The following is a 71358-nucleotide window of genomic DNA, read 5'->3' as shown; positions in this document are numbered from 1 at the left end:
ACATAATTATGTGAGTCAACAGGTTGGGACACCAGAAAAGCAGCATCTCTCGCAAAATATTAACATAATATTAATAACAATAAAAATGTAGTAGGTAGTTATTTTACTCCATCAACTTAGGTGTACAAGAAATGTTACATCTCCTATTTTTTTTTAATTAAATTTATCAGGCTGTGAGTTCCCATCCAGTTGACTGGAAATTCATTTTCAATCATTATCGGGAAATGAGTGTGGGTGAGTATTCCTCCCCCCAGGTAGCTGAAGAAGAGGCTCATGTGGGACTTATTAAACTGTAGGCTGTCCTTAATTCTTCTGTCCTAATGGTGCTTCTGGGATGCTCATTGTCAAAATCTTTATTGTCACGGTCATGGTGCCTGGCTCTCCAGTATCCATTCTAATGGGAATCCGCTGTTGTCGTCTGAGCCTCTTGCTAGAGATGGTTTCCAAATGTGAGGGACTCTGCATAAATCCCTCAATGGAGCATGGATTCAAATCTATGTCAGTTTTTAAAAAATATGTATTTATTTGTTTGTTTATTTTTGGCTGCGTCCGGTCTTAGCTGTGGCGCGCAGACTTCTCTCTAGTTGTGGGGTGTGGGCTCCTGAGTGTGTGGGCTCTGTAGGTGCGGCACGAGGGCTTAGTTGCCCTGGCATGTGGGATCTTAGTTCTCCGACCAGGGATCGAACCTGCATCGCCTGCATCGGAAAGCGGATTCTTAACCACTGGACCACCAGGGAAGTTCCCTCAAATCTATGTCTTTCTGATCTAAAGCTCCTTCTCATGCTGACCCTAAGTACAACGTCCTTAGAGTGGGCTAGGTAGGATTAGGGTGGATCTCTGAGTAGGAGGCCCAATTTTGTCCCCCAGCTCCTACTGAAGCATCACAGGTCCCTGATGTGTCATCACCCCTCTGCCTATGTAATCACAGGTTGGTATTTCTCACCTGAAATTAGTGGTGTAAGTGGATAGAAAGGCAAAGGCCTTTCGTGGTCTCCGTTGAGAAGGAAGCTGTGAGTACAATCTCCATGGGAGCTTCTGTCTAAGATAAGAAGATAAAAAATACATTTGATACTTTAGGGCAATTTGATGGCTTTAGTTAGGAAGAAAATCTCTCAGCTGAAGTGGAATTAGAGTTGACCTTTTAAAAAAAATTTGGTTTTAGCTTTTCTGAAGAAATGGCTTTCAATTCTGAAATATACGAAACTCAGTGCAGCGGGAAATTATAGTCAATTGCCTTGAACCTTCTTGGTATGAGATTTCAGACCCATCTAGGGTTACATAATTATTTCCAATACTCAGAAACACATAAACACTTAATTTCATTGTTTGATGGGTCCTCGTTGTGGTCTTATGCTGGCCAACTCTAGAGAACTAGTTACATTCAGAGAGTTTTTTGTTCTCCCCATTATTTAAAGTTATTTTTTGAACAGGAAATATTCACATCGTTCAAAATTCAAAATGAATGAAAGGAATACCATCAAATCTACCTCCGAAACTCTCCCAGGCACTGACATCCCCTTCCCAGAGGGAAGCACGTTTTAAACAACTTGAACATTTTTTTCCAGAAATATTTTATTCATATACGAATGGCAGCATAATACACTGTTCTGCACCTTGCTTTTTTCATGTACTTAGCAATATATTTTGGTGATCTTTCCACATCAGTTCACAAAGAGTCACAATGAGTTCACTCATTCTTTTTGTCTGCATCAGATTCCATTGTATGCATGGACTCTCATTTATGTAAATTGTCATTTATCTGTGGAGTATTTAGGTTGCTTCCTTTTCTTTTTCTTTCTTTTTTTTTTTCTTTTTTTGCAATTTCAATGATGCTGCAATAAATAACTTTGTTATACACATCATTTTTCACCTGTGTAAATATACCTATAGGATAAATTCCTAGAAAATGGAATTGCTGGGTTAAAGGGTATATGTATGTATAATTTTAAGAGATATTATCAGGTATCTATCCAGAGAGGTTGTCCCAATTTATATTTGTTCTAAGAATATATGAGACTTCCTATTTCCCACACTCTTATCAATACAGCATCAACTTTTTTGATCTTTGCCAATCTGACAGATGAAACAGAGCTTCTCATTTGTAGTTTTAATTTGCATTTCTCTTAGCCTGAATGATATTTTCATAAGTTTAAGAGCCAAGTTCATTTGCTTTATTATGAACAATCAATTAATATTTTTTGGTCAATTTTTATATTGGATCATTAATTTTTTAATATTGATTTGTACTAACTCTTTATATATAAATGAAATTAGTCCTTTTTCCAGGATACAAGTTGTGTGTATTTCCCCAAGTTTTTCCTTTGTGTTTTGGCTCTGCTTATGGTAGTTTTCGTAATGCAGTGATTTTTTAAAATTTTCATATGTATTTAAAATTATTAATCTTCGACTTCCCTGGTGGCACAATGGTTAAGAATCCACCTGCCAATGCAGAGGACATGGGTTCGAGCCCTGGTCTGGGAAGATCCCACATGCCGCGGAGCAACTAAGCCCGTGCTCCACGACTACTGAACCTGAGTGCCACAACTACTGAAGCCCTTGTACCTAGAGCCCGTACTCCACAACAAAGAGAAGCCACCGCAGTGAGAAGCTTGCGCATCGCATTCAAGAGTAGCCCCCGCTCGCCGCAACTAGAGAAAGCCTGCGCGCAGCGATGAAGACCCAATGCAGCCAAAAATAAATAAATAAATTTATTTAAAAAAATTTAAAAATTATTAATCTTTAAAAAAAAAGTTTTGGGTTTTTGTTTCTTATTTACAAAGGCATTCCCTACTCCAAGGTTTTAAGTTCCTTTATGATTTCTTCTAGTATTTTTTGAGTTTCACCTTTTACATTCACATCTTTAATGTCTAGGAAATTCATCCTGGTGTAGGCTGTGAATGCAACAGTTAGGATAAGCTCATGGTATGCTGCAATAACAACCCAGAGCCTCATCATTGGAAAGAACAAAGGCTAATTTCCTACTCATATTACATGTCCATTTTTGGTTAACAGGGGGCTCTGGGAGCCAGGCTGACAGAGAACATTGTTGGTCACTGTGCTAGGAACACAGAGGTATGGTGACTCACACCCTGGCTCTTAAAGGCTGCCTCTTGGAAGGGATACATCTAGGCTCACATTTCATTGATCAGAGCAAATCACTTGGTCAGAAGGAGAGCTGGAATATCTGTGAACAGACTCAATGATTTCGACCAGAATTATGGATCCAACTTTTATTTCCAGATGACAACTTTGTTGTCTCAGCTCTATTTAATGACTAATCCACATTTTCTCCACTGACTTGAAATACCTTCTTTATTGTGGTCTAAATTCCATTATGAATTTGGGAGTATTTACAGATTTTCTATTTTGTTCCATTGATCAGTCTGTCTATTCATGCAGCATTTGGTTTTAATTACATGTTTTATAATTCATAAATTACAATTTCATAATTAGGAGTTTTGTAATGTATTTTAATATGCTAGTCCTCTCCCAATATTTTCCTTTTTTCTGAATATTCTCTATTTTTTCATAATTTTACTGACTATTCTTGCTTGTTTATTTTTTCATATGAATTATATAATCATCTTGTTTAGTTACAGTATCCTGTTGATGTTTTTATTGAGTTCCTGGTAAATGTATAACTTAACTCGAGGAGAACTGACATTTTTACAGTGTCAAGTCTTCCTATCCAAGACCATGACGTGTCTTTCCTTTTGTTTGAAACTTCTTTTTGTTCTTCAGCAGTATTTAAAACTTTTCCTCCATCTAGAGCTTATACATTTCCCAGGTTTGTTCCTGACTGTTTTATTTGTCATCATTATTGCTATTGTATAAAAATGAATCTGTTCCTTCCTTCCTTCCTTCCTTTCTTCCTTCCTTCCATCCCCCCTTCTTCTCTTCTCTTCCTCCCTCTCCTTCTCTCTTTCTTTCTCATTATGTGTATGTGTGAAAGTTATTGATTTCTCCAAACATCTTAAAAATTATTAAACTGGAGGCGAAGATAAGGTGGGTAGGAATGACCTAATGTTGACGTCAGGGTAAGTTAGCGTTGCTCACAGCCATTTCATTCCCATATTTAACTTACATAGATCATAGGACAATGAACTTGAGCCATATGGTTGTTATTCACAAAGTTAGTTTATTTGAAAAATTAGCAAGATGGAAGCAGGTTAATATCAAGGAAAGAAGAGAATCATCTGAAAACTCCCAGTTTAAGCCACATCAGACATTTCCTAAGCGGTGAAATGAATGCAAACATCACTGGACCAGAGACCTAACAGTGCTTGAAGCCTGTTAGGTACTTTATCAGATCTTTCTGGAATGAAGCTGAGTCCAGCCACAGAGTTTTAGAGCTAGAAGGTGGCTTAAAATTAGCTAGAATAGTGGTTCTCAATGCTGGTTGAGAATGACCAAGGGAATTTTTGAAAAGCACTGATATCTAAGCCCACTCCAGACCAGTGACATCAGAAACTGTAGGAGTGAGGCCTGGGGAGAGAAGGGAGTAATACCTTTTAAAACTTCCCAGGTGATTTTATTGTGTAGCCAAAGTGGAGAACCCAGGGCTGTAGATCAATGTTCTTGCTGAGCAGATGAGGAGAGAGCGGGGAGGTGGCAGGAGGTATCTGTGGTCGAGCTGAGGCCAGAGCAAGGTCCCTGGGGTACCCAGCCCAGGTGATAGCAGCTGTGTTTTCCAAGGCTGCCGCAGGCGAGCTCCTGAGGGCTGTGGGGTTAGAATCTGTTTTACCTTGGCAGTGGCCCCATGAAGGAGGCACTACATGGTCCCAGTTTTACAAGGGAGGGATGTGAAGCCAGTTCTGCAACTCATCCGAGGTGACACAGCTAAAAAGGATCAGAATTCAGGAGAGCATTGAGTAGAGTTCCCTGTGCTATACAGTAGGTTCTCATTCGTTATCTATTTTATACATAGTATCAATAGTGTATATATGTCCATCCCAATTTCCCAATTCATCCCACCCTGTCTTTTCCCCTTGGTATCCATACATTTGTTCTCTGCGTCTGTGTCTCTATTTCTGCTTTGCAAATAAGATCATCTATACCAATTTTTTCAGATTCCACATATATGCGTCTACTCAATGCTCTGTGGTGACCTAAATGGGAAGGAAATCCAAAAAAGAGGGAATATATGTATACGTATAGCTGATTCACTTTGCAGTACAGTAGAAACTAACACAACATTGTAAAGCAGCTATACTCCAATCAAAATTTTAAAAAGAATTCAGGAGAGCACCCAGGGCTGCCTGACCCAGAGGCCCATGTGCCTCAGGCTGGCCTTTTGTTCATTCCAGCCATGAGTCCTTGGGACATTACCAGCCCCTTTCCATTCCTTGGGGGAATAACAAGTTATATAATATGGTGTTATCAGGAGTTGTTTAGATTTTAATAGTTTTATCAGTGCGATCTCTTTCTCAGTTGAAATCTTGCTTCAAGAACAGGGAGCAAGGGAGTTCCCTGGTAGCCTAGTGGTTAGGATTCCAGGCTCTCACTGCAGTGACCTGGGTTCTGTCCCTGGTCAGGGAACTGGGCTCCTGCAAGCTGTGTGGTGTGACGGAAAAAAAATAAAAATAAAAATAAAAAAGGAAATAACAGGAAGCAGAACAGCCCAGCTTGGAGCAGAGTGGGGGACACTGAGCGTCACCCACTGGCCCCCTTTGCCCCATTGTCCTGTCGTCCTCCCCTCGGAGGGACATTGTTTGAAGAGCACAGGGATAAATGCTCATGGGATCTTTTCCTGCTCTAACATTAGAGGATGAAGACTGAAGACGGAAAGAAGGAAAAGAACGTGAGGAATTCATTATTTGCTCCTCCGACGATGGACATTTAGGGTGGCCTCCAGTTCTCTGCCATGGTGAATAGGGCTGCAGTGAATATGGGGGTGCAGATATCTCTTGGAGATCTAGATTTCAATTCTTTGGGATAAGTACTCAGAAGTGGGATTGCTGGATCATATGGGAATTCCATGTGAAGTTTTCCGAGCGTCCTCCATAGCAGCTGCACCATTTATATTCCCACCAACAGTCACAGGGGTTCCAATTTCTCCACTTCACCCCCAGCACTTCTCTTTAACTTTTTGATAATGGCCATCCTAACAGGTGTGCGGCGATTTCCGGTTGCGGTTTTGATTTGCATTTCCCTGATGATTAGTGACCTTGAACATCTTCTTCTATACTTGTTGGCCATTTGTGTGTCTTCTTTGGAGAAACGTCTATTCAAGTCCTATGTCCGTTTTTAAATAGGGTTATTTCTTTTTTTGCTATTGAGTTGTAGAAGTTCCTCATATATTTTGGGTATTAACCTCTTATGAGATATGTAGTTTACAAATATTCTTTCCTATTCTGTAGGTTTGCTTTTCACTGTATACATATGATGGACGATTACTCAGCCTTAAAAATTAAAGAAATTCTGTAATAGGTGACAACGTGGATGCAACTGGAGGACATCATGCTGAGTGAAATAAGCCAGTCAGAGAAGGACACATACTGTATGATTCCACTAACATGAGGTCTCTAAAACAGCCAAACTCATTTAGAAGCAAAGAGTAGAATGATGGTTGCCAGGGACTGGTAGAGGGGAAATGGGGAATTGCTATTCAATGGATATAAAGTTGTAGTTACGCCAGATGAAAAAATTCTAGAGATCTGCTGAACAATCTTGTGTCTGTAGTTAACAATACACTTTTTTAAAGTGTTGTATACTTAAAAATTTGTTAAAAGGGTAGATCTCATGTTAAATGTTCTTACTACAACAAAAGAAAAAAAAAGGAGGAATTCAGCTGGCTCGCCTCACTTCACACTGCATTTCCTCTCGAGCAGCACTTGAGTTTTTGTGTTTTCATTTTGCCAACCCCGGATCCAGCAGACAGAGCCCCCTGCTTAGCGAGGGCCTGGTTTTAAGGGCCGCACCTTCGGAGCTCTCAGGTTACGCGCCCACCTCTCCTAACGAGCAGACGGGCATCTGGGCTGTGCGCGGGGACCAACCATATTGGACCACTTTTCTCTGTCACCCCTCCCCCAGGCTCAGGGCAATCAGAGGCCCGGATGCCAAGCCTGGTTTGGGGAGATTTTCTCCAGCAGGCCCCGTCCACCCCTGCACCCCTCCACCTCCTCCTGGTCCTGGCAGCTGCAAGGGGACCTCTAGACCTGTTAAGTGGCGGGGCTGCAGGGGCCAGGGGGCCCAGCTCCAAACGGCCTCTGGAAACAATTTCTTCTGCTCTGCTTTGGGAGTCTGTGAAATTTTCTCTCCTGTCTCCCTGCTGCCTTTCTCTGCTGCTGTCCCTGGGGTTCCGCTTTCCCTCTTGCCCCATCCTGCCCCGTTTGTGTGTGTGTGTGTGTGTGTGTGTGTGTGTGTGTGTGTGTGTGTGAGACAGAGAATGGCTCTGTGTTAACACCTCTCTCCCTCTCACTTCGGTCTCCATCTCTCTCTCCTCATTTGGGAACAGCCCAGATCTGCCGAGGCTCCAGCCAGCCAGGGTCCCCCGATTGCCCACTCTGGCCCAGGCACTGCCTCACGGCCCGGAAAGATCCAGAGGTGGCCCAGACGTGGCATGGTCTGTTGTCTGGATCAGAAGTGAACACAAACCACCCAGGAGGAGGGGTCAGGGCTCAGGAGAGCTGTGGAGGGCTCTGAGGGATCAGGGGTGACATCACTTCTGTTTGGGGGGCTCAGAGGAGGGAGTTACTTAAGACTTTCTGTCCCTGGGTTTCACCCACTGTCAAATGCAAGGAGCCTGTCTGTCGTGGGGCTGGAGTGAGGGCTGAATGAGACGTGTCAAGCGTTGTTATGGCCTCCGTATTACAGATGGACTTGCTCATGATCACACAGCCAATGGCTGGCATCAAGGTGCCACCTGGGACCCCCTGGCACCTAAAGTCTTTCTGAAAGGCTACCTTGACTCCCTCGTCAAGCTAAACTTGTCCTCAATTTACCCTCCTTCGTAGCCGTGGCTGTCATTCTGCCTGATCCACCGGGAGCTCCTGGAAGGCAGGGTCCAGCTCCCCCGTGTGGAAGGATGATCTTTTCCAATGTTACCTGTGCCGCCGGTGTGCTTGCCTGACCCAGAAGGCTGACACGTGTTTGAGCTTGATTGTTGCAGGATTTTTGGGTCATAGAACTGAGAACCAGACAGCAGAGGGCCCCCTTGGCTTTGGTATTGCGGACGCTAGAGCTCCCCTGGGACTTGGACCAGATCATCCCTCAGGGTATCGACGGGGAGGCGGGCAGATCAGAGGGACAAACAGGAAAGAGTCCCTTAAACCCAGAAGAGAGGAGACTGGGTACATGAGCAGGGGCCCTCGCAAAGGCCTGGGGATGACCAAACCTTGTAAAGGGTCCCTGGGGATAGGTGAGAATGGCCGGAAACCTGGACACCTGAATCCTGGCTGGATCCAAGGACCCCTGCAGGCCTGGACGAGGAGCAACGCAGCAAGGCCTCTGAGGGTAGAGCAGCACATGAGCTGGACCGGGAAGCTCCTGGCCAGAGAAGGGCCTGGGGAAGACTCTCAAATGGCCGGAAAGGACTCTCCGCCAACCCCCAGGATGGGACCCAGCACAGACTTGACTCACCCAGGGAACTCAAGGGACATGGCATTGTTGACCCAGAGGTGGGGATTAAAGCCACACCAGCCACAAGTGCAGCCCCACATGGTATTCATTCAACAAGCATTTTTCCACTACAATACCACTGCAGACCCTAAATTAGCACTAACCTGCTGACTGTGGTGCGTATCATGTTGGTTTCCTAGGGCTGCCGAGAGCAATGACTGCAAACTGGGTGGCTTAAAACAAAAGAAGCGATATCATATGATATGGCTTGTATGTGGAATCTTAAAAAAAATGGGTACAAATGAACTTGTCCACAAAACAGAAATAGAGTTACAGATGTAGAAAATAAACGTATGGTTACCAGTGGGTAAGGGAGGGGGAGGGATAAATTGGGAGGTTGGCATTGACATTTACACACTACCATATATAAAATAGATAACTAATAAGGACTTACTGTGTAGCACAGGGAACTCTACTCAATACTCTGTAATGGCCTATATGGGAAAAGAATCTACAAAAGACTGGATATTTGTATATGTATAATGGATTCACTTTGCTGTACACCTGAAACTAATACAACATTGTAAATCAGCTATACCCCAATAAAAATTTAAAAAAAAATAAGTGTATTCTCTCAAAGTTCTGGAGTCTGGAGGTCCCAAATCGAGGTGTGGGCAGGCTGTGCTCCTCAGAAAACTCTGGGGGGAGGGTCTTAGCTTTTCCAGCTCCCGTGGCTGTCAGCCTTCCTTGTGGTTGCATCACTCCATAAAGCTCTGTGCATGTGTCTTCTCCTCTCTTGTCCCTTATAAAGACACTTGTCATTGGACTTAATCCAGGATGATCCTCTCCATATCCTTAACTTGATGACATCTACCAAGACCCTCTTGCCACATAAGGTGATATTCACAGAGGGTTAGGATGTGGAATACCTTCTGTGGGCCATCATTCAGCTCACTCCAGGAATGATGACAGTGGACATTTCCATGGCACCTTCCTGGCCTGGTGACTCTTCCAAGCACGTCCCACACATTAACTCATTTCACCTTCACAACCCCGTGGGGAAGGGACTAACAAAACCCCATTCACAGGTGAGAGAACTTCCAGCCCATAGAAGCAAGTCAAGGGACAAAAGTTACATAATTTGCCACAAGGATGAATATCAATCAGGCAGGATGTGAACCCAGCTTCTCACCACTTGGCCACCCTACCCAGGCTCGACTGTGGCATTGGGAGGACACCCAGATAGCCCTTCATTGTAGGTCCCCAGTGCTCCTGTCTCTTTAGGGACCGTTGACACGGGGTGTAGCCCAACTGAGTCTGCATGACAGAGGTACTCAGGCAGGGCTGTTGGGTGAAGGCTGAATTTCTCCCTGGTCACTTCTCTGGAAGGCTGAGCTGTCCAGTGGGTTGAGGTCAAGGTAGGTAGCCCCAGGCTTTGGTCATCCTTCCCAACACTCCATGTTTGTTTGACTTGAACTGGTAATTTCCTTCCTCCTAAAACAGAAAAGCAGCTCCATCCCACAACATTCCTCATCATATGCCCAGAATCTCTGCCCAAGGAACTCCGGCCATCCTCAATGGCCATCCAAGCAGGTAGCGCTGATACTGGGGACCCTCCCAACTAACACTTCTGGCATCAAGGACCCTGTCTTCTCCATGGAGTGACCTGTAGGATGGGTTCCTGCTCCCTCACGCACCCTGAACATGTAAATGTGAGTCATGCCCATTGCTTGGTGTGCAGTGTGCACTCAGTAGATGCTTGTGGAATGAATGATGGATGAACCATTCAGCTGAGCAGGCCCACCCCTGCTCTGTGACCCCTCTGGCTCCAGGCCTCTGCCTCTTTCTGGTCTGAGGAGTCCCAGCTTTGTCCACCCCTCCTTCCTGCTGTCACACCTCCAGTGCTGTATCCCTGCCCAGAGGGGACAGATAGGAGACCCCGGCCACCTCTAAGCCAGGCCCTCCAAGGACAAAGTACAAAAGGAAGCCATTTCCCATGTATCCAAAGATTGAAAGCTACTAATCAAGCTAAAACAAACTTCTGAATAAAATCCGTCCCTTGAAAATTGATAGCTTTAAAACAGTAGAATTGAAAATTCTGGCTCCAGCTATAGTTTTACATGACTGAAAATCAGCAAAGTATCGATGATGACTGAATCGAATACTTATTGCATGCATCTCGGGTGTCTGTTGATGGGCTGATAATGTTTTGATGAGAAATAAATATATACATAATTCACAAATCTTCATATATTTTTCATAATATTTATTATTTTTGCCTTCATTTCAGCAAAATTACGGGTTATGTTGTTATAACAATGATTTTCATATAAACTGGCTTTATTAACAGAAATAGTCTACAAATGAGTGTGGTACATCTTTTGTAAAATGTGGTCAAACATTTCTGAAACGTAGTCTTGTGATTTAAGCTGCATCGTAGCTGCCATCTTCACTCTCTGGGGACAGTCTCATGTTTGCCTGGGGATTTCAATGCAGGTCACACCCCAGGACTGGGTTTTAACAGAGGTCCTGATGCCAGCACCTTGTAGGGACAGCCTTAGGGATCCTGCTGACTGCTCTCTGCTCTGCACAGCTGCCTTCCGGACCCACTGTGTGCTTATTTACCCTACACTCTGTTGGCCAGCTGAGAAGTTTTTAAATTGAATTAGTGGTCAGCATCAAAAATGGGAACATTTTCACATAAAAACCTGGCTTTTTAGTTTCTCTTAAAATATTGAAAAGCCAGCAACCCTGGGATACCTTTCTGTAAGGTGATATCCAACTGAGGCTGGCAAGAACTTAGGCAGAGGCTGTGTATTAGGGGGTTCCCAATAGCCAATCATCCCTTCTAACATAAAAGAACCTCCAATTTGTGGCTAGACACATGATAACCTAAGATAGAAACGATACATCTCTGCCTCTCTTGCAGCTAGGTGCACCACGTGACTAGGTTCTGGCCCATAGGAGATGAGCTGAAGAGACATGTGTAACTCATGGGTTGTACCTTTTCCCTTGCTCCCTTCCTGTTGGCTGGAAGGTGGAAGCACTGGTGCATGGTCTTCAAGTGTGCAAGTGAGGAAAACACCCCAGGCATGGCAGACCCACAGTTTACAAGAAGCCTGGGTAAAGCAGAGCTACCATGCCAGCTCACTTATACGTGAGGTCGGAATTTAAATTTTTATCGCATCTAAGCCACTGTCACAGGCAGGCCAACACTGGATGCCCCCTTTAGATGAGACCCAGTTTACCCCAGTCCCCACCACTCCCTATGCCTTCCCAGCACCAGCTCAGCTGACATCCACCACTGAACTTGTGCTGTTATTTTTTCCCTAACCCCCACTAGGTCCACCTAGCCCCGTAAGCATTTGAGTTTGGGGCTCGCATTGTCAACCCTCAAAAAAACAAAAGACGAGACACCCATTTTCTAGTACTTTTTACCCCTATTTTTCAGGGGATACCTTCAGTGACTCCGGGGCTCCCCCTTCTGGGAGGCTAACTTTATTGACTCACTGGTGCTTGGTGGGCACCTTCTCACTGGAGATGAGAAAAAAAATCAGTAAGTTTTATCTGTGATAGTAAACGTAAAATATTAAATGAGGGTTGAATGGGATCCTGTGTTACAGCCAGTTGGCTGGCATTCAGCCCGGCTCTTTGTGTTGCCTGTTGTTCTCTTACCGCTCCAGGTGGGCATCTGGTGAGAGCCAGGGCGGGATCGGACCTCCGGTGTGTCCGGCCCCAGAGCCTGCGTGGTTCCCTTCTGAGCAGCTGGAGAGCACGGATGTGAGCCGGCTGATAGCCAAAGTCCCAGCTGCTGTGACTGGCATGGAACACAGCCCACAGACAGTGACAAGCACCCACGGTAAGCCTAGAATGGGCAAAAAGGCTTTATTTAAAATAGTTATTTCCCTGCAAAACACTCATTAACAGGTAACCCTACAGCAAGCGTTGTCTGCAGGCTTCAGAAAGGTATTGCCGCAATTATGTTCAGCTCCACACAAGTACTGAAGGGTCAGTGCTGCACCAGTGCCCTGGTGACCGAACCCACATAACCCCTCCTGGGGTCACAGGGACAGAAGCATTTAGCACCTGTTAGCGCGTGGTCTCCCGACCACAGGCCTCAGCATCCTTGGGCCTTGTGAGGAATGCCTGACCTCAGGCCCCAGGCCAGACTTACTGAATCAAAATCTGCTTTTTAACAGATCCTCAGGGGATGTGTGCACACAAACAAGTTTGAAAATCACCGATTTAGAAAATGAATGAGAATGGAAAGTCTGGCTTTGAAATAAAACACACCTGAATCCCAGCTTGGCTACTTTCTAGCTGAGTGAGCCGGGGCGTGTCTTTCAAGCTCTGAACCTCAGCTAAGAGAAGGGAGAAATAGTATTAGGTGGAACTATATAAAATTGCCTTATTTGCAGGTAAAAAACAAGGCCAAATATAATCAATTTCATATGGTTCAGCTTCACAGTTGTTTATGTGTTGTGGGAAATAATTTTAAAATGAGATAAAATAGATAAAGCACCTGGTACATAGGAGGTGTGCTCTCGATGGCACAGCCTTGACCTCCTTTATTACCCTCACCCCACAGGTTCCCGTAAAAACCAGGCTAGGGAGCCAGGGTATATGGAATATCTCATTAAACCCGATTCTGCACCAGAAGCTCCTGGCACGTGGGCCAGTGATTATTTTCATGGCTGCAGGAAGCTTGTAAAAGAGTATCTGCCTTCATCACTGCTTCAAAATATCGGGTTGGCCAAAAAGTTCATTCGGGTTTTCCGTACCATCTTACGGGGACGAACTTTTTGGCCAACCCCAATATTTCCCATTTCACTTCTAGATGAAGAAATGGAATCCCGGATGTCCGGGGATGTCTCCTGGGCCATGTAGAACCCACCCAGGGTGGTTCCCTGCTCTGTTCCTTTGGAGTTATCCAGTACACCCGAGGGGGCATGATCCCAATAGGTTGACAATCTTCCCCAGAAAAAGTAGGCTTCCTGTTTCTGTGTGGAAAGTCATCCGCAGGAAAAGGTCAATTGAACTCAGCACCTGGAGAGGGTGTGGGGTCCACGTCGGGGTGAGGCCTGGGAGTGAGCTGGATGCTGGTGGCGGCAGCAGCCTCTGAACTCTGCTCATCCAGAGTCATCATGGCCTTGTGAGTGGCCCTCAAGGAAAACTCTGGAATCATCAATTGACTCCGTAGGAGGAATCCAGCAGGCCTTTATTTCTAGAGAGTTCCTGGAAGGCTTCCTGGAGGAGGTGGCTCCTGAGCTGAGACTGGAAGATGGATCAGCAGAGAGCCAAGAAAAAGATTTCAGCCCAGAGAAGAGTATGGTCAAAGTCACAGAGGCAAAGTGAGCTGGCACCACACAGCCTGTTGCCCACATGTGCAGCTCTTGGAGCTTGAGGGGTGCATGTGTGTGTCTTGTGAGGAGGTGACCTGTGGCCTGCTCACCAAGCTGGTTGGGGGCCAAGACCCCAGCCCCACTCACAGCCCCACAATCACCTGAAATTGAAATCTTCGTCTGAACCTTAGAGGAGCTGGGGACACTCAGCAAGTCTGCAGGGCCGTTTGCACGGAAACTCATCTCTGCTGGGAGGATTGTGACAGGCTGGCCTCCTGGGATGACACAGACTGTTCTGAAACTCCCTTGGCCCATCACACACAGTGAGGAAAACAACTGACCTCTCAGTGCAGGTTGTGTGGGAATCCCTGCGCAGAGGAGAAAGAGCTGTGAGCATGGGAAGCTCCCTGAGACTGGGGCTGGGGCCCTGAGCTGGGGTCCTGGGCTGGGTCTCGGGTGTTTGCAGCCTGACTCTCCTGAGTCTCAGTTTCCTCCTTTGCCCTCCTGACCACTCAAGGTTGCCATAAAACTGAAACCTAATGATGCAGATGGACATTCTTTAAACCAGGGACGCACGGACCTCATTGGAGCAATGCTCCAGCCTCTCCTGGTGTCATTCTCTCCTCTGGGACACCTCCTGCTGCAGACGCTGTGCCTGTCACAGGAGCGCAGCTCAGGTCATTGATCTTGCCTCCTAGGAGCTTGGCTAATGACTCTTTCAAATGTCATGATGGCTTATTCATTTTGGCTGGAGTGTTTTTTTAATGGTAAATACAAATCAATAGAACTTTCTACTTTAATGCAGCATAAATGGAAAAGATAATATGTACTCAACAGAAAGAGTGTTTACAAAACTTTTGTAACTCAAAAGCTTTGTCCTTCCTGAGCTGGCTTGGTGGCAGAGATGGCACAAAGGTGGCCTCCAGTCTGAGTGCAGAAACAGAGATTTCATGGGTTAATGAGTGTGAGCCAGACTACATTTTCTCCCAGCTTTGTTTTTCATGACTTTAGCTTTAATCTGCACATCCACTGCCTGGACATAAACACCCACACTCTCACTTTTCCATGACTTCTCAGGATCTTCAGTTCTTTCTCTTAATGTTCATTAATGAGAGGGTACAACAGGGGCTATGATGAGATGCATGGTTTCATTCGTTCATTCATTCATTCATTCATTCACTCTGGAGTGCCCACTTCATGCCAAGGATGCATTAAGTACTGGGGAATAAAGCACAGTCCTGCCCTCAAGGATTTTTCTTTTTTGTTTCATCTTATTATTATGGAAGAATTCAAAGGTATACAAAATGGATAGGATGGCATAGTGAACCCCACATACATATAATCTACTTCAGTCATTATCAACATGGGGCCAACATCATTTCCCCCTACCTCCCAAACCGTTTCCCCCTTGGGTTGTTTTGAAGCAAATCCTACACAGACTTTTATTTTAACTATAAGAATTTAAAAGAATTTATACCCACAGTAGCATATCACACTGTAAAAAATAATGCCTTAATAACATCAAATATCAAGTCATTGCTTCCCTAACTGGTTCCCAAACTTTTTTTACAGTTGGTTATTTTTATTTTTATTTTTTTTTAAACTTTGGGTTTATTTATTTATGGCTGTGTTGGGTCTCCGTTTCTGTGCGAGGGCTTTCTCTAGTTGCGGCAAGTGGGGGCCACTCTTCATCGCAGTGCGCAGGCCTCTCATTATCGCGGCCTCTCTTGTTGCGGAGCACAGGCTCCAGACGCGCAGGCTTGGTAATTGTGGCGCACGGGCCCAGTTGCTCCGTGGCATGTGGGATCTTCCCAGACCAGGGCTCGAACCCCTGTCCCCTGCATTGGCAGGCAGATTCTCAACCACTGCGCCACCAGGGAAGCCCCAACAGTTGGTTATTTTGAATTAGGATCCAAACAATGTCTACACATGGCATTTAGTTACTGTATCTCTAAGTCTCTCTCGCTATCTATTGAGGTGAAATTTACATAACATAAAATTAACTATTTTAAAGTGTAAAATTCAGTGGCAATTAGTACATTCACCATGCTATGCAACCATCACTTCTTCTTAGTTTCTAACTATTTTAATCACCCCCAAAGGCGACCCTATACCCATTAAGCTGTCACTCCCTGTTACCCCCTTTCCCCAGCACCCGGCAACTACTAATATGCTTTGTGTCTCTGGATTTAACATCTGGGCATTTTATATAAATGGAATCATACAATATGTGATCTTTGGTGACCAGCTTCTTTCACTCAGCTGATGTCTTCAAGGTTCATCCACGTTGTATGTGTCAGTTCTTCATTCCTTTTTATGGCTGAATAGTATTCCATTGTCTGAATGTACCATACTGTGTTTATCCATTGGTCATTTGATGGACATCTGCCTACTTCAATTTTGGGGAGTATTATGAATACGTTACTGTAAACATTCATGCACAGGTCTGTGTGTGAATGTATGTTTTCATTTTCCTTGTGTGTACACCTAGGAATGGAACTGCTGGGTCATATGGTAACTCTACCTTTAGCTCTTTGAGGAACAGCCAAACCAATTTCCACAGCAGCTGCATCATTTTACATTTTCACCAGCTATATATGAGGGGTCCAATTTCTCCATATGCTTGACAGCACTTGTTATTTATTTTCCATCATCATCATTATTATTATTATTTCATCCTAGTAGATGTCAGGTTAGGGTTTTGATTTGCATTTCCCTAAGGATGAATGACGGTGAGCATTTGTTCAGTGCTTATTGGACATATGTGTATCTTCTTTGGAAAAATGTCTATTCAAGTTCTTTGTCTAGTTTGTCATTGGATTGTTTGTCTTTTTATTATTGAGTAGTATGTATTCTTTAAATATGCTAGATACAATTTCCTCATCAGATACATGATTTGGAAATATTTACTTTCATTCTGCAGGTCGTCTTTTTGCAATCTTGATAGTGTCTTTTGACACATGAAAAGTTCTAATTTTGATGAAGTCCAATTTATCTCCTTTTTTTGTTGCTGCTCATGCTTTTGGTGTCAGATCTATGAATCCATTGCCAAATCTAAGGTCATGAAGATTTAGTCCTTTGTTTTCTTCTAGGAGTTATTTTGGGTTTAGGTGTTACAATTAGGTTTTTGATCCATTTTGAGTTAATTTTTATATATGGTGTGAGGTAGAGGTCCAGCCTGACCCACTCTGTTATTAAAGAATATATCACAGTATATTTTAATTGCAAGCTACTTATCTGTGTCCATTATTACACTCAAAGCTCCTTGAGAGCTGGGACTCTGACACTTTTGTACACCATTGTATTCTCAATAAGACTGTAGTGATTAACAGAGAGTAGGTACTCAATAAATAGTTAGTGAATAAATGGATGAATAAATGAATGAATTATTATAATTTTTGTTACAGAATGTGATCATTGATATGGTTAGGGTAGACTACTAACTTTCTATTTGTTTCCTATTTGATCCATCTGTGTTTTGAATTTTTTCTCTTGCCATATTTTTGGGTTATTTGAGGAGTTTTTGTTTTTGTTTTACTCAGCTGTTGGCTTATAAGCTATACTTCTTTGTTTTACATTTTTTTCAGTAGATTAAAAATTTACAATAAATCTTTAACTTATCAGTGTATACCTTCAAATAACATTATACCTCTTCAAGTAAAATGCAAGAATCTTACATCAATATTTTGGATTTTTTCCCTTTTGTACTTTGTGCTATTGTTGTCTTATCTTTAATTTACATATGTTATAAACTCCACAATACATTGCAACTTGTTTGTTTTTTTTTTTGCTATAAACAATCAATATCCACCAAAGAGTTTCAAAATGAGGAAAAAAATCTACTTTTTCTATTTTTGCTACACTTCATTCCTGTGTTTACGTACCATTTTCTATCTGTGTATTCTCCTTCTATCCCAAGAACTTTCTTTTCCATTTTTTTGTAATGAGTTGTCTAATCTTTGGTTTGTCTAAAAAAATCTATATTTAGCCTTCAATTTTGAAGAATATTTTTGCTAAGTATAGAATGTAGTGTTATAAAACAACAGTCATTTCTTGTTATTAATTCTCACAGTTCTGGTGTTCGACTCTGACTAAGCTCAATGAGGTCATTTTCACTCTGGGTGTCTCCTGTGTTTACTCTCAGACAATGGCTGGGCTGAAACCATTTAAAGCTTCCTCCCTCACATGTCTGGTGGTTGATGCTGGCTGTAAGCAAAGACCTCAGCTGGAGCTGTGGTCAGGACAACTACATGAATCCTTTCCATGTGGCTTGGCCTTCCTCGCCATACTGTGTAGACTCAGAAGTCACAGAACGTCACTTGTCCTCCTCTCCCATATTGGTTGATGCGGTCATAAAAGCCCACCTGGGGAGTCCCAAGGTCACATTGTGGGATGGCAAATATGATTTTGGTTCTCTTTGGAAAATTTTTTCTCCCATGTGTTCCTTCATCATAATTTAGATTTACGATGTATTGCTTTCTTGTTTACTCCTTTTTCTTTTCCATATATTTCTGACTTTGACTAAAATTCTATTATTTTCTTTTTTTGCCATCTTTCCATTTGGAGGGTCAAATACACTTATACATTTTGATATTTACCTTCCTTTTATCACTGGTCATAATTGGATGTATGTTTCAACTATCCTTGGAAATTAGATACCAACTCTTTATTCCAATCAGAACATACCCTTTTTTCCCACCTAGTGTAATATTAACCTGCCCCAAATCCTGTGGCTATTTCCCATCCTAATAAGATGAGACCATACAAAATACTTACCCTACTCACCTCTCTCTGTCTGTCTGTCTCTCTCTATCTCTGTCTCTCTCTCTCTCATTCTCCCTGCTCCTCCGTTTATGAAACATTTGAGAGCTCTTTATTTCATTTTTTTCTTTGTTGTCCATTGATGTAAGCTGAAAAATGACTCCCTAATATATCCATGTCTGAACACTTGAAACTTGTGAATGTTACCTTTATGCCAACAAAACTGATGCTGGGGGTGGGAGTAGGATTATTGCAGATGTGATTAACGGAAGGATCATGAGATGGGAAATAGGGAGGTCGATCTGGATTATCCCTGTGAACCCTATGTGCCATCGCAAGAGTCCTTATAAGAGATTGGTAGAGAGAGCTTTGACACAGACAGAAGAAGAAAAATCAATATGACTACGGAGGAAGAGATTGGAGAGATGCACCCATAAGCCAAAGGGTGTTGTCAGCCAGCAGCATCTGGAAGAGGCAAGGAGTGGAATCTGCCCTGGAGGCTGTGTTTTAAGTTGCCAAGTATGTGGTAATTTGTATAAGCAGCCATAGGAAGTAACACACCTGTCAGCCTCTAGGTTTTGTTAGGTATGATGGTGAAGGAGCAGCGCTATCTCTCCCTACACTGGTTGTGTTGAGCACCGCCTTTCGGAGGTTCCTGGGACAGATCTTAGTTCTGTGTTCTCCTTGGTCTTTCTCAGCCCCAGAGACAGACAGACTCAGCCTGGCTAGTCAGAAAGTCAAACTCAGGGACTTCCCTGGTGGCGCAATGGTTAAGAATCTGCCTGCCAATGCAGGGGACACGGGTTTGAGCCCTGGTCCAGGAAGATCCCACATGCCACGGAGCAACTAAGCCCGTGTGCCACAACTACTGAGCCCATGTGCCACAGCTACTGAAGCCCACGCACCTAGAGCCCATGCTCCATAACAAGAAAAGCCACTGCAATGAGAAGCCCTCGCACCACAATGAAGAGTAGCCCCCGCTCGCCGCAACTAGAGGAAGCCCGCGTGCAGCAACGAAGACCTGATGCAGCCAAAAATAAATTAAAAAATTAATTAAAAATAAAAGTCAAAGTCAGCCCTCCCTCCAGGGATCTCTGTGGGCCAAGCTCTTCCCAAGATCCCCTATGTCCCAGCATCTCCCAGGACACCTGGACTCTGGTCTCCACGTGTTTGTCCACCCATGAGACAGGAAACCTCACACTGGTTGTCCCTGCAAGTCCCCTACAGCTCAAGGCCCCATCAATGCCCAATACCAACTTGATTAATACCCATGGATTAATATCTTCTTCCTTCCCCGTCTTATCAACCTTTTTTTTTTTTTTCTCTCTAGGTTATCAGCATTTAAAAATGATCATTTCACTCAACATTAACAAAAAAAATGTATCTCTCACTCAGTGGTGACTGATGGGGACAGAGCACGCTTTCAGCTAGGACCCCACCCCATCTAAAGGACACAACCTTCCTGTGCAGATCCACAGACAATCAATGCCTTAAAAAAGCAGTGGCCCCAACACTTGTGCAAGAATTATACTCCCAAGACTGTAATTTTCTTTCATATGCTCAAGCATGGACATGTCTTCCTATTTTTTTTTAAGAAAGAGCAGGAAGGGTAGAGAGAGCCTGATTTTGGCATTGGGATGGTTTTTTTCCAAGCTCCACCAGCTCTACCATTTAACAGCTGCAGGTCCTTGGACAAGTCATGAGATTAGATGTTGGAATTTTTCCTTCTTCCTAAACCACTTCCCTGGAGGTTAGCACAGACCAAGACCTAATAATCAAAATAATCAACATAATCAGAATCATAGCTACACAAAGAGGCAGTCAGTTGTAGCAAAGTCAGACAGGGACTATCTACTAGATGTTCTGCTTGTGGAACATGCAGCACCCACCTGGTCCCACCCAGGGAGTCCCACCTGCAGCCTGGTGGGACTGAATGGATGATTGACAATCTGACAACCTGCCCAGGAGCTAGGAGAAGGGGACTGGGGGAAATGAAAGAAGCAGAGGGTTTTTCAGGACCAAGAGGCCGTAGAAGCAAGAGAGAGATGGAGAGAAGAAGGGAGAGAAAAATGACAAGGTTCCAGTGGGGAAGGGCTTCCCTGCAATTGCAAGGAGGGTGGGATGGAATGGTGAGGTGGGAGGGAGGCAAAGAAATTCACCCAAACCCCAGACCTCTATGGGCCATCTGTGGCTGGAAGCTGTGATGTGAGCCTGAACTAAAGGAGGGAAATGCTTCTTCACGTTTATGGATTCCATGTGTATCTGATCACTTCTCATTAAGACCAGGTCCCTGGCCAAATATGCGCACAGATTGTTTCTGTGTATCTCACAGGCTAAGAATTATATTTTAATATATTATATATAATATTATGAAAATATTTTAAAATTATATTTAACTTCCATTTGTAAAAGTTTGCTAAAAAAAGGAAAAGAGAAGGAGAAAAGGGAGGGGAAGGGAGGAGGTGACCAAATGTGTCTCTCAAAATGTAAAATAGTTACTCTCTGGCCTTTTACAGAAAACATTTGCAGACCGCTGGATTACTGACCCCAAACTTCCATTAAGGGTAATGTTCCAGAACTAGAGAGATGACTCACCTTGACAGTAGGAGCTTTACCTGTTTCATTCCCTGCTGGATGTCCAGTTTCTAGGTTAAAACCTGGCTCATGAAACCACTTGTCTAATGCGTCATTTAAAACTTGTGTTTCCTTATTTATTTTCATTTTGGATGATATGTCCATTGGTGAAAGTGGGGCGTTAAAGTCCCCTACTATGATTGTGTTACTGTCGATTTCCCTTTTTATGGCTGTTAGCATTTTCCTTATGTATTGAGGGGCTCCTATGTTGGGTGCATAAATATTTACAATTGTTATATCTTCTTCTTGGATTGATCCCTTGATCATTATGTAGTGTCCTTCTTTGTCTCTTATAATAGTCTTTATTTTAAAGTCTATTTTGTCTGATATGAGAATTGCTACTACAGTTTTCTTTTGATTTCCATTTGCATGGAATATCTTTTCCCATCCCCTCACTTTCAGTCTGTATGTGTCCCTAGGTCTGAAGTGGGTCTCTTGTAGACAGCATATATACAGGTCTTGTTTTTGTATCTATTCAGCCAGTCTATGACTTTTGGTTGGAGCATTTAATACATTTACATTTAAGGTAATTATCAATATGTATGCCCCTATTACCATTTTCTTAATTGTTTTGGGTTTGTTTTTGTAGGTCTTTTCCTTCTCTTGTGTTTCCCACTTAGAGAAGTTCCTTTAGCATTTGTTGCAAAGATGGTTTGGTGGTGCTGAATTCTCTTAACTTTTGCTTGTCTGTAAAGGTTTTAATTTCTCTGTCAAATCTGAATGAGATCTTGCTGGGTAGAGTAATCTTGGTTGTAGGTTTTCCCCTTTCATCACTTTAAATATGTTCTGCCACTCCCTTCTGGCTTGCAGAGCTTCTGCTGAAAGATCAGCTGTTAACCTTATGGGGATTCCCTTGTATGTTACTTGTTGCTTTTCCCTTGCCGCTTTTAATATGTTTTCTTTGTAGTTAATTTTTGATAGTTTGATTAATATGTGTCTTGGCTTGTTTCTCCTTAGATTTATCCTGTATGGGACTCTCTGCACTTCCTGGACTTGACTGACTATTTCCTTTCCCATGTTCGGGAAGTTTTCAACTATAATCGCTTCAAATATTTTCTCAGACCCTTTGTTTTTCTCTTCTTCTTCTTGGACCCCTATAATTCGAATGTTGGTGCGTTTAATGTTGTCCCAGAGGTCTCTGAGCCTGTCCTCAATTCTTTTCATTCTTTTTTCTTTATTCTGCTCTGTGGTAGTTATTTCCACTATTTTATCTTCCAGGTCACTTATTCGTTCTTCTGCCTCAGTTATTCTGCTATTGATCCCTTCTAGAGAATTTTTAATTTCATTTATTGTGTTGTTCATCATTGTTTTCTCTTTAGTTCTTCTAGGTCCTTGTTAAACGTTTCTTGTATTTTCCTCATTCTATTTCTGAGATTTTGGATCATCTTTACTATCATTACTCTGAATTCTTTTTCAGGTAGACTGCCTATTTCCTCTTCATTTGTTTGGTCTGGTGGGTTTTTACTTTGCTCCTTCATCTGCTGCATATTTCTCTGTCTTCTCATTTTGTTTAACTTACTGTGTTTGGGGTCTCCTTTTTGCAGGCTGCGTGTTCGTAGTTCCCATTATTTTTGATGTCTGCCCACAGTGGGTGAGGTTGGTTCAGTGGCTTGTGTAGGCTTCCTGGTGGAGGGGACTGATGCCTATGTTCTGGTGGGTGGGGCTGGATCTTGTCTTTCTGGTGGACAGGGCCACATCCGGTGGTGTGTTTTGGGGTGTCTGTGAACTTAGTATGACTTTAAGCCACCTCTCTGCTAATGGGTGGGGTTGTGTTCCTGTCTTGCTAGTTGTTTGGCATAGGGACGTCCAGCACTGGAGCTTGCTGGCTGTTGGGTGGAGCTGGGCCTTAGTGTTGAGACGGAGATCTCTGGGAGAGCTCTCACCAATTGATATTACGCAGGGCTGGGAAGTCTCTGGTGATCCAATGTCCTGGACTCAGCTCTCCCACCTCAGAGGCTCAGGCCTGACACCCAGGCGGGGCACCAAAACCCTGACAGCTGCATGGCTCAGAAGAAAAGGAAGAAAAAACAAAATAAGAACAGATAGAACCCCAAACCAAACGGTAAAAGCAAAACTAAACAGACGAAATTACACAAAGAAACATACACATACACACTTACAGAAAGAAAAAACAAACAAAAAATAAAGAAGAAAAAACTAAAAACAAACAAACAAACAAAGAAAACCAGACAGAACACTCAGAGAAATGGTAAAAGTAAACCTAATCAGACAAAATCACACAAAGAAACATACACACACACACTCACAAAGAGAGAAAAAAGGAAAAAGTATTTAAAAAAAGGAAGAGAGCAACCAAACCAATAAACAAGTCCACCAATGATAACAAGCACTAAAAACTAAACTAAGATAGGACTTTTCTGGTGGCACAGTGGTTAAGAATCCACCTGCCAACGCAGGGGACACGGGTTCGAGCCCTGCTCTGTCTGGGAAGATCCCACATGCCGTGGAGCAACTAAGCCCATGTGCCACAACTACTGAGACTGTGCTCTAGAGCCCATGAGCCACAACTACTGAGCCCGTGTGCCACAACTACTGAAGCCCATGTGCCTAGAGCCCATGCTCCGCAACAAGAGAAGCCACTGCAATGAGAAGCCTGTGCACCGCAACGAAGAGTAGCCCCCCCTTGCCGCAACTAGAGAAAGCCCACGCACAGCACCAAGGACCCAACACAGCCAAAAATAAATAAATAAATAAAAATAAAAAAGATAAAAACAAAAACAAAACAAAACAAAAAAACTAAACTAAGATAAACATAAAACCAAAAATAAATCAGATGCAGAAAGCAAACCCCATGTCTACAGTTGCTCCCAAAGTCCACCGCCTCAATTTTAGGAACATTTGTTGTCTATTCAGGTATTCCACAGATGCAAGGTTTATCAAGTTGATTGTGGGGATTTAATCTGTTACTCCTGAGGCCGCTGGGAGAGATTTCCCTTTCTCTTCTTCGTTCGCACAGCTCCTGGCATTCAGCTTTGGTTTTGGTCCCGCCTCTGCGTGTAGGCCGCCCTCAGGTGTCTGTTCCCCACCTAGACAGGAGGGGGTTAAAGTAGCGGCTGATTAGGGCTCTCCTGCTCACTCAGGCTGGGGAGAGGGAGGGATATGGCAGTCATAATTGGAATGCGGGGCAAGCCTGTGGCATCAGAGGCCGGCGTGACATTGCAACAGCCTGAGATGCACCATGTGTTCTCCCAAGGAAGTTGTCCCTGGGTCTCAGGACCCTGGCAGTAGCGGGCTGCACAGGCTCCCAGGGGGCGTGAAGATAGCGACCTGCGCTTGCACACAGGATTCTTGGTGGCAGTGGTGGCAGTGTTAGCGGTTCATGCCTGTCTCTGGGGTCGGAGCTGATAGCCGTGGCTCGCGCCCGTCTCTGGAGCTTGCTTAGGTGGTGCTCTGCTGTCTGTGGGCACACAGAGCAGGAATCCCCTCTCCTCGTGCACCCCAAAACAATGGTCTCTTGCCTCTTCGGCAGCTCCAGACATTTTCCCAGACTCCCTCCCGTCTAGCCGTGGCGCACTAGCCCCTTCAGGCTGTGTTCACGCAGCCAACCCCAGTCCTCTCCCTGGGATCTGACCTCTGAAGCCCGAGCCTCAGCTCCCAGCCCCGCCCTCCCCAGCCGGCGGGTGAGCAGACAAGCCTCTCGGGCTGGTGAGTGCTGGTCAGCACCGATCCTCTGTGCGGGAATCTCTCCGCTTTGCCCTCTGCACCCCTGTGGCTGCACTCTCCTCCGTGGCTCCGAAGCTTTCCCCCTCTGCCACCTGCAGTCTCCGCCCACGAAGGGGCTTCCTAGTGTGTGGAAACCTTTCCTCTATCACAGCTCCCTCCCACTGGTGCAGGTCCCATCCCTATTCTTTGTCTCTGTTTTCTCTTTTTCTTTTACCCTACCCAGGTACGTGGAGGGAGTTTCTTGCCTTTTGGGAGGTCTGAGGTCTTCTGCCAGCGTTCAGTAGGTGTTCTGTAGGAGGTGTTCCACATGTAGATGTATTTCTGATGTATTTGTGGGGAAGAAGGTGATCTCCACGTCTTACTCCTCCGCCGTCTTGAAGGTCTCTCCCACTTAGTCTATTTAGACATGCCCTCCTTTCTCAAAAAAGGGGGAGTGTATCAACATGCAAATCGAGCTATATACACATAATTGAGCTGTATTGCATTTTAAACTTATCTGAGTTTGTGTTTGGAGATTCCTATCATATACACACACTTGCAAACAAACATAAAAAAAATGACATAAAAGAAACAGAAGACAATGTTCGCTAGGGCTGTCCCAGAGTCATACAATTCTGGGGAATATTTTCAAATATTCTTCTTTCCATTTTCTGGGTTTTTACATGGTCCTCAATGAGTAAATCGCAGAAAGGGGGAAAAATTAAGAAGAGTCGATATTTTTTCTAAAAAAGAACAATTGTCATGAGTATTTTTCAAAGTTCCTTTTTATATATTCTGAGCTTTCACATATTCCTCAATGAGTTTTATTAAACAGGAGAAAACACTCTCAAGGAAAATTTTTTTTTGTTTATTTTTAGTTTAGTTTTTTTTTTTTTTTAAGGGACCAAAAGCAGTTTCTGTAACTAGGTTGTTCAAATAGATGTAATAAATCTTGTTATCAGAAATGATCATCTGCCTATTTCCAGTCTGAGGACAAAACACTGTGTTGTCCCCGCAGACATTTCATGAGCAGGGGAGGAGATCTTTGTGGGATAAATAGACAGCAGCGCCCGTGAAAATCCAGCATCCCAGGCAGGTGGCGGCTCTGGATCCACTCCCCACATCCCGCTCTCCCAGGCAGTTAATCCGTGATGCTCCCACATTTGGAGAAAGGGACCCCTTTCTTAGTGTGGTTCTAGTACTCTGCACGGGGCCTGTGGAACATGAGGCAGGAGGGAGGCGGGAGGACCTGTGTCGCGATGCTGGGAGGGTTCTGCGCCCTCTGAAGACCAGTCTTCTCTCTGGGTCTCAGTTTTGATTCTGCAAAGGGAGGAACATGCCACCAGGGCTTCTGGTGTCACTTCTGCCTTTGACTCTGGGGGATTCTTTTCTTTTCTTTAATATTTATTTATTTATTTGGCTGCACTTGGTCTTAGTTGGGGCACTCGGGATCTTCGTTACGGCTTGCAGGATCTTTAGTTGCAGCATGAGGGCTCTTAGTTGCAGCATGCAGGATCTAGTTCTCTGAACAGGGATCGAACCCCAGCCCCCTGCATTGGGAGCACAGAGTCTTAAACACTGGACCACCAGGGAAGTCCCTCTGTGGGATTCTGATTCGAGCCAGCTGTGCACCCCATATAGCTGTGCAACCACCGCCAGGGTCAGAACTCCCACCAGGGCCATGAGGCACGTCTCCTTGTCTGGCACGGGGCGCTGCTCTCAAGACAGCCGGGCGGACAGAATTAGTGCACTGGGTCCCTCTGGGCAGAGGCTGCAAGGTCTCCAGGCGGGTTTCCTGGGCTACACCATCCCTGAAGGGCCCCGCAGCCAAGCAGACAGGAGGTGAGTCTGTCCAGCACTGAAAAGACTGACTGCTCAGAAATAGAGCCAGCCCTCCAACCAGGCCAAATACACAGGTACTATTTCTCCAGAAATAATTTTGGGGATAATGTTTGACTCTTTTTTTAAAGAAACGGTTGCATCAGCACTGAGGAAACTAACATTTGGGGCAATTGATCACCTCTGTCCCCAGGCTTGTCCGAAGGCCTCTCCACCAGCCTCTGGATGAGACTCAGCTCAGCTCCCTCCCCTCCACCCCCTCCCACCGCTCCCCCGCCTCCTCTGCCTCTTTTCTCTCTCTCTTCCTCTCTCCTCCCCTCCCCCCCCAGCAGCCCTTTCTCCTCTGAACTCTGAGATGAGGGGCCAGAGGCTGAAGGTAAACAATCCTGTTTGCTGAGGTCACCAGCTTTGAACTGAGTCTCTCCTGGAGGCTTCCAGGCAGTAGCTCTGTCCCCTGTCCCCACGGATCACAGCTCTGGCTTGTAAGGTCCTAAAGAGGGTGGCATGTGGGGGTGACACCATTGGAACTCTTCTTATGAGCCCAGCACCTTCATACTTCATGTCACCTGAGCCATTCAACATGGACAGAGATGGGAATTGAGGCTCAGAGAGGCTCAGTCACTTGCTTGTCACCACATAGCACTCACAAATGGTCAAAATGAAATCCTTGCCCAGGACTCTGAGACTCTGAGCCCACCCTGCTTTCTCCCCACTAGGAGGCCTTTCCAAGCTTACAGTGGAATCAACCACCATGTGTTCACCTGGCTGGGGCTGAAAAGAACACTCTACCCTCCTTGTTCTTTACACCAACCCTCATCAGGGTCACCTAGGCTCCAGCACTGCTCCCGCTGCTTGTGGTGACCTCTCTCACTGAACCCTCACTGCAACCCGGCACCACGATGTGAGTGCCTCCCTAAGGTCACACGCTTGTCATCAAGAGGCCAGGAGAGGTGCTGTGCCCTCTGACTCAGTCCAGGGTTCCGTCAAGGGGGGAAGACAGGGGACATAGTGGAAAAGGAGCCCCTGCTTCCTAGTCCCCTCTGACGGGGGCTGCTCTCTGAGCAGGAGGGGGGATGGGTTCTCACTGGACAGCACCTCACACCCGTCACCAGCTTCCCCCCTTGGAGGCAGGCAACCCAGGCTTCTCACCCTCGCTCCTCCACTTGCTTGCTGGGTGACCTTGGAAAAGCCCCTTTCCCTCTCTGTGCCCAGTTTCTCCACTGGGGAAATTGGTAACAATTACAAGACTTGCTTCAAAGGGTGAGAGGGAGCCCAAAGCCTCCGCATGCATGTTGGGAGCCCAGGAGGGTGCCTAGAACTGGGAGGTCACAAAGCAGCAGAGGCAGAGAGAAGAGACACCACGTGGGGACAGTGGGTGGTGGTTGGGACATCAACTGACACACCGAGACTTAAAGGAGCTTTGCTTTTCAGAGATGAGGGCAGAGGGCATGTCCCCCCTCCTGGCTCTGGGGCTCCTGGTGGCTGGGCTCAGCTCCAGTGTCCACTGCCTCCCAGGGGGCGGGCTTTACCTGGGGGATGTGACCTCAGAGGACCAACACAAAGGGGCGTCTGTGGACGACCACACATTCGTCTTCAGCAATACCGACTTTGCTTTCAGCCTCTACAAGCAGTTGGCTTTGAAGACCCCCAATGAGAATGTCATCTTCTCCCCCCGAGCATCTCCATGGCCTTGGCCTTCCTGTCCTTGGGGGCCCGCGGACCCACCCTGATGGAAATCCTGGAAGGCCTCAAGTTCAACCTCACGGAGACCCCCGAGACAGAAATCCACCAGGGCTTCCAGCACCTCCTGCAGATGCTCGGCCGACCCAGCCACCAGCTGCAGCTGAGCGTGGGCAACGCCATGTTCGTCCAGGAGCAGCTGAAGCTTCTGGACAAGTTCAGGGAAGATGCCCGGGAGCTGTGTGCCTCCGAGGCCTTCTCCACCGACTTCCGGGGTTCCGACACTGCCAAGAAGCTCATCAATGACTATGTGAGGAATAAAGCCCAGGGGAAAATTGTGGAGTTCTTCAAGGACCTTGACAAGCTCACAGAGATGATCCTGGTGAATTACATCTTCTTTAAAGGTGGGTGGCCAGACTGGGGTTCGGGAAGATAAATAAAATTAGTTCTGAGGCTCCAGGACTATTTCTCTTCTGGCTCAGCCACCTGTGTTGTTAGCAAACCGTTACAGAAGGGGCTCCCCATGGCTTAAGGGAGCTTAGGCACCAAGGCCCTGCCCCGACCATAGGCTTTGTCTACTTTAGCGTTATCCAAATTCCACTTCTCTTTACAGGACATAAGTGCAGAGGAGCCACTTATTTGTGTAAGGCAGAGGGAGACTCTTTTTTCTGACTTAAACTTGCCCGGCTGCCAAAAGAATAAGCTGTGCTTTCAGCTCTCTCCGGGGTGGCCGGGAACTCCAGGTTCCTCCCTGATGAGATGCTTTCGGACACGCTCAGGAAGGCGTCTGCTGTGCGCACCGTGGGCTGTGTCTGACCTGGGCTCCCTCTAAGGGTCTTGGTCTCTGGGGCTTAAGGTGGGGCTGGTGGCCATCTTCACGGTGTGACAGCCTCTGAGGAGCCTGGGCACCCCAAGGTTCTTCAATTGTGCGCTTCTATCATCTTGAGGGTGGAAATGGCAAGGCCACCATCTGGGGAAAGTCTCAGGGGAGGACAATATCCAGGGCAGCGTATTTTCCCAGATTCTAGTTGGACCAGTGCCCAGTCCCATTGATAGAAACTCGATATTGCAAACCTCAGCCCGGAAATTCATAAGGGTCAGAGTGAAGGCAGATAGATTTCATACATGGAGCCAGTAGTGCAGTAGAGACCCAAAATAGATAAGGACACAAAAAACTATCATCGAATCTGGGCGTGGTCAGGTGCCTAGGAGACACTAGTTGTGGGGAAACAAGTTAGCCCTGTGCTGGGGCTCCTGGCAGAGCCCAGGGCTACCCTTCCTGGGTCTGTGTTTTCATCTATAAATGAAGGCACAGAATTGCATTTCTTTGGAAAAGGAAACCGGGCCAGGCCTGCTACATTTGTTCTTCGAGTCTCCTGTACTTTCCTCTCCTACAACTCGGCACTGTCTTAGGATTTTCTCCTCCCAAATCTCCCCCCCGACAGGGGCACCCCAGCCAGCCCAGCTTTCCCTCAGCTCCTGCCTCTAACCCTGAGGACACAGGCAGGGGTGGAAACAAAGCAGGAAGCGGGGGTGGATACACACTCCATGAAGCCCCAGGGCCCTGATCTCCCCAAGAATCCCCCGTCACTGAATGCTCCATCCTCTTGCGGGGAGACCCGAGCCCTCTCCTCTACTGACCCCGCCCTGCCCTCCTGCTCCCCACGTGGCTCCTGCTTCAGCCTGGCTCACAAGGCTGCGGGGACATGTGCTCTCCCTGCAAAGCCAGCGACTAACCACTGGTCACTAACACTGTTCCCTTTAAGGACCAGGAGCTCCCATTTGTCCCCAGGCCCAACCTCACCCCATCTCTCCCTTGCCCTCTCCTGTTCCTGTTGGTTTCTCATGTAGCACAATTAACCTGGTTTTTTCGTGACCCCCTTTCCAATCCAGACCTGTGGGGTCACCCCCATCCCCAAGGGCCTACCCACCTGGCCAGGTATATGTGCAAACCTAGCAGGGCCATCCCTAGAGGCACGTGGGGGGCTGCTGGTGTGGGGAGGGTCTTCCCCGCTCAGGGACCAGGGCAGAGGCGGGAGCAGCCGGCAGCCCTTGTACCAGAGACCCCTCACCTGTCCCTCCACCTCTAGCCCGGTGGAAGAAGCCCTTTGATCCCAGCCGTACTTATAAGTCAGAGTTCCACGAGAACAGGACGGTGGAGGCGCCCATGATGACCACTGGGGGTCTGGAAACGCCTTACTTCCCGGACGAGTTACGGGCCTACACCGTGGTGGAGCTCAAGTGCACCCGCAACGACAGCGCGCCCCTCATCCTCCCTGACGAGGGCGAAATGCAGGACCTGGAGGCCGAGTTGCTCCCAGAGACGCTGAGGAGGTGGAGAGACTCACTGCAGCCCAGGTGACTGTCCCCAGGACCCGGAGCTGTGGGCCCACCTGCCTTCTCAGCCCTTCCCCCTCTTCCTGGACTCCGGACCCGCAGCCCCCGGGCCTCAGTAATGTCCAGGGGTTGGGGCAGAGGTGGGAGGGCCCATCCAGGGGTGACCTTGCCCTTGGCTGCCCGCGTGGCTCTGGGCCTGAACTATTCCGTCTCTAAGATGATGACATCAGAGGGGGCGGGGCTGAGGGTTCCTCTGACACTAACATGCACTGCGTCATGGGGATCCTCACACAGCCCCCGACACTCGTGCTGTTCTCTCCGTGGCTCCACCTCTTGCAGGTGGAGGGGGGCAGATGGAACTGGGATCAGTTGGGGGCTCAGGTGAGACAGACGCTGAGCATCAGTTTTGCAGTGGCTAAACATTACATTCACTCATTTATTCATTCAACCATTCAGCACTGTTTTCACAGTTTAATTGAGAACCTACTATGTGCCAGGGACTATTTTAGACTCTGAGGGTAGGTCAGCAAATAAAACATTAAGTTCTCTGCCCTCATGAGCTTGCTTTGTGATTGAAAGAGACATACAAGAAATAAATGTAATAAATTATTTGATGGGTTGAATGGTTAGAAATGGGGAGGCCGTATAGTAAAGCACAGTAAAAAGAGTAAGAGAATTGGACCTGCAAGTAGTTTGTGATTGTAACTAGGGTGGTCATTAGGTGATGTCTGAAGTGAGGGTTGAGCCATGTGAATATGGTGAGGAAAAGCATTCCTGGCCAAGGGAACAGCCAGTGCAAAGCCTATAAGACAGGAGGGAGCCTGGTGTGGTTGAGGGTTAGTGAGGCCAGAGCAGCAGAGCAGAGGGGGTGAGAGGGAAAGTTGGGAGAAGTCAGGACCCCAGGGGGGCTCAGGTCATGTGAGGCCTTGCAGACCCCTTAACTCCTCCCCCACCAAGGGAAATGTACAGTTCTCACAAGGTTTTGGGCCAAAGAATGAATGATCTGAGTAATGTTTTAGAAAGATCACCCAGGTCGTCCAGTGGAGAACAGACAGCAGACAAGCATGGAGGCAGGGAGGCCAGCCAGGAGTCCAGTGCACTCACCCAGGGGAGCCGCTGGGGGTGGACCAGGAAGAGCTGGGGAGGATGGGAAGGGGTTGGGTTCTGGATAAACTGAGGGTAGACACACAGGCCAGGACATGGAATTCAGGAGACCAATAACAAGGGGGACAGCAGAGGAAGAGGCACTTCTGGGCGCAGTGTCTGCAGGGGGCCGAGGGGAGGGTGTGTGGGCAGCTGCGCAGGGGCGGGGGAGCCCCAGACCCAGAGTCCCAATCGCAGGCTCACACTCCCCCGGCCACTCCCTGTGCTTCTCTGGGGCTCAGCTCCCTACTGAGATGGGAGGGACATCCTGACCCACTGTCCTGAGTGGGAGGTTCTGCAGATCCAAGGGGGGAATGGGTGTGGAAGGCACTTTATAAACTGCAAGGGGCGAGAGACCTGCCTAGACGTGACACTGAGGCTGCAGTCCCTTCCCCAACCCTTGTCCAGGGGACCGGACGCCTTGGGGTTGCCTGACTCTCAGCCCCTCCTCACTGCAGCTCCCCGGAGACCCCAGGACACGGGGACCCACCCTCCCGCTGCGTGTACTCCCTTCCCAACCCTTTCCTTCCTCCAATACCAAGAGTTACCACAGGACAAGGGCTCAGTGAGTAGTTGTAAATTGATAGAATATTCATCAAACATCTTTGATTTACAAGCACTGGGGGAACAAGCATCTACACATTCCTGGCCCATAGAGGGCGCTCACTAAGAATCTGTTGAATGAATGGATAAAGGAGAGGGAGGAGGGAGGGAGAGAGGAAGGAAAGATGGATTATGAGGAGGAATAGCTACCTCCCTGCTCCCAAGGGACTCAGAATTTAATGGGAGCCACAGCCTCCTCGTATTTGGCATCTGTAAGAGCTGACACCGTGACGAGGGTCTTAAGGGAAATAGAGACAAAGAGAGAGGAGGCCTGGGGGTGGGAGACAGCATCTGTTGCTCCAGGAACCTGCGGCCACCTCTGCTCAGAAGCAGACGCACCCCTGCCCTCAAGGAGCTCACTGGGAAGACAAGATAGAGATGTTGGATTGGTTGATTCAGGTCCCCAAGGCCCTTGAATGCAGCCCCCAGCCCTCCACGTCCCGCCCAAGCCCCTTCCCTGCCCCTCCCCTCCCCACTGCCCACACTCAGGCTGCCTGTGTGCTGTGGGGCAGCCCTTCTTTCTTCCCTCTTTCCTGCAAGTGCATCCACCTGCCTCCTGGACTCCTCTTCACCCAGTCAGCTCCTTCCCCTCCTCCGGGACCCAAGCTCCATGCCACCTCCTGCAGGAAGCCTTCCTGGTGCCCATGGAGCAGCCGCCCCAGCACAGTCTCCCAGCTGCTGGAGTTAGGGTGTTTCCTGCGCCCTACAGGCTTGCAGAGGAGAAGCAGGGCCAGGTGTGGCGCTGGTGCACTGCCTGGCATGTTAGACTGCTGCAGATGGGAATGCATAATTAACAGATTAAGGAGAGTAAGCAGGAGGGGTGAAGAAAATGTGGAAAAGAGTCCTTATTTCCAGCAAGAAGCGGGTGGTTGGAGTGGAAACCAAGGAAGACCACGCCAAGACGTGGGAGAAAGGCGGGCTCTGAGTCCAGCAGACGTTCAGGTTTATTTTTCTCATTTCCTAGAACAAGAGTTCACCTCCTCCTTCCAAAGTTTTCCATCTCCAGCGATTACGATCTGCAAGACATCCTTCCCCAGATGCGCATGGGGAAAGTCTTCCCCACGCCGGCAGCTGACCAGCCAGGGATTAAAGATGGTGGTGGATTAAAGATGGCAGAGGTGCTGGTGGTTTCCCAGGTGGGTGTTTAAACTTTGGACAATTCATCTCCACATGGGAGCTTGAATGATGAAGGCCAGCCAGACTTTTGGGTAAACTTGAATGAGTAAAATAACTGTATTTCCCTTTACTCAGTCACCCTCCCCGGACTTCTCAGAAGGGCTTGGTTACAACCATCCTGGGGGTGGTCCCACCTTCCCTGCAACATATTGTGACATGGAAGCCCATCTAGCGGGAGGGCCTGGGGTGGAATCAGCTGTGAACCCCTGTCTCATGCTCCAACTTTTACTGCCTATGCGATAAATAATTCAAGTCCTGTACCCCTCACTTTCTTCATCTTTGAAAGGAGCATGATAGTTCTTGGCTCCTGTGCTATGCCTAGCAGAGCGGGTAAGAGGTTATAGGCACCAACAATGGCTACAGGGCCATCGTGATGGAAATACACTGAGCACAGGACAAGAACACCAGGGCCCTGGTACTGCGATCCTAGAAGCAGAGACGTCAGAGTGAATGGGGGAAGCTGGGCAGCCCTACAGTCTCCCCTGCACCCCACCTGCCAAACGACCTGGTAAAGGAGGCCCATGTGCCAAGGGGCCTGCGGGCTCCAGGGATGGGAAGCCACATCCTATGCAAAGTAACCGAGCTCTAGGGCAGGAGACGAGCAGAAAGCCGTGTCCGTCATCTGCTGCTTCCACATGGAGGGACTGTGGACAGTTGCCTGTGAGAAAAATGCCTCGCCTTGCCCCTCTCCCCTAAAATGGGGGGTGTTTTGGACTCAGACAGAGAGGGATCCAGATCAGAGAGCCCCTGCTCTTTTCCTCTCTGACCCTGGGCCCAGCACTCACAGCCTTTGACTGCACTTTGCACATCTGTGCATCACGACTATGAACCGGCTGACAGGTTTGTTGGGAGAAACACACAAGTTGAACACGTTGACAGCACAGTGACGGCCAGCGGCAGAAGGTGGATGAATGTCAGTCCCCTTAGAGGCCCTCAGGCAGCTGTTCACCTCCCACCCACCTCGTCTCTGGTGGGTAATGCTCTGCTGTCCCCACAGGTGGTCCACGGCGCTGTGCTTGACGTGGACGAGGAGGGCTCGGAAGGAGCTGCTGCCATGGGAAGCAACTTGATCTACAAGACTGGAGAAGTGATCACTATGCATTTCAACAGGCCCTGTATGTTTCCCACACTCAGTAAAGACACCCAGAGCGTCATCTTTTTGGGCAAAGTCACCAACCGCAGTCAAGCCTAGAGCTCTCCACTGAGTGGCGGGTCCCCTCGCTAAGGAGCTGGGTGCCCAGCTCCCTGGGGGCAGCCTGGCCCCTGTGCCCCGAGGACCCAGGCTGCCTGGTCCCACCTGCTCACCCTTGGGAAGGTGACAGTGACTCTGCTGGGGGGTTCACATGCCCAGGGAGGCTGTGTCCTGGTTAGAAGGAGGCTCTGAGCCCTACAAAAGCAATAAACCATCTTCCTTGGACTGGACTCTTCCCTGTGTGTCTCCACGCTGATCCGCCTGACTCCATGCTCCTGCCACTGCCTGTGCCCCGAGGCCAAGCCCCTCGACCTCCCAGACACACTCAGCCCACTCCAGACTCTGGGCCCCTCTGTCTCAGCCTCACCAGCCAGCCCAGGAGCAGGCTTTGTGCTTGTGACCAAGCCCACTGGACCTCAGGCCCAGCGCTGGGAGGGGCCCCTGCTGCCCGATGCCCACTTCAGGGACTACGGCCCTAGGTCCAGTTTCACTCTTCCATCTCCCAGGGCCCAGGATATGCCCTCGTGCTGACATCGCAGGGGCTCCGACCCTGACCTCTTCTGGCACAGCTCCTGGAACCGTTGCTCCTGCAGCTGAGCTGGGCCTCCGCCCAGGATCTCCCCTGTTGCCCCCCAGCGCCTCAACCTGGGAGACTAGCTACTTCCAGGTTCCCAGACGAGCTCCTCCACCACCTGACGAGTTCCACATACTCCCCTGACAGAGGATCCCCCTCAGCAACCAGAACGGGGATCCTGGGAGCGAAAGGTCAATAAACACACACCTGCAATAAAAGGAACCCACTTGGTTCTTCATGTCCCTCATGTGATCAGGGACTGTGTCATCTCCAGGATGATCAGCTCCCGGCATAAATGATGACGTCACCCACAACTGAAGGGTTGAGATCTCTCTGTCAGGCAGCCTGCTAAGACCTCTACCTGGACTAACCCGTTTAGTCCTTGAAATGATCATGTGAGATACTTGCTGTTACTCATCCCATTTTACCGATGAGGAAACTGAGGAACAGAGAGGCTCAGTAATTTCCCCCAAGGCCACACAGCTACTAATTATTGCCGGCAGGATGTTATCCCAACCTCCTGGGTCAGAGGAGCACTCTAAAGAACAGAATGAATCTGCCCTCAAAGATTTTCACAGCAGTGACCCTCCTGGGACTTAGGAACTCATGCGAAACATGGATGATGAAACAAGGCTCTGGAGGCTGATAGAAGAGGATCAAACTCAGACCGGGAAGTCAGCGAAGCATTCCTGGAGGAGGTGCTTTTTGTGCTGCCATCAGAGGAAGGATAAAATGTGGTAGGGTAAACAGAGAGGAGAATGTCCTTGGCAGGAGAAAGAGTGAGAAAGACATTTTCAAGAAACTGAAGGAAACTGGGCAGACCTGGAGCAGGAAGCGGAGGGCCTGCAGAGGTGATGGGGCCATGATGGAACCGCTGGACCACTGGGGACCTGGCAGCTCAGTAAGGATGCTGGAAAGTTTCCATAGAGCCCTGGGCAGCTTAAAAGGAATTTAAACAGAGGGTCTCTCTGAGCAGATTTGCATAGTAGAAAAATGACTCCAGCTGCTGTGTAGAGAAGCAGTTCAGGGCCAGGAGAGGGATGCAGGCTGGACATTAAAGGGGATGTTGCAGGAAATGGGGCCAAAGCCCAGGATGGAGAGGGAGAGCAGGGGTGAGTGGAAGGCTGTGAAGAGAACCCATGTTTCTGTGAGTGGACGTGGGGAAGAAGGGAAAATAACCCGCATCTGGGTTTGGCTCCTGGGTGATGACAAAGCATCCCCTGAGGAAGGACCCCCAGCAGGAGGAGCAGGTTGGGGAAGGGAAGGCGACACCCTCACGTTCAGATCCCAGATGCGTGGTTCCCAGGAGGCAGCCAAGGGACCTGCTCAGGGGAGTTCAGGAGAGAATCAGGGCTGGAGGGAAGCATGAAGATTCGTCCCCCAGGATGGGCAGGTGAGCGCTGAGGGGAGGAGGTCCCCTAAGCTGAGTGCCGTGGGGTGAGAAGGGGAGGGCACCCGAAAGGGCGGGGCACCAAGGAGAGGGAGCAGAGTGGGGAGGAGGGAGGAGCACGGGAGGAAAGCTGTCACCCCAGGACCACAGGAGAGGTACCCAGGGGACAGCGGAGGGGACTTAGGGATAAGGGAAGGATGAATGGTCCATGGGATGCAGTGATCTAAAGCCACAGGGAACGGGGCAAGGGCAGGGTAAACAGAGTGAGGGGAGGCCTGCCCTGGGCTGGAGGGGGAGGGAGGGAGAGCGAGAGGGGTGCAAATGGCCTTTCTGGAGTTTAGCCTTCAGGGTGGTGAGATCTGGGCTGGAGTTGGCTTGTGTGCTTTAAACACCCTGTAACCTTGGGCCCATTTGTGTGACCTTAGGAATGATTCAGGAGGTGGGGCGACAGGCACCAGGGCTGCAGTGTGGCACAAGTCCTAAGGGACAGTTAATAGAGGTGACTTGACCCCATCCCTAACCTGGGGTTGCACACCCAGCAGGGATGCTGCATGTGATTATCTAGTTTCCCAAATCCACTTTTTGAAGAGAATATCTTTTCCCCATTGATTGGTTTTTTGATCCCTAGTCAAATATTAATTGACTGTATGTGCAAGAGTCAACTTCTGGGCTCTTTATTCTGTTCCTTTCGTCTATGTGAATATTTATGCCACTACCGTCCTGTTTGATTACTATAGCTTCGTCATACAGTTTGAAATCAGGAAATGGGATGCCTCCAGCTTTGTTATTTTTTCGGAGGTTTGTTTTGGAAAATTGCAAATATGTGGGGATTAAACAACACATCCCGAGGTGAAGACAAACGTCAATGTCACCTTTGGAGAGAATTGAGAACAGGCAGGGGGTCACCCTTCTGGCAGCCCACGGGAATGTGGAGTCTACTCGGCACATCAACCCTGGCTCCGTAACCTACTCCTGACCTGTCCTTTATTACCTGCGTGACCCTGGTGGGGCTGAGCCCCTGACCACCCTGAGCTTCTGTCTCCTTGTTTGTAAAATGGGGATGAATATTTTACAATAACGTAATAGTATTACGATATGTAAATACTACTGCTCTCTGTGGTCTCCTCAGCCTCTCTGGAAAGTGGTTAATTTTAGAGGAAAATGTGTATCACTGTGGTACAAGCTGCTCTGAATGTAGGTGTGGATCTGAAGGCGAGGCTCTGCCAGGCTTTCAGATCTGGGGCAAGTTGCCTAATTTTTGTGCCTCAGTTTTCTTATCTCTTAATGGACACAACGGCCTACCTTGTTGGGATGTGAAGATAATTCAATAAAAATTAATAATGTCCCATGCCTGGCATGATAATAAAGCCTTCATACTTAGATTGTGTGTGCGTGTGCATGTGTAAACACTTACATATAACACACGACAAGTGTTCATAGATGTGTATATGAGTAATGCCTTACTGGCTCAGGAAATAACTTTGCTTCTTTAAAAAATAATCTGTCTGTTCATCTGTATAATAAGACCATTAATTTTAGCCTTATCAGCTTCAAATGGGTGAGAAGGTCAAAAGAGACTGTGGCCGTCAAAACCACTTGAGACCCACAGAGCACTGTACAAATATGAGGAGAATGAATTCAATGCTGAATTAAGAGCGTGATTAAGGAGGGAAGCATACAATCTTCTTGGCTCTTTTGGAGGAAATAAAAGACCTTGAGGCTTTGGGATTCTTCCTGTTCTAATCCATGCCTCATGGGACTTGCCAGAGGAAGGGAACTCATGCTCCTTAATTTAGTGCTTGCTTCCAGGGTTACTTCAAGTGGAGATCACAGCCCTCTTGCAGAAGAATCACCAGAGAGGGGAAGGAAGGAGAGCTTAAATGCAGTGTCCCTGACTTCCCCCTGCCCTAAATCAGAATCTCCTGGGGTAAGTGCAGGATTTTAAACAATCTCCCCAGGCAGTTGTCATGCACACTGAAGGTGGAAAATACTTCTTTGAAAGAAACTCAACAATAGTAGCAATAAAATGAGACAGATGATGAGTTCCCCATCACTGGAGGTGTACAAGCAGATACATCGAGGATTCAGTGGGCAGACAATTATTGATTGCCTCCTATGTCTAAGTCAGCAAGGGAGGCTTCTCAGATGCTGTGGAAAGTAAGTTTGTGATGTATTGCAGCCCTGATTCCCAGATGGAGATTCCACATTGGATATATGTTCTCCCACCTCTGAGGGGCATGTGATTCTCCAGGACTGCTGTAGTGTCAACCCGAGCTCTTCCACGCAGGCCTCGAACTTCCCCTGGATCTGCCTCTGCATACTTGTGGATGCTTTTCTGGGCCTCCACCTGTTACTGTGTGGCCTCCAGGGGCCCGGGCCGTTAAATGTGCACCGGCCCACGGTCAGGGAATCTGAGCAACAGGTCCTGAAAGCCCTCCTGGATCTTGGCCTCGGACCCCACGTTGAGGTTGAACCAGGCCTTCCAAGAGGTGGGTCCTGCTGGGTGTTGGGGCCCTGAGGAAGAACATGTTCAAGGCCAAAGAGATGGTTACTGGGGAGAAGGGAATGTTCTATCCAGAGGCACCCAAAGCCAAATGTCTGTAGAGGCTGAAGGCAAAGCCTATGTTGCTCTCGGAGATTTTTGGGGCAGTCCAAGGCTGTCCTGGGGGCTGAGGTTGGTGAGATCAGAATCTTCTTGGTTAACCAGGGCCGGACAGTGAGCCACAGCCATAAGCCCAGTGATCAGAGGCTGCCACTGAGGGATCTCCATCCTCTGGGCTCCTTGGTCTGGAAACAGGGGCAGGAAAGGACAACAACAGTGACAAAAGTAAAGTAATGAGTGATATTACTAATTCTCGGAGTGTCTGCTCTGTGCCAGGCACTGTGCAAATGCTTCAGGTTCATGACCTCTTTTTTAAAATTAATTAATTAATTATTTATTTTAACTTTTTATTTTATATTGGAGTACAATTGATAACAATATTTTAGTTTCAGGTGTACAAGAAAGTGATTCAGTTATACATATACATGTATCTATTGTTTTGCAAATTCTTTTCCCAATTTACAGAATATTTTTTTCATCCTCGCCACAGCCCAATGCGGAAGGAAGGCACTGTTTTCACACCCCCATTTGACAGAGGAGAAAACAGAGGCTTGGGAAGGTGAGGGAGCTGCCCAAGGTCAAGCAGCTGGTAGGTGGTGGAGTCAGGACTGAACCCAGAGCCTGGTGGGGGGCGGATTCATGACCAGATGAGAGGACCATCTAGCAGACAGCCTGTCTGAACAGAAGCGCCGGTACCTCGTGCACCTGCTGCGAGCGCCTGACGCAAGCCAAGGACTGCTGGCAGCCAGCGGGATCTGTAAGAGGCGCAGAGTGGAATCTGCCCTACAGAATGTGTTTTAAATCACCCAGTTTGTGGTAAATTTGTTACAGCAGCCACAGGAAACAAACGCACTAGATGGTTTTAGGTAGAATTGTGAAGGACAAGTGGTCTCTTTTCCTACACTGGTTGTGTTGAGCCTCTAGGAGGTTCCTGGGACAGACCTTAGTTCTCTGGTTTTCCTGCCCTAGCTCAGCCCCAGGGGCAGGCAGACTCAGCCTGGCTAGTCAGAGAGTCTAAGTCAGCCTTCCCTCCAGAGGCCCTTGTGGACCAAGATCTTCCCAGGATCCTCTACGTCCCAGCATCTCCCAGGACCCTTGGACTCTGGTCGCCAGGTGCTTGTCCACCCATGAGACAGGAAACCTCACACTGGTTGTCCCTGCAGGTCCCCTGCAGCTCAAGGCCCCATCAATGTGCAATACAACTTGATTACTAGCTATTGATTAATATCTTCCTTCCATGACTTGTCAACCATTTTTTTTTCTCTAGGCTTCTTATCAGCAGCATTTAAACGTGCTCACTTTTCACTCAGCTTTCAATTTTCAAAAATATATGTCTTCCTTTCTTTTCCCTTCCAGCTGCCCTTTGTTTCTCTTTGCCTTTGATGACAAATTGCTAGAAAGAAATGTCTCCCCTTGCTGTACCCTTGTGCATCACTGATTCTCTTCGAAACTCTACAATCTGCTTCCTCCTCCCATGTCTCAACTGTCATTGCTCCTGCGAGCCACCAAAGACCCCACTTGGTAGGTCCAGCCTATCCTGTGGACACTGTCCTTTTTCTCTCTCCCCACGTGTCCCTGTGCCCCTCTTCCTAGTCCTTCTCTGTCTCTTTGGGTGCCCTCTCTTCCTTTCTCTTGTCCCCTAAGTGTGGTCATTCCTGATGATGGGGTCCCAGGCTCCGCTCTCTACACACTCTCACCAGGAGGGAGTCCTCACCAGGAAATCTCATCTCTCCTATGCGTTAGCAGATCTCCAGGCCCTGCTCAGATTTCCTTGCTGAATGCCAGATCTGTAGAAGCAAATGCTTACTGTTCTTTTCGTCGCGGATGCCGGCCAGGCATCTCAGGTCTATATGGGAGCTCATCCTCTTGCTCACAAATCACCGTCCTCTCCCTATGTTACCCGTCTCTCCAAATGGCTCCCTCCAGTTTCTTTAGCTCCCAAGCTGGCAACCTGAGTGTCACCTTTACTACAGACTGTCCTTATTTCTTCATGAATAATTGATTACTCAGTCCAATCCATGGTACCTCCTAACTGTGTCTCAAAATGTCGCTTTTTCTCTACCTTCACATCTATATCCCCTGATGGACCTACTACCCTCTTCTCCTTAAGTCCTACGATTGTCTCCTATGTTCCTTTCCATTTAGGCAGAACAGTGTCGAATCGTGCAAAGAAAGCACTGGGTCCAAGGAAGTGCGTGGATTGCAGCCAAGAGGACTCAACGTTAACCATTTTACTGGCTGCCATGTTTTTACAGAGCTTCACACACAGAGGATGGAGGTTCAGGGAGCACAAAGTAGCTCCCAGGATCACTTAGCATTCCAGAACTCAGCTGGGCTTAGAGCCCTGATGTCCTGACTCTCCTGTTCTCTGCACCCTAGCTGGGCAACTCCCTGCTCTGCAGGGAATTCTAGACTTTCTTAATGTTGCAGTACCTCACGTAGACCACCAAGGTACCCCATGGATCACACAGATCTGGGCTTAATTAAACTTGCTGAGTGGTAGGGACTATCACTTTGACAGCATCTCAGTAATGTTTCAAACGGGGAAGTTAGGAGACATATAAGGTTTCATTGGCTGGAGTTAGTTCACAGTGGCTTTAGGGTGATAGAAAGCGTGGTCAGATTTTATAAACTAGATGAGAAGTCAAGGGTCTTATCTTTATAGCCCCTGAGTCTGTGTAGAGTTACCCTTAAAACAGCTTGCTGTGGGCTTATCTTGGGACACATGGGTCTGAACAAGCTACTGTTAATAAATTCTGGACTTAGAGAGTACCTGTTGGGTATGGCATATCTGTTTTGCGAGTCCTGGTACAGTTTTCTTTGCAAATTGTGATTTTACTTTCATTGCTTATTAGGACTGACAACTTTGCCCAGAAAGAGGATGCTCTGGGTGTCTGGGCAATTGATGACCATCAGGAAGGGACTGTTGAAATGCACAATGGTCGATTAAGTCCTCCTTGCAGAGAAGTGAATCTTGATACCCATGGTGGCAGCTGTTTCAGTGTGCTCCTCAGCCATCTCAACCACAGCCCTCATGCAGCACCTTGGGGCCAGTAGAACTTCATACACTTAGATATCAGAGCAGGTGTCTGGTGTGGCCGGGAGGGTGGGCAGTGGGGTGGGGCTGTGGAACCCAGCCTTTGACATATGGCAATAGTAGTATTATAGTAGTTGTAACTGGGTCTTTTAGAGAAGATGCTCTCTGGTCGTTTAAGTGCCTAGGTAGTTAACAATGTCAGGTAATTTGGCCAAGGCTGTGTTACCATTAAGTGTCAAACCAAGATTTGAACTGAAGCCTGCTGACTCCAAAGTCACCATGGATAATTGCATGGCAGGAGAAAATACAGCAATATACAAATCACCCTGTGTGTTCAAACTCAAGGTATGCTTGCCTATTCAAACTCGAGGTACCATCTTGTTTCCAGATACCTCTATCTTTCCCCATCAGCCTCTCCTGTCATCACTCCTGATTTCCCCAGCCGGAAATATAAAAATTGCATCATTTGAATGACTCTCTGGTCATTATTTTCAATAGAATCATTTTTCCTTTGTGCTGGCCACTCATGTTTCCTCCATCCCTGTACCTAGGGGGGAGCTTTGACTACCATATCGTCCAGCAGTCTGCCCTCTTTTTGTCTATGTCTGGACTGTGGAGATACCTGGAAACCACACCCCTACACAGGTCAGTGACCTGTCCTCCAGTCCCCTAGGGACCCCACTCATGCCTGCTAGAACCTTGAGGTTTCCCAGTGTCTTCTTGTCTCCCCTGTCCTAGACTTCTGATCCTTTTGCTTCCCCAAGATGGATTCAGTAGATAACGTCTCTCTGCAGCACAGGGAAAATAGGAGTCATTTGAGACAAGCTCCCTCACCTTTTGACCACATGCTTAGAGCCACACTCTCAGCCTCTTGTCCTCTCTCTAGGGTGGAAGATGTGCCACGCTTCTGGTCAAAGGGCTCCCCCTCTGTGCTCAGCATCCCTTCCATCCCCATCTCACCATCTCTGACTAATTTCTTCTATCTGCTATCTTCAACTTCTTTTTCTTTGTGACTTTTATTATTTGAACGTGCTCAAGTCTCTCATTTTTAAAAAACTGGAACGAAAATCCTCACTTTGTCCTAAATGATTCTCAAGGTCTCCTTTCTCCAGTTTCCTGCCTCTGATGCCAAATTGCTATGGAGCAATGTTGACATGGTGGACTCCCCTAATTGACTCCGCATCTGCCCACCCCTACCACCAGCTCCTGCTCTCACCCTCCACTGTGATTGTTCTTGCCAAGGTCACCAATGGATCACTGGTGGACCATCCCCGAGGGACACTCTTCATCCTTCTCCTCCTTGCCTGCCTAGCCTTGTCCCATGCTGTGACCACATCTTCCTTTGGCCTTCAAGAGACCACACTTTTCCTCCTGTGTCTCTTCCTACTCCTTTGCTGTCTCTTCAGAGGGCTTCTTGTGGTCCTCTAATTCCCTTACATGTTGGCTTTTGGCTAAGTTTGGCTCCAGGCTCTCAGCACCATCCATGATGTCTAAGATACCTGTCTCACCTCATGGTCTCACTCAACCACCGACGCACAATGAAGTCCATCTCTCCAGCCCAAATTTTCCTACTGAGCGGGGGACCTTCAAGATGATGGAAGAGTAAGACGTGGAGATCACCTTCCTCTCCACAAATACATCAAAAATACATCCACACGTGGAACAACTCCTACAGAACACCTACTGAACGCTGGCAGAAGACCTCAGACTTCCCAAAAGGCAAGAAACTCCCCACGTACCTGTGTAGGGTAAAAGAAAAAAGAAAAAACAGAGACAAAAGAATAAGGACAGGACCTGCACCTCTGGGAAGGAGCTGTGAAGGAGGAAAAGTTTCCACACACTAGAAGCCCCTTCACTGGCAGAGACGGGGAGTGGCAGGGGGGAAGCTTTAGAGCCACGGAGGAGAGTGCAGCCACAGGGGTGCAGAGGGCAAAGCAGAGAGATTCCTGCACAGAGGATCGGTGCCGACCAGCACTCACCAGCCCAAGAGGCTTGCCTGCTCATCCACCGGGGCGGACGGGGGCTGGGAGCTGAGCCTCGGGCTTCGGTCGGATCGCACGGAGAGGACTGGGGTTGGCGGCGTGAACACAGACTGAAGGGGGCTAGTGCGCCACAGCTAGCTGGGAGGGGGTCCGGGAAAATGTCTGGACCTCCCTAAGAGGCAAGAGACCATTGTTTTGGTGTGCGTGAGGAGAAGGTATTCAGAGCACCGCCTAAACGAGATCCAGAGATGGGCGCAAGCCGCGGCTCTCAGTGTGGACCCCAGAGACTGGCATGAGATGCTAAGGCTGCTGCTGCCGCCACCAAGAAGCCTGTGTGCGAGCACAGGTCACTCTCCACACCTTCCCTCCCCAGAGCCTGTGCAGCCCGCCACTGCCAGTGTCCCGTGATCCAGGGACAACTTCCCCGGGAGAACGCACGGCGCGCCTCAGGCTGGTGCAACGTCATGCTGGCCTCTGCGGCCGCAGGCTCGCCCCACATCCGTACCCCTCCCTCCCGCCGGCCTGAGTGAGGCAGAGGCCCGAATCGGCTGCTCCTTTAACCCCGTCCTGTGTGAGTGAAGAACAGATGCCCTCAGGCAACCTACACGCAGAGGTGGGGCCACATCCAAAGCTGAACCCCAGGAGCTGTGTGAACAAAGAAGAGAAAGGGAAATCTTTCCCAGCAGCCTCAGGAGCAGTGGATCAAATCTCCGCAATCAACTTGATGTACCTGCATCTGTGGAATACCTGAATAGACAACGAATCATCCCAAATTGAGATGGTGGACATTGGGAGCAGCTGTAGACTTGGGGCTTGCTTTCTGCATCTAATCTGTTTCTGGTTTTATGTTTATCTTAGTTTAGTATTTAGAGCTTATTATCATTGGCAGATTTGTTTATTGATTTGGTTGCTCTCTTCCTTTGTAAATTTTTTTTCAATATATATATATTTTTATCCTTTTTCTCTTTTTGTGAGTGTGTATGTGTATGCTTCTTTGTGTGATTCTGTCTGTATAGCTTTGCTTTTACCATTTGTCCTAGGGTTCTGTCTGTCCTTATTATTATTATTATTTTTTGTATAGTTTTTAGCACTTGTTATCATTGGAGGATTTGTTTTTTGGTTTGGTTGCTCTCTTCTTTCTTTTTTAAAATTTTTTTACTACATTTTAATTTTTTTAATTTATAATAATAATTTTTATTTTTTATTTTAATTATTTTATTTTATTTTATTTATTTATTTTTTGTCTCGCTTTTCTTCTGAGCCATGTGGCTGATGGGGTCTTGGTGCTCTGGCTGGGTGTCAGGCCTGAGCCTCTGAGGTGGGAGACCCGAGTTCAGGACATTGGTCCACCAGAGACCTCCCTGCCCCATGAAATACCAAAACACGAAAGCTCTCCCAGAGATCTCCATCTCAATGCTAAGATCCAGCTCTACTCAACGACCAGCAAGCTACAGTGCTGGACACCCTACACCAAACAACTAGCAAGACAGGAACACAACCCCACCCATTAGCAGAGATGCTGCCTAAAATCATAATAAGGTCACAGACGCTCCAAAACACACCACCGGATGTGGTCCTGCCCACCAGAAAAGCAAGATCCAGCCTCATCCACCAGAACACAGGCACCAGTCCCCTCCACCAGGAAGCCTACACAACCCACTGAACCGCCTTACCAACTGCGGGCAGATACCAAAAACAACGGGAACTACGAACCTGCAGCCTGCTAAAAGGAGACTCCAAACACAGTAAGATAAGCAAAATGAGAAGACAGAGAAATACACAGCAGATGAAGAAGCAAGGTAAAAACCCACCAGAACAAACAAATGAAGAGGAAATAGGCAGTCTACCTGAAAAAGAATTAAGAGCAATGGTAGTAAAGATGATCCAAACTCTTGGAAGTCAAATAGAGAAAATACAAGAAAGGTTTAACAAGGACCCAGAAGAACAAAACAGCAAACAAACAATGATGAGCAACACAATAAATGAAATTAAAAATTCTCTAGAAGGAATCAATAGCAGAATACCTGAGGCAGAAGAACGGATAAGTGACCAGGAAGATAAAATAGTGAAAATAACTACCACAGGGCAGAATAAAGAAAAAAGAATGAAAAGAATTGAGGACAGGCTCAGAGACCTCTAGGACAACATTAAACAGACCAACATTTGAATTATAGGAGTCCCAGAAGAAGAAGAGAAAAAAAAAAAAAAAAAGGGACTGAGAAAATATTTGAAGAGATTATAGTTGAAAACTTCCTTAATATGGGAAAGGAAATAGTCAATCAAGTCCAGGAAGCAAAGAGAGCCCCATACAAGATAAATCCAAGGGGAAACATGCCAAGACACATATTAATCAAACTATCACAAATTAAATTCAAAGAAAAAATATTAAAAGCAACAAGGGAAAAACAAAAAATAACATACAAGGGAATTCCCATAAGGTTAACAGCTGATCTTTCAGCAGAAACTCTGCAAGCCAGAAGGGAATGGCAGGAAATATTTAAAGTGATGGAAGGGAAAAACCTACAACCAAGATTAGTCTGCCCAGCAAGGATCTCATTCAGATTCGATGGAGAAATTAAAAACTTTACAGACAAGCAAAAGTTAAGAGAATTCAGCACCACCAAACCATCTTTACAACAAATGCTAAAGGAACCTCTCTAGGCAGGAAACACAAGAGAAGGAAAAGGCTTACAATAACAAACTCAAAACAATTAAGAAAATGGTAATAGGAACATACATATCAATAACTACCTTAAATGTAAATGGATTAAATGCTCCAACCAAAAGACGTAGACTGGCCGAATGGATACAAAAACAAGAGCCGTATATATGCTGTCTACAAGAGACACACTTCAGACCTAGGGACACATACAGATGGAAAGTGAGGGGATGGTAAAAGATATTCCATGCAAATGGAAATCAAAAGAAAGCTGGAGTAGCAATTCTCATATCAGACAAAATAGACTTTAAAATAAAGACTATTACAACAGACAAAGACGGACACTACATAATGATCAAGGGATCAATCCAAGAAGAAGATATAACAATTGTAAATATTTATGAACCCAACATAGGAGCATCTCAATACATAAAGCAACTGCTAACAGCCATAAAAGGGGAAATCAACAGTAACACAAACATAATACGGGACTTTAACACCCCACTTTCACCAATGGACAGATCATCCAAAATGAAAATAAATAAGGAAATACAGCTTTAAATGATACATTAAACAAGATGGACTTAATTGATATTTTTAGGACATTACATCCAAAAACGACAGAATACACTTTCTTCTCAAGTACTCATGTAATATTCTCTAGGATATATGATATTTTGGGTCACAAATCAAGCCTTGGTAAATTTAAGAAAATTGAAATCGTATCAAGTAACTTTTGCGACCACAATGCTATGAGACTAGATATCAATTACAGGGGAAAATCTGTAAAAATAGAAACACATGTAGGCTAAACAATACACACCTAAATAACCAAGAGATCACTGAAGAAAACAAAGAGGAAATCAAAAAATACCTAAAGACAAATGACAATGAAAACACAATGACCCAAAACCTATAGGATGCAGCAATAGCAGTTCTAAGAGGGAATTTTATAGTAATACAATCCTACCTCAAGAAAAAAGAAACATCTCAAATAAACAACCTAGCCTTACACCTAAAGAAATTAGAGAAAGAAGAACAAAAAAATCCCAAAGTTAGCAGAAGGAAAGAAAACATAAAGATCAGATCAGAAGTAAATGAAAAAGAAATGAAGGAAGCGATAGCAAAGATCAATAAAACTAAAAGCTGGTTCTTTGAGAAGATAAAGGAAATGGATAAACCATTAGCCAGAATCATCAAGAAAAAAAGGGACAAGACTCAAATCAATAGAATTAGAAATGAAAAAGGAGAAGTAACCACTGACACTGCAGAAATACAAAGGATCATGAGAGATTACTACAAGCAACTATATGCCAATAAAATGGACAACCTGGAAGAAATGGACAAATTCTTAGAAAGGTATAACCTTCCAAGACTGAACCAGGAAGAAATAGAAAATATAAACAGACCAATTACAAGCACTGAAATTGAAACTTTGATTAAAAATCTTCCAACAAACAAAAGTCCAGGACCAGATGGACTCTCAGGCAAATTCTATCAAACATTTAGAGAAGAGCTAACACCTATCCTTCTCAAACTCTTCCAAAATACAGCAGAAGGAGGAACACTCCCAAACTCATTCTACAAGGCCACCATCACCCTGATTCCAAAACCAGAGAAAGATGTTACAAAAAAAGAAAACTACAGGCCAATGTCACTGATGAGCATAGATGCAAAAATCCTCAACAAAATACTAGCAAACAGAATCCAACAGCACATTAAAATGATCAAACACCATGATCAAGTGGGGTTTACCCCAGGAATACAAGGATTCTTCAATATACGCAAGTCAATCAATGAAGGAAAAAAACAATATGATCAAATTAACAAATTGAAGGAGAAAAACCATATGATCAAATTGAAGGGGAAAAACCATATGATCATCTCAATAGATGCAGAAAACCTTTTGACAAAATTCAACCCCGATTTATGATAAAAACCCTCCAGAAAGTAGGCATACAGGGAACTTACCTCAACATAATGAAGGCCATATATGACAAACCCACAGCCAACATCATTCTCAATGGTGAAAAATTGAAACCATTTCCACTAAGATCAGGAAAAAGACAAGGTTGCCTACTCTCACCACTATAATTCAACATAGTTTTGGAAGTTTTCACCACAGCAATCAGAGAAGAAGAAGAAATAAAAGGAATCCAAATTGGAAAAGAAGAAGTAAAACTCTCACTGTTTGCAGATGACATGATACTATACAGAGAGAATCCTAAAGATGCTACCAGAAAATTTCTAGAGCTAATCAGTGAATCTGTTAATGTAGCAGGATACAAAATTAATGCACAAAAATCTCTTGCATTCATATACACTACTGATGAAATATCTGAAAGAGAAATTAAGGAAACACTCCCATGTACCATTGCAACAAAAAGAATAAAATACCTAGGAATAAACCTTCCTAAGGAGACAAAAGACCTGTATGCAGAAAACTATAAGACACTGATGAAAGAAATTAAAGATGATACAAACAGATAGAGAGATATACCATGTTCTTGGATTGGAAGAACCAACATTGTGAAAATGACTATACTACCCAAAGCAATCTACAGATTCAATGCAATCCCTATCAAACTACCAATGGCATTTTTCACAGAACTAGAACACAAAATTTCACAATTTGTATGGAAACACAAAAGACCCCGAATAACCAAACAATGTTGAGAAAGAAAAACGTAGCTGGAGGTATCAGGCTCCCTGACTTCAGACTACACTACAAAGCTACAGTAATCAAGACAGTATGGTACTGGCACAAAAACAGAAATATAGATCAATGGAACAGGATAGAAAGCCCAGAGAGAAACCCACGCACACACGGTCACCTTTTCTTTGATAAAGGCGGCAAGAATATACAATGGAGAAAAGACAGCTTCTTCAGTAAGTGGGGATGGGAATACAGGACAGCCACATGTAAAAGAATGAAATTAGAACACTCCCTAACACCATAGATGAAAATAAACTCAAAATGGATTAAAGGCCTAAATGTAAGGCCAGACACTATCAAACTCTTAGAGGAAACATAGGCAGAACACTCTATGACATAAATCACAGCAAGATCCTTTTTGACCCACCTCCTAGAGAAATGGAAATAAAAACAAAAATAAACTAATGAGACCTAAGGAAACTTAAAAGCTTTTACACAGCAAAGGAAACCATAAACAAAATGAAAAGACAACCCCCAGATTGGGAGAAAGTATTTGCAAATGAAGCAACTGACAAAGGATTAATCTCCAAAATATACAAGCAGCTCATGCAGCCCAATACTAAAAAAACAAACAACCTAATCCAAAAATGGGCAGAAGACCTAAAGAGACATTTCTCCAAAGAAGATATACAGATTTTCAGCAAACACATGAAAGGATGCTCAACATCACTAATCATTAGAGAAATGCAAATCAAAACTACAATGAGGTATCACCTCACACCGGTCAGAATAGCCATCATCAAAGAATCTACAAACATTAAATGCTGGAGAGGATGTGGATAAAAGGGAACCCTCTTGCACTGTTGGTGGGAATGTAAATTTATAGTGCCACTATGGAGAACAGTATGGAGGTTCCTTAAAAAACTAAAAATAGAACTACCATATGACCCAGAAATCCCACTACTGGGCATATACCCTGAGAAAACCATAATTCAAACAGAGTCATGTACCACAATGTTCATTGCAGCTCTGTTTACAATAGCTAGGACATGGAAGCAACCTAAGTGTGCATCGACAGATGAATGGATAAAGAAGATGTGGCACATATATACAATGGAATATTACTCAGCCATAAAAGGAAACAGAATTGAGTTATTTGTAGTGAGGTGGATGGACCTAGAGTCTGTCATACAGAGTGAAGTAAGTCAGGAAGAGAAAAACAAATACCGTATGCTAACACATATATATGGAATCTAAAAAAAAAAAAAAAATGCTTCTGAAGAACCTAGAGGCAGGACAGGAATAAAGATGCAGATATAGAGAATGGACTTGAGGACACAGGGAGGGGGAAGGGCAAGCTGGGACGAAGTGAGAGAGTGGCATGGACATATGTACGCTACCAAATATAAAATAGATAGCTAGTGGGAAGCAGATGCATAGCAGAGGGATATCGGCTTGGTGCTTTGTGACCACCTAGAGGGGTGGGATAGGGAGGGTGGGAGGGAGACGCAAGAGGGAGGAGATATGAGGATATATGTATATGTATAGCTGATTCACTTTGTTATACAGCAGAAACTAACACACCATTGCAAAACAATTATATTCCAATAAAGATGTTTAAAAAAAAAATTCCCTACTGAACTTCAGATCCACAGAGCCCATGATGTATTGGACTTCTCTTCTTATACAACCTACAGTCTTCTTAAACTTCACATGTCCAAATCACAGCTCATCATCTTCCTGCAAAAAAATGTTATTCATTTTGTAATCCTTAACTCACAGGACAATGTGGGAATTCCAGTTTCCCAAGCCTCCAGCCCAGCCACCTGGGGGTCATCTTTAGTTTCTTCCTGTCCTTTTCACCACCAACCACTAATTCCTGTCAATTATATATATTAACATTTCTCCAATTTGTCTCCTTTTCTCTACCCATCTTCCCAATTCCTTGGCTCAGTCTAGAAAAGCTGGTCTTTCTGTTTCTCCTCTTCTTATCCAACCCACATCCTACCCCCCATCCATTTTCCCCTCCTCAGCCAGGGTGATCTTTCCAAAGGGTAATCTCATCAATACATTACCTGTTTGTAATATTTCACCGTTACCCACCTCTTTGAATAATCTAACGTCATTGTGGGTGATGCCGATAAGATGACTAAATAAACATCCCCTGATCGCACCCCCAGCCTGCAACAACAATAATTTGGCGTCCATCGGTCTGTGGGATCCAGCACCATACACAAGGGACCTGGGAGGAATCTTGCCCTCCTGTGTGTCAGGTAATAGTCATCCAGACCTCAGTCCCAGGTGTGGACCCTGAAGCGGCCTGTCAACTGGCTTCAGCCCCTCTTGACTGTGGTCTGGGATCCCCTGGAGAACACTGACTTAGAATATTACCCACAGACAAGAGAGCCTTTTGAAAGTCCGTGAGTCTGGTGGAGAAGTTCCAGTTCACCCTGGAACAGAAAAAAATTCTAAGTTTGGATGCACTCGAGAGAGTAAGAGGCACAGTTTGATTTATCCGTTACCGCTCTCCCAAGACAGCACAGCTCGATGCCCAGAGAGCCCTTCTCAGCCCGTGATTTCTCCCACTGGGGAAAGTAAGAGCATGTGAGTGATTGCCTACCTTCCCCACCCCTGTGGAATGCTGCCAAAGAAGCCCATTTCTCTCTTGTGTCATCCAGAGGACTGAGTCCTGAGCTGCACCACCTGGGAGCAGTGAGGGGTTGGGATAACAGCAACCAGGGCTTGGAACATATCACAGGGTTGTGTAGCCTACAAACTGTGTCACAGACTCCATCAGAATGCCCACAAGCCACTGGTAAGCCTTGCGCATGGATCCCCCCAGCTTGTCTACAAGGTACCCGCATGCCCCACTCATACCCCACGGCCAGCTTCCTGTGCACACTCCCAGTGGCAGCAAGAGTGAGCTTTTTGGAAGAGTTTGAGAAGGATTGGAGTTAATTCTTCCTTAAATGTTTGGTGGAATTTGTTACTGAAACCATCTGGTCCTGGGCTTTGCTTTGTTGGGAGATTTTTGATCATTGCTTCAACTTCCATAATTATATTGATCAATTCAGATTTTCTACTTCTCCATCATTCAGTCTTGGTAGATTTTATGTTTCTAGGAATGTATCCGTTTCTTCTAGGTTATCCAAAATGTTGGCATATACTTGTTTGTACTAGTCTCTTATAATCCTTTGTATTTCTGTGGTATCAGTTGTAATGTCCGTCTTTCATTTCTGATTTTATCTATTTAAGTCTGCTCTCTTTTTTTTTCTTAGACTAGCTAAAGTTTTGTCAATTTTGTTCATCTTTTCAAAGAAACAACTCTTAGTTTCATTGATCTTTTCTGTTGTTTTTCTGGTCTCTGTTTCATTTTTTTCTGCTCTTTCTTTTCTCCTTCTTTCTGCTAACTTTGGCTTAGTGTGTTCTTTTTCTAGTTCCTTAGGTGTAAAGCTAGGTTGTTTATTTTGGATATTAACTCCTTATCATCTATCTGATAAGGAGTTAATATCCAAAATATATAATGAATCCACAAAACTTAATAACAATAAAATAAATAATCTGATTTTAAAAAGGGCAGACCTGAATAGACATTTTTCTACAGAAGACATACAAAAGGGCAACAGGTGTATGAAGAGAGGTTCAACATCACTAATCATCAGGAAAATACAAATCAAAACCACAATGAAGTGTCACTTCACACCTGTTAGAATGGCTGTTATGAAAAAGAAAACAGATAACAAGTGTTGTCCAGGCTGTGGAGAAATGGGAACACTTGTATACTGTTAGTGGGATATAAACCAGAAGAGCCACCATAGAAAACATTGCAGAGATTCCTCAAAAAATTAAAAATAGATTTTCCACAATGATCCAGAACTTCTACTTCTGGATATACGTCCAGAGGAAATGACATCACTACCTCAAAAAGATATCTGCGTTCCCATGTTGATTTCAGTATTATTCACAATAACCAAGTTATGGAAACAACCTAAGTATCTGTTTAAGTGTGAATGGGTAAAGGAAATGGTACATAGATGGATGGATGGATGCATGGATGGATAGATAGATAGAGATAGAGATATAGACAGATATAGATATACATGAGCATTATTCAGTCATAAGAAAGAAGGAAATCTTGACATTTGCTACATCATGGGTGGAACTTGACAGCATTACGCCAGGTAAAATAAGTCAGACAGAAAGAGACAAATACTGTAGGATATCACTTATATATGAAATAAAAGAAACAAACTCATAGAAGCAGAGAGTAGAATGTTGGTTGCAAAAAGCTGAGGAGTGGTGAAATGTGGAGATGTTAGTCAAAGGGTAGAAACTTCCAGTTGGAAGCTGAGTAAATTTTGGGATCTAGTGTACAACATGGTAACCACAGTTAACAATATTGTATTTATACTTGAAAGTTGCCAAGAGAGTAGATCTTAAATATACTTACCACACACAAAAATGGTAATTATGTAGGGAGATGGAAGTATTAACTGACCTTATTCATAAGATATAAGTGTTTGAAGTCATTGCTTTGTACACAATAAACTTTCACAATATTACAGGTCCATTACATCTCAATAAAGCTGGAAAAGAAAGAAAATTATTGACATGCTTTACAAGACATGGTCTTGTCTCTGTTGGTCCCCTGAGCTCAGGAGATACCCAAAGTTCCCCCAGACTCTGTGATCCAGACCATAGGATCTTCTTCTACTCCAGGAACACAGCACACTCTCTCTTCTTTCCTGACAGCAAGTCTCCTCCTTGTGTCTGTCTTCTCTGTACAGGACATAGCATTTGAAGACAGTGCTTCCAGGAGGCCAAACTCAACTTCCCCAGCCTGGGCTCGATCCCTGAACTCACCAGCTATCTGTGTGTGCCCATCAGAGTGGCTGCCGCATCCACATTCACTGTCTCCTTCCCATCAGGCTGTGGGCTCTATGGAGGCAAATTCCAGCTCGACCTTCTCTACCCAGAATGTCCAGCGCCAGCCCAGTGCCTGCACTTGGAGGGCTTTAGATGTTGGCGGAATGACAGAGACCGAAGACATGTCTTTTCTTGTGTTGGTGCCTTTTCAGCCCTGGATTCCTTTCTGGTTAGTGATGGAGGGAATGGATGACACAGGAACCAGGGAGTCGTTGCAGGTGGTCAGTATCGGGAGACCCATCAAGGTCAACAGTAGGCGACCAGCAGATAGGTGGCCTCTTGGTCCCATGGGAAGGAGAAGAGGGACACTAAGCCCGAGGATCAAAGATCTGGAGCCCAGGTGCCCCCTCAAAGGAGGGCTCAGCCTTTCTCCAGTAACATCCAGACCCAGATGAGCATGAGCCCTGGGCTGAGGCACAAGCTCCTTGCACACCTGGACCCAGGGCAGGAGGGATGCAGCCCCGAGCCTCCTCCAGGGCGATGCCAGGCAGGCCCAGCCAAGGGGCAAACAGCCACGAGCACCTGGGTTTAAGCAGGTGAGGAGTTAATTCACACAAAAAGACTCTTTCAGAATGTTTGTACTGCCTCTGGAACCATCGGACTCAGGAGGAAATATTTCAGTGACTTCCTGTCTTCTTACACATGTTCATGCATGTACACACACACACACTCAGAGTCTATCATTGATTCCGCTTTATAGATGAGGAAACTGAGGGCCAAGGAGGACCACCCCTGTGCCAAGAGCAGAGTGGCCTTTCTCTGTCACATTAACACTCCAATAGGACGTTCACACTCATCCTGGTGATCCCAAGTCCCTCACCCTCAGCTCCTTCTGCCCTCGGCTGTGTCCTGCTGCTCTCAGACCCATGACTCCATGTCTTCAGCTGTTCCCACCCCCACCCTCAGCCCAGCAGTCAGCCTTCTCAAACTCCACAAGGAGGCTGGAAGGGGGGAGACAGAGAGCCTACAACTACGAAGTCTGGAGCACCAGGAATTCCTGGAATCAGATATCACAAGTCCTGTTGCAGAGCCTAGCAGACCTGCAGGATATCCCGGTCCCCTCTCTGTCCCATTTCATGCTTCTTCCTCACCCACTCCCCCAGGGAAATGCCACTCAGCAAGTGGCTTTGGCTCTTACACTGGAAATCATCAGAGGCATTGGAGGTAAGGAGGCCCCAGAGCATCCTGCCAGGAAACACACACCTCCACCTGCCCCTCACAGTGGATGTCTTAACCTTGACTCTCCCCCTCCACCTGGTCAGGATCCCCTCCCATCTGCTCCATCCCAGGCACTGTGCTCTCTCCAGGGATGCAGGGTGCCAGCCTGCTGGGTGCTCCCTGTGCGGTCCCAGGTTATGGGTGGGTCAAGTCACCTCTATTAACTGTCCCTTAGGACTTGTGCCATGCTGCAGCCCTGGTGCTTGTCATCCCACCTCCTGAATCTTTCCTAAGGTCACACAAACGGACCCAAGGCTCCAGCAACTTTAAAGCACACAAGGCAACTCCAGCCCGGCTCTCACCACCCTGAAGGCTAAACTCTGCACCCCCTCTCGCTCTCCCTCCCTTCCCCTCCAGCCCAGGGCAGGCCTCCCCTCACTCTGTTCACCCTGCCCTTGCCCCGTTCCCTGTGGCTTTAGATCACTGCATCCCATGGACCATTCATCCTTCCCTTACCCCTAAGTCCCCTCCGCTGTCCCCTGGGCACCTCTCCTGTGGTCCTGGGGTGACAGCTTTCCTCCCGTGCTCCTCCCTCTTCCCCACTCTGCTCCCTCTCCTTGGTGCCCCGCCCTTTCGGGTGCCCTCCCCTTCTCACCCCACGGCACTCAGCTTAGGGGACCTCCTCCCCTCAGCGCTCACCTGCCCATCCTGGGGGACGAATCTTCATGCTTCCCTCCAGCCCTGATTCTCTCCTGAACTCCCCTGAGCAGATCCCTTGGCTGCCTCCTGGGAACCACACATCTGGGATCTGAACGTGAGGGTGTCGCCTTCCCTTCCCCAACCTGCTCCTCCTGCTGGGGGTCCTTCCTCAGGGGATGCTTTGTCATCACCCAGGAGCCAAACCCAGATGCGGGTTATTTTCCCTTCTTCCCCACGTCCACTCACAGAAACATGGGTTCTCCTCCCAGCCTTCCACTCATCTCTACTCTTCTGCTCCAGCTGGACCCACTTTGGCCCCATTTCCTGCAACATCCCCCTTAATGTCCAGCCTGCATCCCTGTCCTGGCCCTGAATCGCTTCTCTACACAGCAGCTGGAGTCATTTTTCTACTATGCAAATCTGCTCAGAGAGACCCTCTGTTTAAATTCCTTTTAAGCTGCCCAGGGCTCTATGGAAACTTTCCAGCATCCTTACTGAGCTGCCAGGTCCCCAGTGGTCCAGTGGCTCCATCATGGTCCCATCTTCTCTACAGCCCGTCAGCTTTCTGTTCCAGTTCTGCTCAATTTCTTTCCCTTTCTTGAAAATGTTCCCCTCACTTTTTCTTACGCTGGGAACATTCTCCTCTGTTCACTCACAACCTTCTACACTTCCTCTGCTGGCAGCACTGAAACCCCTTCCTCCAGGAAGCCTTCCCTGACTTCCCACTGAGTTTGGTCTTCTCCTCTTAGCCTCCAGTCCTTTGTTCATCATCCGTCTTGCCCATTATATCCTAAGTCCCATGAGGGCCATGGCTGTGAAAATCTTTATGGGCAGAATGGCTTTGTGGTTTGGAGTGTTCCTCTGACACTCATCAGGTTGCGATAACAACCCGCCTGCAATAATTTCTAGCTGTGTGGTCTTGGGGGAAATGACTGAACCTCTCTGATGCTGTTTCCTCATTGGTAAAATGGGATGAGTAACAGCAAGTATCTCATGTGATCATCTCAAGGATTAGATGGGTTATTCCCGGTAGAGGTCTTAGCAGGCTGCCTGACAGAGAGATCTCAACCCTTCTGCTGTAGGTGACGTCATCATTATTGCCTGGAGCTCTTCTCCCGAGAGATGACACAGGCCCCTATCACATCAGGGGGATGAAGGGCTGTGTGTTTGCTGCTCTTTCACTCCCAGGACCCCCTTCTGGCTGCTGAGGGGGATCCTCTGTCAGGGGAGTATGTAGAACTCATCAGGTGGTGGAGGAGCTCAGCTGGGAACCTGGAAGTAGCTAGTCTCCCAAGTTGGGGTGCTGGGGGGCAGCAGGGGAACTCCTAGCAGGGAAGCCCAGCTCAGCTGCAGGAGTGAGGGGTCCAGGGGCTGTTCCAGAAGAGGTCAGGTTCTGGAGCCCCTGCAAGGTCAGCACGAGGGCACATCGTGGGCCCTGGGGAGGGAGGAGTGAACCTGGACCTGGGACCAGAGCCCCCAGAAGTGGGCATCGGGCAGCAGGGGCCCCTCCCAGTCCTGGCATTCATTCACCTGATGCTGTCTGTCACCGTGCTGCCAACCTGTTCAATTTGTTTGTCCTCCCAACAAACTCTCGGCTGGTTTGCAGTCATGATGCACAGATGTGCGAAGTGAGGCCGCGAGTGCTGGGCCCAGAGTCAGAGAGGCAAAGAGCAGGGGCCCCCTGATCTGGATCCCTCTCTGTCTGAGTCCAGAGACTGTGCTGCCCCCGAAGTGCCCCCTAGTGTAGGGGGAGGGGCAAGGCAAGGCACTTTTCTCACAGGCGACTGTCCACAGTCCCTCCACGTGGAAGCAGCAGATGGGGGTGCGCTGCTTGTGCTCATCTCCTGCCCCAGTGGAAATGTCCCTGAGCCCTCGGCTACTTGGCGTAGGGTGTGGCTTCCCATCCCTGGAGCCCGCAGGCCCCTTGGCACGTGGGCCTCCTTTACCAGGTCCTTTGGCAGGTGGGGCGCAGGGGAGACTGTAGGGCTGCCCAGCTTCCCCCATTCACTCTGACGTCTCTGCTTCTAGGATCGCAGTACCAGGGGCCCTGGTGTTCTTGCCCTGTGCTCAGTGTATTTCCATCACGATGGCCCTGTAGCCACTGTTAGTGCCTATTACCTCTTACCTGCTCTGCTAGACTCTGCATGCTGGCTAAGAACTATCACCCTCATTTACAGATGAAAAAACTGAGGGGTACGAGATTTTAAGTATTTGACTCTATAGGCAGTGAAAAGTAGAGCTTGGCATGGGGTCCACTGCTGATTTCAGATCTTTCCCAATGATAGACTTCTGGGTCACATTAGATTTCAGGGAAAGTGGGGACAGCGGCCCACCATGATTGTAACCCAGATCTCCTGGGCTTAGGGAGTCCCAGGGAGGGTGAGTGAGTTATAAGAAATTCAATGAATTTGCAAATTCAAAATTAGCCAAACATCTACCTGTCTGTCACCATTCAAGCTCCTATAAGAAGGATGAATTGTCCTAAGTTTAAAGACTCACCTCGGAAACCCCCAGCTTGTTGGCCTCTATGATCCCTGACAGGTCAGACTCGTGGTTGAAGACTTTCTTAATACCCAGCTGGGAAAGTATGTTTCTCAGCTCATAGTCGCTGGAGATGGAAAACCTTGGCAAGTTGAGTTCATCTATCCGTCTAGGAAATGAGAAAAATAAACTTGAACTTCTGCTTAACTCAGAGCCTGACTTTTCCCACCTCACAGCTTGGTCTTCTGTGGTTTCTGCTCCAGTTACCCCCTTCTCCCTGGAATAAGGACTCCTTTCCTCAGTTTCTAGACCCCTCAGGGTAACTCTCCTTAATTCGTTAATTATCCATCACGTAGGCAGGAATCTAACGTGCCAGGCAGCTCACCAGGGCTGGGGCTGGGGCGGTGCCCACGTCTGGCCCTGCTTCTCCCTGTAAGCCCATAGGGCACGGGAAACACCCTCTTCCAACAGGGATTCCACAGCTGCTGGGAGACTGTGCTGGGGCGGCTGCTCCAAGGGCACCAGGAAGGCTTCCTGCAGGAGGTGGCATGGAGCCTGAGTCCCAGAGGAGGGGACGAGCTGACTGGGTGATGAGGAGTGCAGGAGGCAGGTGGATGCACTTGCAGGGAAGAGGGAAGAAAGAAGGGCTGCCCCACAGCACAGAGGCAGCCTGAGTGTGGGCAGTGGGGAGGGGAGGGGCCGGGAAGGGGCTTGGGGGGGATGTGGAGGGTTGGGGGCTGCATTCAAGGGCCTTGGGGACCTGAATCAACCAATCCAACATCTCTATCTTGTCTTCCCAGTGAGCCCCTTGAGGGCAGGGATGTGTCTGCTTCTGAGCAGAGGTGGCCGCAGGTTCTTGGAGCAACAGATGCTGTCTCCCACCCCCAGGCCTCCTCTCTCTTTGTCTCTATTTCCCTTAAGACTCTCGTCACGGTGTCAGCTCTTACAGATGCCAAATACGAGGAGGCTGTGGCTCCCATTAAATTCTGAGTCCCTTGGGAGCAGGAGGTACCTATTCCTCCTCATAATCCATCTTTCCTTCCGCCCTCCCTCCCTCCCTCCCCCCCCCCCCCACTTTATCCATTCATTCAACGGATTCTTAGTGAGCGCCCTCTATGGGCCAGGAATGTGTAGATGCTTGTTCCCCCAGTGCTTGTAAATCAAAGATGTTTGATGAATATTCTATCAATTTACAACTATTCACTGAGCCCTTGTCCTGTGGTAACTCTTGGTATTGGAAGAAGGAAAGGGTTGGGAAGGGAGTACATGCAGGGGGAGGGTGGGTCCCCGTGTCCTGGGGTCTCCGGGGATCTTCAGCGAGGTGGGGCTGAGAGTCAGGCAGCCCCAAGGCGTCCGGTCCCCTGGACAGGGGTTGGGGAAGGGACTGCAGCCTCAGTGTCACGTCTAGGCAGGTCTCTCATTCTTTGCGGTTTATAACGTACTTTCCACACCCATTACCCCTAGGATCTGCATAGCTGCCCACAACCTTCCCTATCTCCCCTGCAGCAGACACTGGGCCCAGAACTGCCTCTCCCTCCGCTGGCCTCCTTAATACCAGTCTCCTGAATTCCACATCCTGACCTGTGTGTCTACCCTCAGTTTATCCAGAACCCGACCCCTTGCCACCCTCCCCAGCTCTTCCTGGTCCACCCCCAGCGGCTCCCCTGGGTGAGTGCACTGGACCCCTGGCTGGCCTCCCTGCCTCCATGCTTGTCCTCCGCTGTCTGTTCTCCACTGGACGACCTGGGTGATCCTTTTGAAACATTACTCAGATCATTCATTCATTGGCCCAAAGCCTTGTGATAATTCTCCACTTCCTTTATAGGGGGGCCAAGTAAGGGGTCTGCAAGGCCCCTCATGACCTGAGTATCCCCCCCACCCCCGGTGCCCTGACCTCTCCCAACTTTCCCTCTCACTCCCTCTGCTCTGCTGCTCTGGCCTCACTAATCCTCAGTCACACCAGCCTTGCTCATGCCTTAGAGGCTTTGCACTGGCTGTTCCCTTGACCAGGAACGCTTTTCCCTAAAACGTCTGCAAGGCTCAGTTCTGCAGCTCAAACATCACCTAAGGGCCACTCTATTTACAATCACAAGCTACCTCTGGGTACAATTTTCTTTATCTTTTTTCTTTACTATCACTCACCTCTCCATTTCTCAACTCTCAAAGTACCAAATAATTTAGTTACTGTATTTATTTCTTGTCTGTCTCCTGCAATTACAAAGTGCCATGAAGGTGGGGAATTTAGTGTTTTATTTGCTGACCTACTCTCAGGGACTAAATTAGTTCCTGGGACATAGCATGTCCTCAATTCATCTATTCAACCAGTGCTGAATGGTTGAATGAATAAATGAGTGAATTAGTGTTTAGCCAGTGCAAAGCTGATGCTCAGCGTCTGTCTCACCTGAGCCCCCAACTGATCCCAGTTCCATCTGCCCCCCTCCACCTGCAAGAGGTGGAGCCACGGAGAGAACAGCACGAGTGTCGGGGGCTGTGTGAGGATCCCCATGACGCAGCGCATGTTAGTGTCAGAGGAACCCTCAGCCCCGCTCCCTCTGATGTCATCATCTTAGAGACGGAATAGTTCAGGCCCAGAGCCACGCAGGCAGCCAAGGGCAAGGTCACCCCTGGGTGGGCCGGGTGGGCCCTCCCACCTCTGCCCCCGCCCCTGGACATTACTGAGGCCCGGGGGCTGCGGGTCCGGAGTCCAGGAAGAGGGGGAAGGGCTGAGAAGGCAGGTGGGCCCACAGCTCCGGGTCCTGGGGACAGTCACCTGGGCTGCAGTGAGTCTCTCCACCCCCTCAGCGTCTCTGGGAGCAACTCGGCCTCCAGGTCCTGCATTTCGCCCTCGTCAGGGAGGATGAGGGGCGCGCTGTCGTTGCGGGTGCACTTGAGCTCCACCACGGTGCAGGCCCGCGACTCGTCCCGGAAGTAAGGCGTTTTCAGGCCCCCAGTGGTCATCATGGGCGCCTCCACCGTCCTGTTCTCGCTCACGTGGAACTCTGACTTATAAGTACGGCTGGGATCAAAGGGCTTCTTCCACCGGGCTAGAGGTGGAGGGAGCAGATGAGGGGTCTCTGGTACAAGGGCTGCCGGCTGCTCCCGCCTCTGCCCTGGTCCCTCAGCGGGGAAGACCCTCCCCACACCAGCAGCCCCCCACGTGCCTCTAGGGATGGCCCTGCTATGTTTGCAAATATACCTGGGTAGGTGGGTAGGCCCTTGGGGATGGGGGTGACCCCACAGGTCTGGATTGGAAAGGGGGTCACGAAAAAAACCAGGTTAATTGTGCTACATGAGAAACCAACAGGAACAGGAGAGGGCAAGGGAGAGATGGGGTGAGGTTAGGCCTGCGGAGAAATGGAGCTCCTGGTCCTTAAAGGGAACAGTGTTAGTGACCAGTGGTTAGTCGCTGGCTTTGCAGGGAGGGCACATGTCCCCACAGCCTTGTGAGCCAGGCTGAAGCAGGAGCCACGTGGGGAGCAGGAGGGCAGGGCGGGGTCAGTAGAGGAGAGGGCTCGGGTCTCCCCGCAAGAGGATGGAGCATTCAGTGACGGGGGCTTCTTGGGGAGATCAGGGCCCTGGGGCTTCATGGAGTGTGTATCCACCCCCGCTTCCTGCTTTGTTTCCACCCCTGCCTGTGTCCTCAGGGTTAGAGACAGGAGCTGAGGGGACTCCGGGCTGGCTGGGGTGTCCCTGGTGGGGAGATTTGGGAGGAGAAAGACCTAGGACAGTGCAGGGTTGTAGAAGAGGAAAGTACAGGAGACTGAAAGAACAAACATAGCAGGACAGGCCTGGATTCAGTTTTCAGAGAAATTCAGTTTCAGGCCTTCATTTACATGTGAAATCAGTGGCCCAGAAGTGCTGCCCTGGGCTCTGCTAGGAGCTCCTAGCTCAGGGCTAACTGGTCCCCACAGCCAGTGTCTCTTACACACCTGACCACTTCCTGACTTGGTGATCCATCTTTGGGTCCCTATTTGCACAGCCGCTCCCCGTGCAAAGTCTGCCTTCAGTCTGCCCCTTATGAATTTCCTGGCTGAAGTTTGCAATGTTGAGTTTCTATCACTGGGACTGGGCGTCGAACCAACTAGAAGCTGGGAGAAGGTCCTGTCTAGGATGTTTCCTTCTGCAGAGGCTTGTCCTGATGGTGGCCTTGCCAATTCTACCCTCCAGATGATAGAAGCGCACAAATGAAGAACCTTGGGATGCCCAGGCTCTTCAGAGGCTGTCTCACTGTGAAGACGGCCGCCAGCCTCACTGGGAACCTCCAGAGACCAAGTCCCCTGGACGGAAAAAAGCCCAGGTCAGAGACGGCTCAGAGCGCGCACAGCCCAGGCCGTCCCGAGTGGGTCCACACCCAGCTCATCAGGAAGGAGGCTGCAGTTCTTGGTCACTCAAGAGTGACACGAATGGAAATCTCCTTCCTTCTGGCAGCCAGGCAAGTTTAAGTCAGAATAAAAAACCTCCCTCTGCCTCAAACAAAGGGTTAGTGGCTCCCCTGCCCTTATGTCCTAATGACGATTGGAATTTGGAAAATCCGAAGACAGACAAAGCCTATGGCTGGGGCAGGGCCTTAGTGCCCAAGCTCCCTAAGCTGGGGTCAGCCACCTCTTTAATATATTGCCTAATGATACAGTTGTCTGAGCCAGGACAGAAATAGCCCTGAAGCCTCAGAAAAAAAAGGGGGTTTCTTTCTGAACCCCCATCCAGGCACTCACCTTTAAAGAATATATAATTCACCAGGTCTATATTTGTGAGCTTGTCAAGGTCCTTGAAGAGCTCCACAATTTTCCCCTGGGTTTTATTCCTCACATAGTCATTGATGAGCTTCTTGGCAGTGTCGGAACCCCGGAAGTCGGTGGAGAAGGCCTCGGAGGCACACAGCGCCCTGGCATCTTCCCTGAACTTGTGCAGAAGCTTCAGCTGCTCCTGGACGAACATGGCGTTGCCCACGCTCAGCTGCAGCTGGTGGCTGGGTCGGCCGAGCATCTGCAGGAGGTGCCGGAAGCCCTGGTGGATTTCTGTCTCGGGAGTCTCCGTGAGGTTGAGCTTGAGGCCTTCCAGGATTTCCATCAGGGTGGGTCCGCGGGCCCCCAAGGACAGGAAGGCCAAGGCCATGGAGATGCTCATGGGGGAGAAGATGACATTCTCATTGGGGGTCTTCAAAGCCAACTGCTTGTAGAGGCTGAAAGCAAAGTCGGTGTTGCTGGAGACGAATGTGTGGTCGTCCACAGGCGCCCCTTTGTGTTGGTCCTCTGAGGTCACATCCTCCAGGTGAAGCCTGCCCCCTGGGAGGCAGTGGACACTGGAGCAGAGCCCAGCCACCAGGAGCCCCAGAGCCAGGAGGGGGGATATGCCCTCTGCCCTCATCTCTGAAAAGCAAAGCTCCTTTAAGTCTCGGTGTGTCAGTTGATGTCCCAACCACCACCCACTGTCCCCACGTGGTGTCTCTTCTCTCTGCCTCTGCTGCTTTGTGACCTCCCAGTTCTAGGCACCCTCCTGGGCTCCCAACATACGTGAGGAGGCTTTGGGCTCCCTCTCACCCTTTGAAGCAAGTCTTGTAATTGTTACCAATTTCCCCAGTGGAGAAACTGGGCACAGAGAGGGAAAGGGGCTTTTCCAAGGTCACCCAGCAAGCAAGTGGAGGAGCGAGGGTGAGAAGCCTGGGTTGCCTGCCTCCAAGGGGGGAAGCTGGTGATGGGTGTGAGGTGCTGTCCAGTGAGAACCCATCCCCCCTCCTGCTCAGAGAGCAGCCCCCGTCAGAGGGGACTAGGAAGCAGGAGCTCCGTTTCCACTATGTCCCCCGTCTGACCCCCAGGACGGAGCCCTGGACTGAGTCAGAGGGCACAGCACCTCTCCCGGCCTCTTGATGACAAGTGTGTGACATTAAGGGGGCACTCTCATTGTGATACCTGGTCGCTGTGAGGGTTCAGTGAGAGAGGTCACCACAAGCAGCGAGGGCAGGCTGGAGCCTATGTGGCCCTGATAAGTGTTGACGTAAAGATCAAAGGAGGGTAGAGTGATCTTTTCAGCCCCTGGCAGGTGGACACATGGTGGTTGATTCCACCATAAACCAGTAAAGGCCTCCTAGTGGGGAGAAGCAGCGTGGTCTCAGAGTGCCAGAGACCTGGACAAGGATTCCATTTTGGCCACATGTGAGTGCTGTGTGGTGACAAACAAGTGACTGAGCCTCTCTGAGCCTCAGTTCCCATCTCTGTCCATGTTGAATGGCTCAGGTGACATAAAGTATGAAGGTGCTGGGTTCATAAGAGGAGTTCCAGAGGTGTCATCTCCTCCACATGCCACCCTCTCTAGGACCCTACAAGCCAGAGCTGTGATCCCTGAAGACAGGGGACAGAGGACAGAGCTACTGCATGAAAGTCCAAGAGAGGCTGAGTTCAAAGCTGGAGACCTCAGCAAACAGGACTGTTTACCTTCAGCCTCTGGCCCCTCATCTCAGAGTTCAGAGGAGAAAGGGCTGCTGGCGGGGAGGGGAGGAGAAAGGAAGAGAGAGAGAAAAGAGGCAGAGGAGGGGGAAGAGAGGGGAGAGGAGAGGAGGACGGGGTGAAGGGGAGGGAGCTGAGCTGAGTCTCATCAAGAGGCCAGTGGAAAGGCCTTAGGACAAGCCTGGGGACAGAGGCGATCAATTGCCCCAACTTTTAGTTTACTCAGGGCCAATGCAGTCGTTTCTTTCAAAAAGAGTTAAACATTTTCCTCCAAAATTATTCCTGGAGAAATAGTGCTTTTTTTATTTGGCTGGGTTGGAGGGCTGGCTCTGTTTCTGAGCAGTCTGTCTTTTCAGTTGCTGGACAGACACACCCTCCTGTCTGCTTGGCCAGGGGCCCTATAGGGACAGTGGAGCGCAGGAAACTCCCCTAGAGACCCCGCAGCCTCTGCCCAGAGGGACACTGTGCACTAATTCCATCCACCCGGCTCTCTGAGAGCATCACCTGTGCCAGGCAAGGAGACGCACCGCACGGCCCTCAGGGAAGTCCTGACCCTGACGGTGGAGGCACAGCTGTATGGAGTGCACAGCTGGCTCGAATCAGAATCCCCCAGGGTCAAAGGCCGAAATGTCCCCGGAAGCCCTGGTAGTGTGTCCTGCCCTTTGCAGGATGAAAACTGAGACCCAGAGAGAGGACTGGTCTTCAGAGGGTGCAGAACCCTCCCAGCATCGGACATAAGTCCCCCCAGCTCCCTCCTGCCTCACGTTCCACAGGCCCCGTACAGGGTCCTAGAACCACCCTGGAAAGGGGGTCCCTTTGCTCTCAGTGTGGGAGCATCACGGATTAACTGCCTGGGAGAGCGGGATGTGGGGAGTGGATTCAGAGCCGCCACCTGCCTGGGATGCTGGATTTTCATGGGTGCTGCTGTCTATTTATCCCGCAAAGATCTCCTCCACTGCTTGCGAAAAGTCTGCGGGGACAACACAGTGTTCTGTCCTCAGACTGGAAATGGACAGATGACCATTCCTGGTAACAGGATTTATTACGTCTATTTGAACAAACTTGTTACAGAAATCACTAACTTTTTGTCTCTTGAGAGAAAACTGAAAATAAACAAAGTAAAAAAAATTTCCCTTGAGAGTGTTTTCTCCTGTCTAAGAAAACTCATTTAAGTATGTGTGAAAGCTCAGAATATTAAAAAAAGGGACGTTGAAAAATATCCCTGACTATTGATCTTTAAAAAAATATATTGGTCTTGTTAGTTTTCCCCATGTTTATGATAACTTCACTGAGGACCACCTTAAAACCCGGAGAATGTAGAGAAGGACATTGGGAAATATTCCCTAGAATTGTGTCACTCTGGGACAGCCCCACCAAACATTATGTTGTGTTTCTTTTATAAGTCACTTTTCTTTGATTTGTGTATGTGTGTGCACCTGTCTGTATGTGATAGGAATGTCCAAACACAAACTCAGATATGTTTTTAATAGGTAAAGCACTTTGTCTACAGCTCGATTTACATTCCCAGAGAGGGAGTGTGAGCCGGAAGGCCTCAGTGCTGAGTGTTGAGAGAGCAAGTGTCAGGGTTCTCTGGTCTCTGGTGCCATCTGTCTTTGGAGGCCTGCTGTGTCTTGGCCTTTGTCCTTACGCCTTCACTATTGGTTCACCCTAAGAGCTGGGTGACCTTCATCCCTGGCCTTGAGGTCTCCTTGGATTTCTCTTTGAGCTAATCCCAGGCCTTTCTAGAGCTCAAGGGAAAATCCTTCCCTTTTACCTCTCTTAGTCACAACCCTCCCTCCATGACAACCCTTGACAGACCTCTGTGAACCCTGGGGGTTCCACCAAGCATAGTTTGGAAACCACTGGCTTAGTGGTCAGGGTATGGCTTTAGCCTGAATACCTGAATCAAGAAAGTACTACTCACCAGGTGTGACCTCAAACAACTTACTGTAAATCCCTCAACATTAATCTCCTTGCCTCTGAAATGCAGATACAAAATTTCCCTGACTGAGGTATCTATAAATATTAAGTGTAATAATACTAAATGTAAGCTCTGGTAGGACAGGATTTGGTTGGAGGGTTGTACAGTGCTTCCCTCTTTTACTACTTAGTAAATATTTGTTGACTGTAAAGCATTGATGTGACTAAGAAGATTTTGGTCCCATCCTTCCTGAAATGACAACTTATGTCCTTTCAAACACCAAATAGTTCCAGAATAGTTACATATTTTTAAGCTACACAATATCCAAAAAATTAGTGGCTGAAAAAAGACTGCAGTTTATTTCCTTCTCATGTAGGTCCAGATGCAGGCAGTGGGTTGACATGGTGGTCCCACTTTGTCAGGACTCAGGCTCCTTCTATCTTGTCGCTCTGCCATTCCTCATGTTTATTTGCCATGTCCCAGGTGGGTCGTTGCTGTGTCCACCTTCCAGTTCAGGGCAAGAGGGGAAGGTAAAAGCACACCCTTTTCTTTGAATGGAATGTTCTAAATGTTGTCTGTGTTATTTCCACTTCTGTTCCACCAGCCAGAGTTTGGTCATATGGTCACACCTAGTTGCAAAGGAAGCTGCTGAGTGCAGTCAATATTCTACATTGGGTGCCATGTCCTAGCTAAAAACTGGGAGGGGAGAGAAAATGAGAATGGACATTAGGCATCACTACTAACATTGTCCCAACATTTTCCCCGAGTGTTCCCAAATTCTCTGGCCCCAGGAGAGCCTTCATTTTCCTTAAAACTGAAATGACTTAGTCTGAACCTCCAGTCAATGTGAAGGCAGAAAATGTTTCCACTTTTTGCAAGTAACTCTGACGATGTTTGAAGTGGTCCCCTCCAGGTCATCTCTGTACAGGCCACTGAGGCTACAGGATCACTGAAGAATATTTACGTCCTGAGTCAGCAATCTTTTTTGAATATTCCCTCCTCTGAGCCCAGGGGACCCTGGCAATATTTCTGAACCACACAAAAGGGAAAAAAGAAGAGAAATTAATGGCATACTGGTGTCTTAAGAGATACCCCTGCCCATAGGGATAGAGGTTTGACACCCTTGCTATATTCAAAATGTGGTCTGCAGACCAACAGCAGAGAGCTTGTAGAAAGGCAAACTCTTGGGACCTACTCCAGACCTACTAATATGGAATCCATCTCCTGATAATCTCCCCAAGTATTCATATACACCTTACAGGCTGATGGGGCACAGCCATATAGCCTAAGCAGGTGAAGGGGAGAAGACTGCTTACTATGAAAACACAGAAGCCTGCAACAAGACGAGTTTTTTTTAGAGTCTTAGGAATTGCAGTTTGGAAGATACCAATTCAGGTAAAACCAAAAGAGTGTTCCAAGGAAGAGAAAGAGTCAGGAGCTTATAAAGACAAAACCCACGAGGCTGTTAATGTTATCTGGCAAGAATTATGATTGACTTTGACACAAGAAAGGAAATAATTGTCCTTAAGAGATAGGCTGTCATGATTTTTTAAGGGTAAGGTTCCAATAAGTAGATAGGTAGTCACAAATTACTGTAGGGTAAGGGTCTGATATGTATCTTGAGTCTGAAGACTGGGCAGATGTTCTGGATGTCGATATTAAGAAAATAATTGGTCAAAGTTCAGAACCCATTTGAGCTGAGATGTGCATAAGTCACAATTCTTAATTCTTGACTTTCCGTTCACATTTCCCCCTTATGTTCGAGATCTTTTTGGGGAAAACACTGATGATCAACCATTTGTTTACTTGGCATTAGCGTGGACTTCTTTGGTGCTGGGAAGACTTATTCGCAGAGGATCATGTCCCATGGAGGGGGAAAAGAGGTGGTTGTGCAGGAGATACGCTTTTAGAGAGCTTACGGCCACATTTGAGCAATAAGGAGCCACCTAGGAAGTAAGTCTTAGGCAGCACTCAATATAGGAGAAATTCATGGATCTTCATTAGGAGGAATCTTATGGGAGTAATCAATCACCTCCAGATGTCAAGCTATCATTATTCCCTTGGAGGCTGTCATAGTACAACAATGGGAGATATAAAACATAAGAAGTTTAAAACCAACGGAGAACAAATTAGAAAAATGATTAGCATGACTAGTTGCAATCTTGATTAAAATAAGGCACCAAGTCCAGAGGGGAGCCAGCTGAAAAAGATTTCTAGATGTCAAGGTTTAAGTCTCTTTTTGCAGTTTGAAATGTCTCTGATGATGACATCGTGTGTTTAGGTAATCTTTCTGAGTGACTTATACAGCAACAGGCACAAAGATTGTCTATGCATGAGCTATTATGGCGATTTCCCTGAGGTTTATATCAAGTTGTACAATTTTAGCTTACCTGGCTTCAGAAAAAAGGGCAGTTTTATTTCTCAATGATTCCAAGTCAAAAAAGATTAGAGGAAAAACTGGAAACAGTAGTTTGGAGAGTCAGAGCCAGATATTGGAGGAAACTAGAAGAATTCAGGATCTAGTTCAGTTTGCAGGTAAATACCAAAACATCAAAGATAGTTAACAGCACCAGAATCTATTATCCACAAAGTTACATTTACTGAAACATTTTTTTTCTCTCTAAAATCACCCTCATTCTACCAAATATTGCAAAGTTAAGATTAATTTTTTGTTAACATAAGTCTGGTATCAATAAACTTGTCCTGATTATTTATCTAAGTGTAACAAAAATAGCAACTGATCACATAAGCTCTTTTAAATCTGCTTTCCTGGAACTTTTCATTAGGAATCTCAGAATGAACCTTTAAAGGCCTCTCAAGCCCAGGAAATCCAAGCCATACACTTGCCATCAGACTTTGCCTGCAATACCTATAGATTTAGGTGAATCCCTCCCTTCTTGAGATCCCCAAAATATCTTGAGCTTCCTGCAATTGCCAGGAAGTGACCTTCCTTACTCACCTGATTAGACAGCTGGGAACCCTGTAAGCAAAGTACCAGACTGTTTTTCCAAGGGGATTTTTGGCTACAGAAAGTCAACCTTAGTTCCTTAAAGCTGGATGGTAATATCTGAATTTATGCATACTCTTAAATATGACATTCCAAACAAAGCCTTGGTAATAAATCAATGTTTTTCCAATTGTGTCCTGTTCTAAAGAGAGCAGATTATTTTGAATTTATGTAAATGACTAAATTGCCATGAAAATAAGAATAGTCATTAACAGTTTCTGAGTCCTGGAGAGTTCAGATGGGGAGAAAAAGATAAATGTTTCATCTTTGTTTACAAAGCTATACAATATCAAATTGCTGCAAGTCCTAGATGTCTTGAGAGAAGAGGGTTCCTTAAATCTGGTAGAATGAAACATTTAAAAATAGGCAATATTTAAATGAAAAAGTCATACAAATTATTATTATCTTCATCAGTTCACTCATTCCCATGAATTTAATTCTTGATTTTGATCTTTTTTCCCAGTTTTATGAAGCCATCATTTTCTCCATTTGAGTTCTGTAAATTCTTATCCAGTTCAGTGATATGATCTGAAAGTTTATCAGAAAACTGTACTCCAGAGGAAGTATCAGAGTCCTTCCTATGAATCTCTCTGAAGGTGAAACATATTTGTAAAAGCAACAGTGTAAACAATAACTCTCTGTAAATGAAAAAAGACTTAAAAATACCCAATATTTAAGATCTGAGAGTTTGTTATAATGAAACTGACAAGAAAATTTCGTTATTTCTGTGACACAACATTTGAAGAAAGTAACTAGATTTATGACTGATAGCATTATACCGGGATGTATTACTTTTCCAAGAATTTTACATAGTTTCTGAAACAAAACAAGTTTTTTTCAAGTTATCAAAAGGTTTGGTGAAACTACTTTAAAGTAGTTATACCAAAAAACACAATT

General features: G+C 47.1%; 2 protein-coding genes across 3 annotated transcripts; one reads left to right on the top strand and one right to left on the bottom strand.

The window, feature by feature from the left end:
- The first annotated feature begins 28231 nt into the window (after positions 1-28231).
- LOC132360754 (serpin A3-8-like) lies at positions 28232-34929 on the top strand. The gene is given in 5 exon segments (XM_059915842.1): positions 28232-28469; positions 28472-28882; positions 30569-30842; positions 33532-33679; positions 34735-34929. Coding segments are annotated over 5 exon segments (1266 nt in total).
- A 7512-nt stretch (positions 34930-42441) lies between these two features.
- Positions 42442-64457, bottom strand: LOC132360753 (serpin A3-8-like). 2 transcript variants are annotated; one of them, XM_059915839.1, is made up of 5 exons: positions 63806-64457; positions 61864-62137; positions 59108-59262; positions 53605-53611; positions 42442-42526 (listed from the first exon to the last, which is right to left on the bottom strand). In XM_059915839.1, exons 1-5 carry the CDS (start codon positions 64455-64457, stop codon positions 42442-42444), a joined length of 1173 nt encoding a protein of 390 aa, XP_059771822.1. The 2 variants fall into 2 exon arrangements, with proteins under 2 accessions (XP_059771822.1, XP_059771823.1); XM_059915840.1 differs by lacking the exons at positions 42442-42526; positions 53605-53611 and having other exon boundaries at positions 59100-59262.
- Positions 64458-71358: the final 6901 nt, after the last annotated feature.

Source organism: Balaenoptera ricei, chromosome 2 (genome assembly GCF_028023285.1).
Source record: "Balaenoptera ricei isolate mBalRic1 chromosome 2, mBalRic1.hap2, whole genome shotgun sequence".
Classification (NCBI taxonomy): Eukaryota; Metazoa; Chordata; class Mammalia; order Artiodactyla; family Balaenopteridae; genus Balaenoptera; species Balaenoptera ricei.
The sequence above is the reverse complement of the archived record's forward strand: the minus strand, read 5'-3'. Positions and strand labels throughout refer to the sequence as shown.

Bases quoted from the DNA above. Each gene is read 5' to 3' on its own strand.
- LOC132360753 (XM_059915839.1), bottom strand. From the start codon at position 64,457: ATGAGGGCAGAGGGCATATCCCCCCTCCTGGCTCTGGGGCTCCTGGTG. The intron at 62,138-63,805 runs GTGAGTGCCTGG...CTCCACCTCTAG, and splicing joins GAATTATATATTCTTTAAAG to CCCGGTGGAAGAAGCCCTTT. The intron at 59,263-61,863 runs GTGACTGTCCCC...CTCATTTCCTAG, and splicing joins AGAGACTCACTGCAGCCCAG to ACGGATAGATGAACTCAACT.